The following is a 72,089-nucleotide window of genomic DNA, read 5'->3' as shown; positions in this document are numbered from 1 at the left end:
AGCCACATGCATTTTATATAGTTTTCCTCCTTACGTTTCGCAACTGATGGGCATTCGCGTGACTTTAAGAAAACTATCTCCAAACACGTGATATCATTCCCAATGTTCTCACATGCCTACTCCGTATGACGAACGTGACCCCTTTTGAAGTACTGCCCGTCGGCTACACTTCCTTTTCTTTTTCTTGAGCGATGTTGTTCGTGATTTCTTTTTCTTTCGCTCTTTTTTTTCTCATGCCGGGCGTGAATGATCGCGAACGGTGGCTTGAATAAGCAAGATAAAGCTGTTCAAGACAGAATGCACTCGAAGAAGCTACGGTCAAGCGCGGAATTTACATAAGCGCCCACGGGTTCTTTTGAAAAGCGTTTTGAAACGTTCCGGTAGACGCCTTTCTAAAACGGGCGACTCACGTTTTGAGGAACGTGCAAACGTGACTGGTGGAATGCACGCAGGAACCTGCGTGGTATAGCCCGCAAGTGACGCACTTCTCTTTCGCGGCCATCGCTGATCGCTGCAGAACTTAGGTCTTGCACTCTTAGAAAAAAGGGTACGGAAAGTCCTCCCTTAGGGGAGGAACGGTCTTGTAACCTATGTTCCTTTAGAAAGGGAGAAACTTTCGTCCTTGAAGCACGGGAGCAAAGTTCCTCCGTCGCGTGCATCTCAATATGGCGGCCCCGAATCGAGCAAATCGAGCCCAATAAGGCTTGACGAGGACGCTGCGTCTCTTGTACGGGACGAGAGGAGCAGCAAATAAAAGCGTAACACGAGCTTTCCACGAATTGTGTTTATTTCCGAAGCCAGATTCCCCCCACAGGTACAGAAACTTGGGTTTCGAAAGCAGTTACTCAGTCTTCTCGTCGACAACACCGCGATGTTAAACGGAGACAACCAATACCCAGTTACTTCGCGCACTTTGCGTCTTACCTTTGCTGCTCCTCGGGTCACAATTCCTTCGTCAAACGCACATCACGGAGAAGGGCAAACTCAATCCGCGAAACCAAAAGCCGCTTTCGAAAGAACAAACTCGAAGCCGCTGTTTATCGCGTAGCGTGAAAGAAGGTTAAATCGCTAGCCACCAGATGGCGGGGTCAAGCAGAGTAATTGCAAGTAGCTAGGCTAGGTGGCGCTAGGTACCGCCCAATTCATACTCTACAAAAAATAATTTGCTTCTTTCAGGCCACTACTGCGCCTACAGCGCTTGGGGATCCTCAACTTCTGAACTATACACACATTACACTTATTACAAGCATCAGGTGAACATACACTGAGCACACACACGGCACACAAAAATATCAATACAACGGGACACCACACTAACCCGAACACTACACCCGTGCTCTGCGTTCCCGTCTTTTATACTGGTCGTTTTGAACGTTCGGAACTTTTCGGTGGCTCCCTAAGCAATAAAAAATATTCCCAGCATGTTGATTTTTTTCCAGGAATGTCATACCTCTGAGAGTAGTTTGAATGACTCAGGGGATGAATCTCTTATTTAAAAGTAAACGCTCGATCATGCCGTAATTATTTGAAAGCCAATAAATCAAGCCGCTCCAATGCGGTTCGAAGCCATGAGTTTGTTTCCCCACACGGCACGTGGTAGCCTGTATTTCTATTGGTTTTTCTATTTGTGCTGTTCGCGCAAAGCTGCAATTGCCGTCTTGAATTAATCTCTGTAGAGCGGATATTCACTCAGCTGGAAGTGATGCTTCACGGGCTGAGAAATCGCTTTTCGATCAACTTGAATGCAGTCAAAGCCGCGACTTGCGGCAGGTGTTAAGTGTACGGAGCTACGCCGCTACGCCGTGGCAAACCCGAAAACTTCTAGCGCTCATCCCAGCGCGCCACGGAGGGCTGTTTAAATATACCGTAGTATATTTAAACAGCAAAATAAAGGGTAGCTTTTTTTTTCGATTTTACCTACTATTGTTTTTTAATGCCGAAATTCCATACTGTAAATATACGTACTTTCCGTAACGATTTCGTACTGTTCAGTCCTTGCCCCACAGCGCAATCGCTCTCGGGGACGAGACAATTCCGACAGTCACATTGGCCACTGTACGATAGGAGCTTCTACTGTTCAGACCAGCGTTCCAACATGACTATCCGCACGTTGATCGATTGCACGTAATCCCTCAAGTGGTATTAAACTTTTTAATGTAAAGCGGAATGTCAACCTGCGACACCCCGCCCCCTCCGATCCCGGCCCGACCAGCGGCATCAATGCCCAACAGTTTACGATCTCATCTACTTGTTACACCACTGATACGCGAACACACGGTCACATCGGCGATAATTCCAGTCTTCTGTTCACAACCCACAACACTGCCATCACGATGTTGCAGCTATGTTGCTGACACGCACAAATACAGAACCACGTTGAAAGCCGGTTGCACTCGGCATCGGAAAACAGAACCGAACTCAGCCCGGAAGGCACCCAGGCAGCCGGCAGCAAAACCTGCCTGTCTTGGACGCAGTTCCTGCGGTTTCCATAACGTCGAGAACATCGACACAGTTCCGCGTGGTTTCGCTACAGCAGTTCCGTGCCGCGTGAGTCCCGCAATCCGGAGACGGCGGACGGGCAGACGGCCACGACCAGGGGGGGGAAGGTGCCGCCGCTTCCAATGCACCCTCCTCAGAATTTACGGCGCTCCGTGGGGGCCGCCATGTTAAAACTTGAGACCAGTGTTGCTGCATCTCTAGGTCATCTTTAAGTTAGAGCTGACGGAGAAAATCTGGCAACGGCGCAACGCCGATGTACGCTGGAAGCTAGAGCCGGTTTGCTTTCGTTGTTTTTGTTTGGTCGGAGAAAATCTAGCAACAACGCACGTTCAAGTTTCAACATGGCGCCGGTATTGCTTCGGCGCTTCGGTTTGACCACGTTTGACGCGGTTTGCCAGCACATGTAGCGAAGACGTGACCGGAGAAGTGCCCCTGTGATGGTCCCGAAAGACGGAAAGTATCATTCGTAAGCGTCGTGCGTGCTTTGAAAGCGAAGGGAGTGACAGGGTCCACGAGTGCGCAACCACAAGCCAAGGTTCACGACAGCGCTCCGTTGACTTCGGTGATCTTGTTCTGTTTGGTGCATAGAGATAGGTTTGGTGCAACACGGCGATGCGACAAAGAGTTGAAACGTTCGTGGTGTGTCGTGCGGTGCTTGGAGGTAGAATCCCATACTAACACGAAGCGCAAATTGGTTATTGTGGCGTTGAAATTCAACGGGTTCAGTTCCGTCGTCGTCAGCTGATCCGGTCCAACTGGTCCGGGAGGACGCAGCGAGCGCTTTTAAAAGTAAATCTTCCTTCGTTTCGTTTCAAAATGTGGGAGATTCTCGACGCATACCGTGAGTAAAAAGCTGCGGGCGTTTTCAACAAAATTACGTCGTTTTAATTGAACAATGGACTACGGATTCTTGACCTAGACCTGCCGTTTTTATGCTTCGTGTTGTTGGCGTTTGCACAGCGACGCACACCGCCCGAGTAGATGATTCGGTCCTGCAAACGACCGGTCATACAGAATTTCAGAGAAACATAAGTCACCACTGATACTTTCTTGTAAATCTCGTGTGAATTTGTTGCGCTCGTCATGCGGTGTGAATAAATTAGGGCAACGTTTCCTACCTGCCTACGGATGCATGAACTGAGACCATTTTTTACGTAGTGAACATAGCGTTTTTTCTTTATTTTGGAAAGAGGTGTTGGTGAATTTATTATGGTACAATCACTTGAGAGTTCAGAAATTGGAGAGAGCGAGCATGCTTTCCCAACTTTGTCTCTTTTCTCTCTGGCATTGCACCAAGTTTCAAGGGTCCATATCACAAGAGCGAATGACATTTTAGCGAACGGCGACATTTGAGCGAATGGTCGTTTTAGCGAATAACGGGGGCGCGCGTTAACCCATCCGTCGCGCTGCGCTTTACGCCGCTTCGCGGCGACAGTCTACGGCAACTCATTACAAAAATATGAACTCACTTGGCCCACCCGAAAACGCAGGGCGGTGCGGACTCCGTGTTTCGCGCTTTTCGCAAGGTGACTGGGTAAGTGCTTTTGCGAGGTATGCGGAGTCGCAAACGATTTTGTTATGCCCGTTGGTTGCGTCTCTCCAGCAAAATGAATAAGATGATCTACAAAGGCGCAATCACAAGCCAATATTTACGATAACCACGATAACAGTGCATTTGATTCGGTGGTACGTGTAGTTTTATTTTACCCTGCTTTCTGCAACAGCGTGTCATGACGAAGAGCTGGAACGTTCACGGTTTGTGCTGGGCTACCGGTTGACCCAGGGGCGGATCCAGAACTCCGTTTTTTTCTTTTTTTTTTTTTTGCGGGGGCGAGGGGGGGGGGAGGGAAAATCTAAACTCTAAAGCAAGATAAACAGGACTCCGGTTGCGCCTTTTGTTTTAACCGCCGCAGAACCACACTGCGCCGACGGCCCCTAGATGTGCGCCGCTGCGCCGACTTTTGGTTCTTACTTCTAAGCCGTGCTTTGAAACCGCCGCCGCGGACTTCAGTCTAAGCGACGGAGTGGTTCTCCAAGTGTGTCGCCTGCTAGGGTGCGGCCTACCCTATTTCGAACCCTCGTCCTTGAGTACCGAGCTTCCTACCACCTGGCAGGACGGGAGTTGGTTTTATTTCGGGGGATCTACCCATGTCAAATCGCCTTTTAAGAAGGGGGCAGGGGGGGGGGGGGGGGGTCGACTGCTTGGAGGGTAGGCGGCCGCCCCCGTCGCCTCCCCCTTGGGTCTGCCCCTGGATTGACAGAAGCCCGCGTCGCCCGCATCGTGAGTGCACTTGGGCTGTTGTAGTGGCTCTAGGCTGTTGATGCTCAAGCCTTTCATCCGCGGCTTGCCGTCAGCTGATCCGGCTGCTCGACGGTGGGGAAGCGGCGAAAGTGACCTCTGAAGCAAATCTAAATCCTTGTTCATCCAGTTATCCGGTGTCAAAGTGTGGAAGGTGTCCAAAGTGTACTGAGGGAGGGAACTACGAGCGTTTTGCCTTGCTTTCGTAACCGAAACCAGAACAGCGAGATAACTGCCTTGCGTACTCCAAAATGATGGAAGTAATAAGTTGCCAAAACCTGTTTTTAGGGTTTCAAGCCGAGTAAACAAGACAAATATAATTAAACTTCTTTGTCTGTATGCAGGAGGACTTATATAACACAACAATACATTCTCTTTCCAAAACGAAAAGAAAGTAAAAATTAGTTCGCCGTATTTGGCAGCAACTTCTCCACTGCAAAACCTATGCTGGCAACGTAAGCGGTTTTAATATGGCAGCCTCCGCTTTGCGCCGCGTTCTCTTTCCCTCCTTCCCCCCCCCCCCTGGCCACGACGGCCATCCTACCCAGTGTACGTAGCGCTGCTGGCACTGCTTCGGAACTTCGCTGTTTCTAGCGGCTTCGTTTGCTCGTTTGATAAAATTAGTGATAAAAACGTCAATCCAACCGAAATGTTCTGCACGTTTAGACTAGAAGACGGAATTACAGGCGGCCTTCGCTGCCGCTGAAGCTCAATCAACTCCACAGCTATATATTAAACAACCTGCGCTACCTGCTCGAAAAACGAAACCGAAAGAAGGTGAGTCGGGAGGGCGAAAGCTTTCTCCCGTCTGCGTGGAGAAGGAGAAAAACGTTTCGTTCCTCCCTTCTTCTCGTGTCCGCTTGGGGGCGCGTCGGTAGAAGGGAGGAAGACGCGCCGTTGCTACTTTTTTCCTCCATTTTTTTTTAGAGTGTGGGGTGTTGTCAGTGAATTGAAAAGAAGATAAGGGCTCTGTGACGCAACACTTTTCTTGGGTGTCATGGGTAAATGTGGAAAGCGGTCCTCTGAACGTATTTCAGGAGCATTAAGGGACTCTTAAGTGCCTCAAAACTGGCCTGCTCGGAAATTAGATGTTACGTTAGAGATTTTAGTTAAATTAGCAAACATTCCCTTGTACGTAGCTGAGTAGGCTTCGCACGCGGTTGGCACGCGAAGGTATAGAATTCAATTCCTGCTGTTTTATTCTCGATGCCTAAAAATAAAAAAAAAACTTGTTTACCTAAATTTTTTTTTAATCTACACGCGTAAACTTTTCCGTGATAAATGCGCCCCCTAAACACAACATTGTGAGAAGCTGTCTCTAGGGCACCGAAACAAAAGGGGCATCGAAACTGATTTTCCGACTTCTGATCTTTGATATAAATAGTGGATGTGCTCAGGACTACAACTAGGGAAAGTGTCTGAGTTCATTCAAAGCATTATTTTTTTATATAACAATTATAAACTGCAGTCTCGTAAATTTCCAGCGAAGTAAATCTGTTTGCCGTGTAGCACGTCTCACTGGTTGGCTTTTACCTAAATTACGCGAGCATAATACTTGCTAAGTGAAATCCTGCGTCATTATAGCAGCAACTGAGTGGAGTGAATTCACCTGAATGTCAAAATTAAAAACACACACACGTGAAATAACATGAGACTTATGGAACTGTTTAACTGCATGTCTGGAGGCGTCCTGTGAGCCGGCATACTTTAACATTGGCTCAGCGTTTTTCATCATTTTATTGTGTCTACTTTCCTTAACATTATACTCGTTCTCTCAGGGGGGAAGTATATTCGCAGTGATTCGTGTATTTATTTTGTTCCACCTTAAACTAACGCACGAACGAACAAGAGCAGGCTCCAGCGCTAGGATCAGAAAAGGGGCACCTAGCGCGGAGAGTCAGTTGATTGCACATCAAGCTCTCGCTGACAAGCACCTGTTTCTGTGTATATAAGTGTGGGTTTTAAAACACATGGTCTCTAAGAACACTCTCACGCACGACAGTTGCGGCGAACTTGAAATTTAAATGACGTACCGGCTGAATCCGGCAATAAAACACGTGTTGTACGCAGGGCGCGAGGGAGACCCGAGTATAAATTATGGCAGATAACAAAAATAACGACACAAAGTAATACAGGTAAGGACTGACGAACTCGCGGACTACGTTCACCATTCGTCACTGCCAGATAGGCGGACACTCGCTTCAGGACAGCGGGACGGCTGTCACATTACCCTCAAAAAGACGAGTCGTCCGTTGCTCTGACAGCGGAGCTCAGCGAAGAGTCGTGCCCTGAAACGTAATGTCTCTGATGCCGCTCTAAAAATAGATCTCGCTGTCCTTTCTTCTAAACCTTCGCTAGCTTGTCTCGGAGAGCAGAGGACGCCTGAAAAGATCGTCAATCAGAGCGCGCAAGGCCCGACTGCGGTGCTGTGTCGGGAACACAGGGAGAAATTAAATCGTTAGAGGGAAAATACTGGAGGGTCATGGAACTTAGGCAGGAAGCAAGAAGAACCTTAAACTGTCCTTAGGAATCGTTTTGTTTTTCTTTTTCGAACGAGATTTGAGTAGTGAAATGATGGGCAACAAAAGCTTTAACTGTCTCCGATATTACGGAATCATCTCACAGGGCCCTGTCGAAAGAGCGAGACAGAAAAAAGGCAGTCAGTGTTGGCTGTAGAAAATGTAAAGGGTGAAAAACATTCGCTTAGGCATTTTTTTTTTTTTTGTGGTAATAAGGTTTTTTCGTGGCAACGAAATAACAACAAACACGATGCCAAATAATGTCAGAGTTAGAGTGATTCAAGGTCGCATATTTGCTGCGCGGAAGGATATATGCTTGCCGACCATTTATTTTATAGTTTCAAATTTTTTTATTATTATATCCTTTGCATTTCGTTACTTTTTCTTTCATTTAGATAGGTCATTGATTTTGATATTTTATAATAACCTCAATTATTGCAAAAATTTTTGACATAGGATGTGAGTTAAGTAGATTACATCTGCAATGTTATTAGGAGCATCAACACACAAAGAATTAAAATATAAAAATTACGAAGGTAAAAAAAATATATATATATAACAAAACGTTATATAGTAAGATCATTTGGTTTTATTTCTCGAAAATTGTCCTCACGAAATTGCGTAAATTCCATGTGGAAGCATCCTTAATCCAATAACCGAAACTACATTTTGGTAAAAGTTGTTAATCTCGAGTGCCCAGGAATTGTTTACGCACGACATAAACCATTCCTGGTTGATACGCATGTACCACAATTGAAAAGGGTTGGCTTCTAAAAGAAGAAAGTACGCCCCTCTCCAGTACTTCATTGTATTACGGTGTCCAGGGCAAATACGCATGAAAGACCGAAACATACAAACACGTAATACCACGTCGCGCACATGGATACATCCACGCAATTACCAGAAAACACAAGCTAAAATCGAAGGAAAAAATAAAAAATAGCATCAAAAAAGGTATTATTTTTTCTGATTAAACTCTTTCTCACGTTTCTGGAACTCTGACTTTATTCCGGCGGGATTGAGTTTGGTACAGAAGGCGCAGCACGGAACAAAGTGCCACGTGCCTGGCGTCTACGTTATTTTTTATTTTTTTTTTTAAGTTTATTGAGTCTGCGACTTCTCGCAAATCTTTGAAGCACGTGTTTAGTACCAGAACCTCTCAGGGAAGAGAAGCACCGCCCGCGCAGTCTAACCCAACTTGGTGCTCCACTGTTTTAGAGTGTATGAAAAGAAGAAGAAATTAAGCAGCGTACAATTTGAAACACAGCGACAGCTGAGGTGGGACGTCAGAGTTGTTTTAAGATGTTATTTCGGAGCAGATGGACTGAAGTAATGGTGAAGGTGCGAGCGCGCACCATGGAGTCCGTATGGGCGTTTCGTAGAAAACCGAGTGACACACCGAAAGAAAATTCTATAGCGTTTGGGAATTAATTAGGGTATGTTAAGTAGAGAGGATTTAAGCTGCCTGCTTAACAGGGGTGCGTGTTTTCATAGGTCGCTTCGGTACACATAGTTACACGTGCTAAACGAAAAGCGCCCAATAAACAGGGACAAGGAAGTAGGCAAGATGTAGTGCACTCTCAGATGAAGGTTTATTGAAACACACACTATTAGTACCCTCTTTCTGGCTATTCGTATACAAAACTAAACTCTATATATCAGACGCATTGACGGAGTACTAACGCACTTGCTCTCCACTTACTTTCTGAAACAGACTGCATCGTAAATCCTTTTAAGGCAATTTTATCTGCACATCTTCATAAAATTCAACAAGGCGGTAAGCTGGGCTAGTTGGTTTAACATCGTCAAACGTGCCCTTTGTTCAATTTTTTGCGCTGTTTTCACGTCTCAGAGAATTGTTTTTTGAGCTAATTCTGAGTCACGTGGGCCCCTATCTCAGTGTACTGCCAGATTTCCCGGTGGGGAGTGTTTTACTGATCATGCATGTTTTATTGCTACCATACATGACCATGCAAGCTATCTGGCTAGCTCGTTATCCTGTTGTCAGTGATCCGTGGAATGTTTTGGCAAAGAGCCAAAAATGGCCCGGGTCGATATGAAGTGCGGTCGATGCCGCGTAGTGTCCCGTTAACAGTGCGTTATTCGTCCTTACTAACTCAAAGAACCCGGCTGCTTCTTATTAGAACGCCATGTTCATTTACCATCCCTCTTCTCCCTTCTCTTCCCTCAAAGCCCAGCAGCACATCTCCCCCTTTTGAAACTAAAGTCTATTTACAGGTTTCACTTGTCTTCCAGTACGTTGTAGTGTACGCAGTTCATCCGGTGTCGGGTACCAAAGTTTCTTTCATGATTTCAGTCTCTGGTATCGGTGTGAGATGGAAGCTGTTTCTTCGAAGTGTAGTCGTGTCGGTGTTCACTAAGTACGATCTCGGACTCTCAATTCGACACTGTACAATTCTTCTTTTTGTTGATTGCTAACCCAGACAACGTCACCTCTTCTCAATGGTTGGCACTGTCGTACACCACCTCGTCTGTCATAGTTGGCCTTATTTTTATCTATCCTTCTCTTCTCCCATGTTTGGACTCGTTGGGGATCCACTAGGCTGGGTTCGAAACTAGAGGAAAACGTTGGCAGTGGCGTTCTCAACTTGCGGCCCATAAGCAACTCGGCGGGACTATACCCATTGCCTAAAGGTGTTGCACGATGAGACTGCAACGCGATGTAGCTCTCTGATGTCTTCTAAAGGCTTTTCTTAATAGCTTCGACCGCAACTTTCACAAATCCGTTACTCTGCGGATATCTTGGACTAGACGTTTTATGTTCGAAATCCCATTCTTGGGCAAACTGGTAAAACTCACTTCCAACAACTCTGGGTTTGTCGTCCGTTGTCGCTGAACAAAACTTCAGCATTCCATGTCTTGCAAAAATTGTCTTTAGGTGTGCGTTGTGTTCGGCAATCACGGGGGTGGGAACGGATAAATACGAGATATCGACCAGCCAGGTTGAGCACACGAGCGAGAACGTTTATTTTCCTCTTCCTTCATCGCGCCAGTCTGCAGCACGTGCGCCGCTGTTATACGCTTATAGCACATCTCCCCCTTAATTTAAAAACCTAGCCTATCGACAGGTTTTATAGTACGACCACTGCGTGTTATTGGAAGTCCCATAGATGTTGTGGAAATGAACGCCGTGATCTCGGAAGCGGGTGGTGGTCCTTGTGGTACGGCGTCCTCAGGTGAAGAGGGAGCTGGTACGGGAATCAAGTGTAGTCGGTTTCGCCTTATAACTCCCCGGTCGGTCTCAACCAGGTATGAACGTGGCGCCTCCGAAGGAGATGTATATGACCCGCTTGTCTCTTGTCTGAGATCCATACGCACTGACCAGTTTGCAGTGGTTTCAACGGTCGGGTGCCGTGTCTTCCGTCAAAGTTCATTTTTTCTTTTGCTTTGTTGTTTTCCTCCCACTTCTTTAGAAGTTCGTGATTAGAAATCGCTGGCTTTAAACTGAATCCAATCGTAGGGAGTGACGTCCTTATAGGTCTCCCCATCAGAAGTTCCGCTGGACTGTAGCCGTTTTCAAGAGGGGTGGCCCGGTAGGCTTGGAGTGCGCGGTGGGCATAATCTGTCTTTTTCCAGCTATGTTTGATTATTTTGACGTCTGACACCACAAAGCCGTTACTTTGTGGGTATCTCGGGCTGAAAGTCTTGTGGTGGAAGCCCCAGTCTTGAGAAAATTTGTGGAATTGGGATGAGTCGAGTTTTTGGAATTGAGTTTCATTGTCACTAAATACTGTTTCTGGTGTGCCGTGTCTGGCGAAGATCGATTTTAGGTCGTCAATCGCAGATGTCGTCGACAGACTTGTGAGTGGCGCAATTTCTGGGAATCTTGAGTAATAGTCGGTGGCGAGCAAGTACCACTTTCCTGAGAGGTAAAATAGGTCCATGCCGACTTGTTGCCATGGTCTTTCTGGAAAGGGCGTTGGAATTAGTGGTTCTCGTCTGTTACTTGTTTCCTGTATGCACTGAGGGCATCTTCGGACGAGGTTTTCAATATGCGTTGATATCCCAGGCCACCAGACAGATTCGCATGCGCGTCCTCTGCACCTAATGATGCCCTGGTGTCCGTGGTGTATTTTGTCCAGGATGTCTTGTCTCATGGACTGATGCACAAGGATCCTCGACCCTTTCATTAGAAGTCCATGGTTCGTGAAAGCGTCAGTTCTGTATTGCCAAAAAATTTTACATGTTAGGTCTACTTTGTTTTTGTCAGGCCATTCTTCAGCACAGTATCGTGATAAGAGCTACAAACGTGGTCTTTTGTTTGTTCTTCCTATATTTGCTGTAATCTCTTGTCTGTAGCAGGTAAATTAGAGGTGATGCCGCGAACGTATGCGTCAATCTCCTCTTCCAGTTCTCTTTCTGGAACTTCAGCTGGAGGGTGTCTTGACAAGACATCAGCGGCGACGAGGTTTTTGCCTGGGATATGCCTGATCCCATAGCTGCATCTCATCATGCGTAGTTTCGTTCGCTGCAATGTCACCGGGATGTCTTCCAGATACTTTGTCGAGAAGATCGGGACCAACGGCGTGTGGTCTGTCTCTATCATGACTCTCAATCCAGTGATGTAGCACGGAACTTTTCGCAGCTCCACACAACAGCTAAACCTTCTTTTTCTATCTGCGCGTAGCGCCTTTCCGTCTCATTGAGGGTTCTTGACGCATAAGCTACTGGACGGTATGTGTCGCATGTCTGCTTCTGTCGTAGTACTGTTCCGATGCCGTAGGATGAGGCATCCGCCGAGATAACCGTCAGTTTCTTAGGGTCAAGCAAAGCGAGTACTGGGGTTGAAGTCAGCGCTACTTTGATGGTGTCAAAAGCTTTCCGTTGTTGATGTTCCCAAGCCCATTCGTTCTTAGAGGTCAGAAGCGCCGTGAGGAGATGCGCTTTTTCCGCTAAATGTGGCACAAATTTCCCGAGGTAGTTTGTCAGGCCCAGAAAGCTCTTGAGTTGGCTGACGTTCGTTGGTGCTTTCATCGTATTGATCGCTTCAAGCTTTTCCTCGTCGGAGTGGACCCCAGTTGTATCGATGACCTGGCCAAGAAACTTAACTCGGGTTCTCTCAAAGACGCACTTGGTGTCGTTTAGCGTTATTCCCACTTGCTGTAGCCTTGAAAGGACTTCTTTTAGTCCCTGGTTGTGTTCCTCCCTGGATGAGCCGTACACAAGGATGTCATCCATGTTGCATACATGGCCCTGGATGCCGCTCAAGAGTTAGCTCATTTTCTTCTGGTAGAAGTCCGGTGCGGACGTAATACCAAACGGAAGTCGTTTGAACTTAAACCTCCCTAAAGGAGTAATGAAGGTCGTCAGGATTTTCGATTCTGGCGCTAGTTGAAACTGCTAGAAGCCGGAATTCGCGTCAAGCTTCGAGAAGAACATTGCGTTTCCCAGTTGTGCAAGAATGTGATCGGTGACTGGAAGGGGATCTCTCTCAACGTACTTGTTCAACGATGTGAAATCGACGCTGATTCTGTAGTTTCCGTTGGGTTTTCTGACTACTATCATGGGGGAGCACCAATCAGTCGGCTCTCCAACGGGTTCTATGGCGTCACGTTGAAGCATGTTTTGGAGCTCCGACTTCACCTTGTCCGTGAGCGGTATCGGAATCCTTCTTGGTGATGTCAACGAAAAAGGTACAGCATCTTGGCGCAACCTTATCTTGTAAGGCATTTTCACGCAACCAAGGCCCGTGAACAGCGAAGGGAACTCAGTTTTAGCATTGACTGTTCTGTAGTTGGAAGTGGACACTTCATTGAGTCTCTTGACCACACCCAACTTCTCGCTGTCGCGTCTTGGCAAGAGAGGGAGTTCAGGATTCTTCAGAACATAGGTGTCCGTGGTCATCTTGTTCGTCCGAAACGCTATATCAACAAGCAGGACTCCAACAACCTGCAGCTTGTCTTGACCAGGTCCCCTTAAGCACTTCGTCGGTCCAGTTAAAGGGGTATGTCCAAAGTGTTGATTGTACACGGCTTCGGGAATTACCGTGACGTCGGCTCCAGTGTCAATCTTGAAAGACAGAAAGACATCGTGGACCTTCACGATAACCGTCCATGGTTCTGTGTCTTTGGCGACCACAATCCCGAGAAAATAGATGTCTTCGTCTTCGACGATAACCTAGCTTGAACAACTTTTGAGCCTAAACAAATTTTCGCGAAATGTCGTGGCTTGCCACAGTTGCGACATATTGCGTTCCTGGCTGGACATTCATTTCTTGCGTTCCGATTTCGCCCACATCCAAGGCAGTGGTGGTACTCCTCCTCAAGAGCTGCGCTCCAATTCGGCGTTACAGGGATTTGTAAACGGCTTTAATTTTTTTTAAAATTAACTTTGACTTGGGGTTTTAGAATCACGTAAGCAGCTTTAGCGAACTTTACCACTAACTTTAGCACTTGGATTAGCGCACGCTACGCAAGAAAATTTTAGAACAGCGTTTCTCCACCGCGACGTTTAACCCAAGCATCTCGTACTTAGAACGCCACCAAGATAGAGTAACGTGATTTTATTTCACACACAATAGGCTGCAACATGAAGAAAGAGAAAAACAAGTTTTCTAGGTTAAAACATTCATTTATTTGTCTAAATATGAGAATACGACGTGTCCGCTTCCGTCGCATTGGCAAGCGAAAGTATACCGACCTTCGCACAACGTGCCTTCCCCGAGAAACGTTCGCGCGTCACAAGCAGCAGGTTGCCGGCAATCGTGGCCCACCTTGCTGCGCCAATCAAACCATTCGTGACGTACACCTCCCGTAGAAGTGCAGTGTCGTTGTGTATTGAAAATCATAGTCGCGAGAGTGCCGCAACCATCGCGCTCACCAAAACAGACCCCGCAGCAGCAGTCCTGGGAGGGGTCATTTTCTTACCGTGCTCATCGGAGCTTTAGCCAACTTTTTGCGCATCACGAATCCTTGTAAGCGAAGCGAAAAAATCCTTTTGCGTACGCACGCAATTTCAGAACAAGTAGCGTTTGCAAAAATTGCTCACTCAACGCGCAGACCGCGGTTAGAGTTTGGCACACGCGGAACGGCAAAGTTAGTATTTTTGGCGTACGCAAACCTTTTGCATCGGCTATTCTAAAACTGCCTAATAGCAGAATACAAGAAAACAATTCTAAAATACAACTCGTACTGTTCCCGTCGAAGTCAATGGCGCCGCTTTGATACTTCGGGTAACAGCTTTACGGGCGCTAGGGTTGCTAGAAACCAGGTCGCCAAAAGCAGAACCAAGTTCAGAGCCGTGGGCACCCAGGGTACGTCACTGCGCATGTGGCCTAGTGACGGTTTCAAAGATGAAACGTTTCATGCTGACTTTATTTAAATAAAAACTGCGCCTAAACCCCACCTACACTTGTTTTAAATCACAAGAACCCACTTACGAAAGGTACAAAACTAGTTTCCTGACTCATTTACAGCATAAACACACCAGCAGTCTTATCATACATTGACGAAGCCTTCCAAAAAAAAAAGAACTCGAGTTAGATGGTACACATTGCGACACTGTTAGCGCGAACACGGCATCGGCGCATTTTCGCATTTTACTTCTAAATAGTATTAGCGAGCACGAATTTTTAACGCTTAGACTATAGAACTAAATGAGCTCTTCCCATAGCAATAATAACTTGGATGAGATCCCTTGGTTTCAAAGAGAAAAACTGGAAAAACCGGCGATAGCTTGTTCGCGCTAACAGTGTCGCGCTCTGTACATAAAGCGTTTATTCAATCTGGCAGTCATAGAAAAATAGTTGTGTTATTTCCTCCAAATTAAGCATTCCACGTGTTCTAACAATTATAAACAAACGATACCGTAAACATGATTTAGGCCATTTTTATTTTCGTTTAAACGTGACATTACGTTTAATCCAGTTAACAATCAATAGTAAACACGTACAGGCCCTTGTTCGGCCAGATGCCACAAACGCACAAGCACAGGCATGTATCATTTCAACAAGATGAGGTCGACCGTGATGCTTCCTTTGTGTAGGCACACAAATATCTTCAGCACTAATAAAGTATTTTTGGGGAAGTAGAAAGATAAAAAAATATTACCTTCTAATGTTCATGTCAAAATTACCAAAAAACAACTCAAGCCTCCACTTCTAGCTCCGAGAAACTCCCATACATCGTGAAGACTATTCATTTAAATGAAGTGGACGGGACCGATACTTTCTTTAATAAATGGGAAAAGACGACTTTACATTTTTATTTGTGTTGCAGAAAAATTAGTCGAATTTTCGTGAGCATAAAGTAATGATTTTATTTTTTTACTCCCGACCGAAGAGTTAAATATAGCGCAAAAAAGCTACAATAAAAATAACTGACAATTTTCCAACTGGGTATATTTCCCATTGCTTCCTTTTAGCCGTGCCTCGCTTCTAACCCATTGAAATAACGCTGAACGTTACGCGGAGCGCATGTTCGACTGCTTTTCTGGCGGGGGTTGTAGTGATGTCACAACGCCTAGCCTTGGTTGGTTCTGATTGAAGAATAGAGGGAAGACCTCAAAGGCAAGCTGCATTGAGGTCTACCCGCGATTTCTCAATCAGAGCCCATAAGAGCTCGGCGTTCTGGACTCACCATAACCACTGCAATGGAAGCAGACGCACTTGCGCCCTACATAGCTTTCCTGTCCTCAGCATGTGGACGAGGGTTTACGACGCACAAGTGGATGCATCCTAGTTCCCTGACAGGCAGACTGTACCCCAATGTCTTACGTTTGTGCCGCAGAGTAAGTTGACGCTACCGCGATTGGGAGCTAAAGTGCGGCAGAGACTCAACGGGTACCACTGACTGCTCACCTGGCCTCCCTGTCTCGCGCAACAGCTTCGCGCATGCAGCCAGGTGACGAAAGCCGTACGTCCAAAAACAGCAATGAAATTCACAAAGTCCCCAACGGTAAGTTTGTACCACCTTCGAAAGCGAGTCAAGCCTGTCTTTCGAGAGATCGTTGGCGAGTCCACACAGGGACTCGCCAACGAGTCGTCCTAGATGCTTGTCATCAAAGCGTCCCTCTAGAGCTGGAACGAGAAAGTCATAATCTCGCTGTATATTTTCAAATAGATTTTGCAGTGCTTTTAGTGCTACTTTTAAAGTGTTCACGCCAAGGAATATTTTCGTTGATTTGTTCCTCTATCCATTTAAGTACGCAACTAGGTCGATGTGCTTCCATCAGGTTTCGCCTTCAAGGTTAATGACGTTCATTCTCCGACCCCACAAACCCTCGTCTTCTTCTTTCTTACTCTCTGTGAGCCTTTTATTTTGCACAACACTCCTTGTGCGAGCCTTCGTGTTCCACAACAATACGTTTTGTGGCAATAACAGGCCGTGAAGTTCGTGCGCTCCCAGGTGTTTTGATTGGAAATAATAAGAAAAAGGAATATTGCTTAGACAAACGTTCAATAACAAATATTCATATTTGCTCATAAACATCAATAATATTCCTGTCATCCATCCCTTTATTTGGGTCAATGTTTGCGGTTCTCACCAAGCTTTTCGGTTTCTTTTTTTTGCGTCAAATAAGCACCTTATTATTCCTGCGGATTACCCTTTTTCGAAATTTTTGTACTCGGCGATACCTTAGAATTTTGCTGCTTGCGGTCAATCTTCGAGGTGTCGTAGTACTTAGGATTTTATTCAGACACACTAAAAGAAAAAAAGAAGAGTGAACACTAGTGCCATTTCGAATGATCACAAGCACTTCCGGAAAATAATCAATTCTCAAAGTTCCAGTAACTCTTCGCATTTATTTCTTCAGATTTCTGTCTTTTACGCATATTCGTCTGATATACACCCGCTTCCTTCCCGTCGCCTGTATTTGTGCCAATCAGTTTAGCAAAGCTTTTCCTCTGGCTTTGTTTCCACGTCTACCTTCTGCCACTGCGGAGTCCTGAGGGATCGTCAAATTGCCACATAGCAGTTTTTTTTCTTTATTTTTTTTTGCTGTTTATTTTTTTAAGAATTACAATTAACTGACTTATTATCATCCAAGCCGTCTCAATAATGCCAATTCTTTTGGTTGCCTGGCTCCCTTTGAATGGCGAAAGATGTTCTTGCCTTTTTATTTATAACCACTTCTAACTTTTTATGAATCATTATAGTCATTGACAGCACAAAAACTGCAGAGCTTGGCGAGTTCTGAGATTCTCATTATTTCTTTCTTTCCAATATTATTGCTGCAGTAACTCATAACAACTCCAACGAACAAACCACGAAGAAAGAAGCGGGGAGATAACGGCGTTTTCTTTTTTGAGCGTGGACAATCATGAACATAATGGCATTATTTTTTTTTTAAGTTATCAGTGACTCTATAGGTTTTTATCTACTCTGAAAGTTTGAAGTTAATGATGTGCGAGTGAGACTTTTTTTTTTTTTTTGCTTTCGGCCGCTTTCTCGTGAAATCAATATATAAATACAACTTCCAGACTACCTCGTCGTTCTCATTGTCAATAGCCAATTATTAGATCGTCAGGAAGGGTTCATTATTACGAGAAAACAACACTCGAATGGGAAGAAGCCCGTCGTTCTTGAGCTGCCACTGACCACGGCGATGAATCAGTCGATCTCAGCCCCGCCAGGAACACTGCCCGGCCAACGCTGTCTCTTTAATCATCCCCACTCGATCACTTTTTGTAGGTTCGTGCGCTCCTACGGTCATTTTCCTTTGTCCAGTGAGAAATTGCGGCCTTGGGAGCACAGGGTCGTGCCCGAGTGGAGGCTTCGTCTCGGCTTGGAAAGAAGGCTTCGGGAGGTTGAGAAACTGTAAGCGGAAGTCGGCGAGGACTTTGCACAAGCCCATTGGGGAACATTCCCAAGCACTCAGTGTGACCTCCCTGAACTCCCCCAACTGCTTCGCTTTTGGTTCTTCCCCCGTGTGTAGTGCTAGCAATGCCAGCGTTTATTGTGTGCCTATCTGTGTGTTTTGTTCTGGGCGCTGAAACACCGCAAAGTGGCGGAAATTAATAGACAACGGGAACGTCGGCAGGGTGTAGTTATCACTTTTTGTTTTCCTACGCAACATCCGGCATCGCCTGCAAGGCCAAAATGGTGTGCGTTAGCGGAACGACCTCTCACTCGCTCATACAGGCACGTTTATTGCTTTTGTTCGGCTCGGTGCTGATATGTAGCACGTAGCCCGTACGAGTAAGTATGGTTCGTAGTTGCCTTACATTACAAAACAAATATGCATTGTTTTTTTTGTTTGTTTTTTATTTACTCTTTTCTAATTTGGATGAACTGGAAAATTAGTGAACTGCATCCAAACGCGCTTCAACATTGGATGGATTTGGATACTCACTAAATGCTTCAAAACTCCAAGAACGTTTCGAAGTTCGACTTCATTACTTTATATACATATATATACATATATATATATATATATATATATATATATATATATATATATATATATATATATATATATATATATATATATATATATATATATATATATATTAGGGAATATATAAAAGGTTTAAAGAGGTTGTTACTTTTCTGATCGATAAATCATTGCTTTAAAAAAGATTTAATTATTGCGATTCGTTGATATAAATACTTCTATTGCACGATTCGCGGCGATATACATCGTTGGTGCTTTATGTTTTATGCGATTTCGCATTAGTCTAATGTTTTATCATGTGATAAAAACATGTTACATGGGAAATGCGATAAAGTAAATTTTTTACAGAATGCGACGTAAAAATACACGTTCCAGAAAGATGGGACAATTAAAACAATCAAATATATATAATTGGCGTGCGCCACTGGGTAAAAACACAGAAATTTCTTCCAATCCGTGCACACATATCGACAGCACACAAACAACAGTTACCCCGCGCACATCAAATTTAATAGCCCTGAAACGACAAGAAAATATAAAAGACGTATAAAAACTGTACGACAATACTAATACATACATTTAACTCATAGTCTTATGCTGTAACACCAGCGTCGCGAAATATCAATGGAAAACTACAGGCAGGAATTACATGACATCACCATAACTCAAGTAAATGCAAAGGTGCAAGCGAGCTGGACAAGAATGACGGAAATAATCCCTGGAGAAGGGGAACAAGAGGGACAAAGGACAAACACAAATCTCCAAACACAGCTAGGTGACTGGTCCGTGACCGAAAAAATCCCCCTGGTCCGGGTATCGAACCCGGGACCTCTCCATTACAGGTGGCGGCTGATAAAACCCGTTTGCTCTACTGATGTCTAACCCCTGGTTAGCTCAATTGGTAGAGCACTCCACCTGTAATGGAGAGGTCCCGGGTTCGATACCTGGACCAGGCGGATTTTTTCGGTCACGGACCAGTCACCTAGCTGTGTTTGGAGATTTGTGTTTGTCCTTTGTCCCTCTTGTTCCCCTTCTCCAGGGATTATTTCCGTCATTCTTGTCCAGCTCGCTTGCACCTTTGCATTTAATTGCATTATAATCATAACCTTAAATTGCAAGCTTCACCCTTGTTGGTGTTAGACTGGTGGCGGCTGATAAAACCCGTTTGCTCTACTGATGTCTAACCCCTGGTTAGCTCAATTGGTAGAGCACTCCACCTGTAATGGAGAGGTCCCGGGTTCGATACCCGGACCAGGCGGATTTTTTCGGTCACGGACCAGTCACCTAACTGTGTTTGGAGATTTGTGTTTGTCCTTTGTCCCTCTTGTTCCCCTTCTCCAGGGATTATTTCCGTCATTATTGTCCAGCTCGCTTGCACCTTTGCATTTAATTGCATTATAATCATAACCTTAAATTGCAAGCTTCACCCTTGTTGGTGTTAGACTGGTGGCGGCTGATAAAACCCGTTTGCTCTACTGATGTCTAACCCCTGGTTAGCTCAATTGGTAGAGCACTCCACCTGTAATGGAGAGGTCCCGGGTTCGATACCCGGACCAGGCGGATTTTTTCGGTCACGGACCAGTCACCTAGCTGCGTTTGGAGATTTGTGTTTGTCCTTTGTCCCTCTTGTTCCCCTTCTCCAGGGATTATTTCCGTCATTCTTGTCCAGCTCGCTTGCACCTTTGCATTTAATTGCATTATAATCATAACCTTAAATTGCAAGCTTCACCCTTGTTGGTGTTAGACTGGTGGCGGCTGATAAAACCCGTTTGCTCTACTGATGTCTAACCCCTGGTTAGCTCAATTGGTAGAGCACTCCACCTGTAATGGAGAGGTCCCGGGTTCGATACCCGGACCAGGCGGATTTTTTCGGTCACGGACCAGTCACCTAGCTGTGTTTGGAGATTTGTGTTTGTCCTTTGTCCCTCTTGTTCCCCTTCTCCAGGGATTATTTCCGTCATTCTTGTCCAGCTCGCTTGCACCTTTGCATTTAATTGCATTATAATCATAACCTTAAATTGCAAGCTTCACCCTTGTTGGTGTTAGACTGGTGGCGCCTGATAAAACCCGTTTGCTCTACTGATGTCTAACCCCTGGTTAGCTCAATTGGTAGAGCACTCCACCTGTAATGGAGAGGTCCCGGGTTCGATACGCGGACCAGGCGGATTCTTTCGGTCACGGACCAGTCACCTAGCTGTGTTTGGAGATTTGTGTTTGTCCTTTGTCCCTCTTGTTCCCCTTCTCCAGGGATTATTTCCGTCATTCTTGTCCAGCTCGCTTGCACCTTTGCATTTAATTGCATTATAATCATAACCTTAAATTGCAAGCTTCACCCTTGTTGGTGTTAGACTGGTGGCGGCTGATAAAACCCGTTTGCTTTACTGATGTCTAACCCCTGGTTAGCTCAATTGGTAGAGCACTCCACCTGTAATGGAGAGGTCCCGGGTTCGATACCCGGACCAGGCGGATTTTTTCGGTCACGGACCAGTCACCTAGCTGTGTTTGGAGATTTGTGTTTGTCCTTTGTCCCTCTTGTTCCCCTTCTCCAGGGATTATTTCCACCATAACTCAAGTCGGTCATTATGTAGCGAATTATAAGAACTTGTTATATAAAAATTACGTTGTAATCATGAAAAATGCACACGTTTACAACGGGAAGGACATTCACCAGCCAATTTTAAATCTGTAATTGGCTTCATACTTCAACTCTAAAAAAAAAAAAACTTTTCAACGCCTTGGAACCTGATTGCAAGGCCTGTGTGTTTTGCGAATTGTATACTATCACTTTGAGTTAGCTTGTTCACAACAAAGTAGAATATATTTAGCCTAGATACTCGCCAATCAGAACCTTCTGAATTTCTTTACACACTTGATATTGCTAAATAATCTGAGTTAGCTGACTCGTACGCTATTACCTCCAGTTCTAGAACTACTTTTTGTCGTTTTAAACATATCTGCAACAAAAGCACATATAGAAGCAAATTAAAGAGCATGCAAGTATCAGCTACGTAAGTTGCACGTATTTTGTTTACCCCTACACGCACTTTAAATTTGAATAAATTGATGTTAGCGATTGGCCTAAAATTAAGTCATCGAATATTTGGGTAGATTGTAAAAAAGTTACATATTTTTAGTTGAATCATGACTTTCAAACATTAAGCGCCGAAATGAGGATGAAAGTCAAAGGGCACCGTAAAATCAAATTTAAAAAAAGAAAAAAAAAACGTTTTTTCTTATTTGAGAAATCCTGCCCAGAATCGTGGGCAGACCACAATACAAAAACTTTTCACAGATCAAGAAACCCACGCGCGTTTCTAGAAAAAACAAAAACGCTCTCAATCCACCTTCCGTGCTTATTTTCGCAACCCCGTCAAGATTTTTTTTTTTTTTTTCAGTCACGGTTTTGGCCAGATTCGGACCACAACGAAGCCCAAGGTTCCCCAAAATCCGGATAGATGGCGCCGCCACTTTCTCCCGAATTTCGCCTGGCCGTGCCACGTTGCCCAGGAAACGAGTCCCGCCGCCGCCCGCCCCGCGGCCCGTGGACCCCGGCGGCTGCGTATAAAACGCCGGCACCGGCCCGAGCACGTTGCCAGTGCGTTGTCAGTCGATCACGCTGTTGCGCGAAACACATGGAGGCTCGCGGGCACCTCAGGCCGGTGCCGAACACCTCGCGTGGGACGGCGTCGGCGCCGGTGCACGCAACGACGTCGCTCGAAATGCACCGAGATGAACCCAACTGAAGAACCTGTGTCAAGTGGGTCTTGCGCCATCCGGCTTTTTCTCGGCTTGCGGCTATGCCGTCCTGTGCGTGATTCTTCTGCGGTTTCAGCGACGTGCAAGGAGACACTCCACACGGCCGTACTTTGGCATCCTGTCTTTGTGTCCGAAGCCCGACTTTCTCGTTCTTGCGCTGTTTTTGCGATGTGACTACGCCCCGGCCGTCGCGTGAAAGAGGCAGCACGATGAACTGACCGATTCCTCGTCTCAAGTGCTTGACTGTGCTGCGTATTTTCTGCACGGGTTCAACGGAGTGCTTTCGCAACTTTCTTAGGTGAGTTGAGCTCATTTTATTCACTTTTTTTCTAATAATTATTAAGTAGAAACGTGTATAATTTTATGTTCATAACTTGCTCAATACTGATTTGAACTGTCAAAATTTTTAAGTAAGTGATGAGCACCATTACCATTTTCTTAGCTTTACCCATTTAGTCTTTTGCACCCTTTAATCTATGCTACAAATTCCACTTCAAATATTTTATGCATAGTTTAGAGACTGCATTGCACTTATTGCTGTATAAGTAAAATGAGAGCTAGAATGCTTTTATGACAGTTTTTAAAGAGGAACAATTTTCTCTAGATTCTTTGAAACGTTGCAAGAAGAGTTTGTAACCAGCATCAAGTCGGTATGCATTCTTGGTATGTAAACACCAACCACTCCACTCCTCCATAAGCCTATAATTTATATTTCCGCTAATCATGACGGCACCGACTTTGTGACGCGTCTAGCTTCTGACACGAGTACTCTGGTATTGAGATGTTTAGTGTTAGACCTGACGAATTGCGCCCATATCAAAGCAAACGAAAGATCACAATTCTTCTAAGAGATTTAAATGCATGGGATCAATTTCTCCTCAACTTCATAAACATGAATGCAACAAAGAACCAGCTGTGAGGCTCCCCTAATTATAGGGTGCCAAAATTAAACGTTACAACTACGTACGTTATTAAAAATAAGATGACAGCTATTACACGCTTGACATACTAAAATTGTTTTCGTAAACGGCCTATCATCTTTCATACATGAATAATGTAAACGACATCCGCAGATGTTCACCTAGCCAAAAACCTTCCAAGCCTTCCATAAATTTTGTCATGTCAACGCACAAACTCCGCAAAAGGCTGCCTGAAAAAAACTAACATTTCATCTAAAATGATGGGTACACGAAACCACCCTATACTCACAGTTATATGCATTGCAATTTCTGGTACTTCAAACTCAGTTGCAAGCTAAGGTTCATTTAGCAGAGATGATCAAGACATTGGCGGTTTCTCAATGTATATTTCGGAAAAAAGCTCGAGCATACTCTTTTCTTTAGGGAAGCGGTGCGTACTTTCAAAACACTTAATTCTGAAACTCAGTTTATTAAGTGACGCGAAAATGTTACCCGATTGTTATGTGTGATCTAAAGCTTAAAACAAGGAACAGCGGAAAGGCTGTTCCTTTACGCTGTTCCTTTTCGCTGTTCCTCGTACATTAGCATACTAATGTACGAGCTAAAAATTCAATAGCGTTCTGAGGTGGAGATTTTGCAGGTAATCTACATAACATGAATAATTCGAGGCAAGTCAATAAATAGGATGTTACGCAAGAATACATTTCGATAATTGAACGCATCACCTGCAGGATATGACACATCGTCTTGACGTAGAGTACACGTGAATATTGAATATAAAGTGTATATTAATACTTTTGTGTCAGGTGTAAGAGAACTCGTTTAGCCGTCGGTCTTGAAAACCAGCTAAAGTATCAAAAATCAGTGATTGGTCCCTCCACGTCTAAACATTATGTGCAATAGAATCTGTAATATGATTCAGCAGTCAGCACATAAATGGATAATATTGCGTACTTAATTAGGCATACATATTATGATGATATAATTGTCAAGTGGAATTTGTTGCGTTTTTGTCTCTTTCGCAAAATTGAATTGCATTTTTATGGTACAAATAAGAGGAAGAGAGAAAGAAAGAGCTTTCTAAAGTACTATGTGCTTTATATTGAGAGATATGTGTCTTTTTTGAAGCTCCCACACATGCGTTTTATTCTTAATCAAATCAACGTACATTGTTTGTTTTTATGCTACTAACGATTGTAAATACAAAGTGGGCACTTGTACCGCGGTGGAAGAAGAGAGATATCTGTGAACAATGCCAGAACGGAGGCGAAAATTTAACCTGAGCTTCGCGCATCCCCGAACAAGAGCCCAGTCGGTTTAAGGCTCCCGCACAGGCGCAGTAGCGCACCGCGCGGCTTTCAAAATGTGTTCGAAATTACAAACTGTATTTAGTGTCCCTTTTATGTTGGGCATTTCACGGCGTTTGCCAGAAATACGATCGAACCCTCGGCACATCTCTTTCATGGCGAAGCGCCACCGTTGAGGAACTTCTCTATTCTTCTAGCTTGATCTGTACTGTCTGAAAAACCTAAACAATTCATGCACTGTTTTTTTTCTACGAGTGTCTAAGCTTAGATTACACAAAATATTATATGATCTGTAGAAAAAAAAATACATACGGTTTCCTTCTCTGATAAGAGCACAATCCGAATCATCTAATGATAAGAGGTTTTAATAATTTAGAGGAGTGCATTTGGCATAAGACACTTCATGCGGGCAAATATTTAGAATGCTGTGGTTATTTTTTTTTAAGGTTTTGGGGAAAGGGGTGTGACGAGGCATTAAAATAATCACGTAAAAGTTTACATAAGTATGAATTCCATCTTGCAAATGTCTTCACCTAAAGGTATAGCTCGGTTATTCTGTTTGGCTCTGAATTGAACGCGGACCAACCTGTCGGCTAAACACTGGAAAATAAATGTTCGCATACGGAGTCCCAAAGCTTCTAAATGTATTGCATTCTAAAGGTGTGTTTATAGATAGTTTAACCTCGGGCGTATTGCGCTCTTTCATGCCTGATCTTGAATATATGAATTAATGTGATGAGATTTTTTTTTCTCGGTTTAAACGTATGATTTCTATTGATCTACGAATGTTGACTAATATGGTGCTCAGTGACTTTTGCCATTCTTGTTTTTTTTGTATACATTATGATTATGCACGATTTTCTTTGAATATTGATATTTCCGAAGCTTGTGCAGAATGTACTGGGGCCGAGAACTCGTCAAGCTGCGTAGCGGAGCTTTTTTTCTTGGCTCCACCAGTAGGTGTAATGGAAATAAACTGTTATCATTATTAATAATAATATTATTATTATTATTATTATCATACGTTTGTGGACTATGCATGTGTGTGTTCATGATGCGTGCTTAACCCGTTATCTCAGAACGTAGGTCTTCTCGCTCTAAGAGTATGTATGGAATACACATGCAATCACCTTTCCGCGCGCAAAATTCACACCCGTTCCTGTAAAGCGTGCTATGCCTGCCGTGCACCAGAGCGTTAGGTGAAGCCAGCTCACGGTAGACCTAGGTTGCTATGGTAAAAGAGATGAGGGGGAGGTTTGGCTATATACACTAACTCGAATGTCTGAAGTCACGCTGCTACAGTGGATCTGCTCTCCCGACTGCACATGCGCAGACGCTTTCTCTCATGCGCATCGAGTTTCTGGGCGCGGGCACACAAGCGCGGGCTTGTTTCTAAACTGCGTGTAGGTCGGTCGTTGGCATGACTTTTGAGATATTCATTGTTACGTAACTACAGTACTTTATTAGAAGCCAATGCTACTTTATTTTCAGCTGATGGTCTCCATTTAACTTTAGATCAACCTCCAAATTCAATCAGTTTTTTTAACGAAAATTGTGCGATTGTATTCTTCTAAAATCTTCCGATGTAGTTACGCGTCGCAAACTGATTCAAAACGTCAGAAATCAAATAAAGAGGCCCGATACACCGGTGCCAATGCCCGCTAACAATAGAATTTACTTAGAAGCATTTGTAGCGAAACATTTTACACAATAGGAGAACGAAGACAAGAAATATGAACGTCAAATATATGGAATTCGAAAGGCACAGGCACAATTCTGTAAAAAAACTGTTTGGCCAGCAGATGTAAAAATATTTCAAACCCGTGGTCCCTGGTGTCGATGAACCTTAAAAAACAATCATTCAACAAATTCTGCAAAATAATACAATTTCCACAATGTTTTTTTTAATTATTTATAATTAACGAAAAGCCACTGATATGCTTTAATACTATATTTTTTTTTATTCTTCGGACTATGCTTAAACACGTTAATTATACGATGTAACTAAAAACACCTTAAGTCAGATTTTATAGCCAGTTAAGCAACAAACTACGCTTGCAGCGTTTCATTTTTCGTCGCCTTTTTCGTCCCTACGCAGACTAGACTAACTACATAAGATCTCCCAAGGCAGTTCTATATAAATATTCATAATGTTGGCGTGGCACGCATAACACTTTTTTTAAACATAAAGAAGAACCTATTTGTTAATTTTAAATTTACTCCTTTACATTTATTAAGCTATAACATTGGATTCCAGTTCTTACAGATTGTGTAGTAATCGCGACGCGTTTTTCACTAACGTTGTGGTTTCAGCTCGCTCTGGTGTTGGCTTCACCTACACCTCAGCTGGATCAAGGCCAAGCACGGCTAATTTTCGTTACATTTTGTTTAATATTAAATTTATGGCTAAGATTATTAGGAAGAAAGGCAGTCGCATTATTTTCCCACCTAATTTTATTGAGCCACGACATGGGTCTCGATTTTTACAGTCCAAAATCACATTACGCTTCTTTCTTTTTTTATGTCACGACGAGCATTAGCGTACCTCACCCCTATACGGAAATCATCCTAGAAACAAAACAATAAGCATAACTAATTTCTTGCATCATATATCCTACCTTACAATCATACATACCGAATCCAACTTCATTAATGCGCGCTACCGCGTGTTTCTCTTCTTTTTTTTTTTTCCTTCGAGGGGCGCTTGCTTAGCGGCAATCTCTACTACTGATTGGTCACGTGAAGGGGGGCCCATCGCAGTGCGCTAAGGAAATACGGTAGCTCTAGAGATATGATTCTGTTTTCAAGCGTATTTCCACCCAGAAAAAAAAAAAAACGCGCCTTTCGGGCGCATTCACACCGACGCTGCCGTTGAATAAAACCAGGCAACCACACGGGGCCTCCTGTAGTCGGCGTCGTCTCAAGTGATGCCCGGGCGACGCCGACGGGGGCAGGCACTGCGTGGTAGCCTCGTTTTTTTTTAACGGCGGCATCGATATCGACCAAAACGAGTGTTTTCTTTTTTTTTTTCAGCATAAATTCCATTTAGCTCGTTTTTGTGCTACTCTCTGCATTACACCACTCGTTTATAAAACAAAATAAAAAAAATAAAACGTTCCATAGAAAAAAAACCAGAAAAACGTAACACGCACCCAAAAAAAAAAAAACTTTTTTCGTTTTTTTTTTTATTGCGCGCCCGTTTTTTTTTTTTTGTTTTTTGTTTTTTGTTATGATATCCAACTTTGACGGTCACCGCGCTCCTCCCGCGCGCCAAGGTGGGCCCGTCGCCACGTGACCAAGTGGTTGCGTCAACTCCCACCTGGCTAGCGCCCCGCCGAAAAACAAATACACGGTCAGGCGCTCCAGTTACCAGTGATTCTGACTGCACACACACCTTAGCTCCTCCCGCAAAATTACTTCATCCGAAATGTGGATTCCAACACCTTGGGTAACCCTACATCAGCTCCCGTGCAACAGTTCCGGTCCTGTCGTTTGAATAATACACGCAAAGTGCTCATCATGTAATTGCCGGGTCCATCCGCCTGAATGAGTCTACCTATTGAGCGGAAAATGGCGTGCGGGAGGGGGACATGATTAAGCGAGGTCGTTTAAGAACGACTCCAAGGAATCGAACCGCGGTTGCAACGTCAGTCTCGCGTATCCCACCTCCCCCTCCCCTCCTTTTGCGTCCTCCCCCCGCCCCCCCCCCCCCCCCCCCCCCCCCCCACTGAAAGCATTTATTACTTTTTTTTCTTGTAGAGCGCTCAAGTGTATATTTAGTTAAACGGCAACTCCACTTTATTTTTCACGTTCAGAAAACTATGCAGCCCTCTTAAGTATCATATAGGAAGACCACATGTCAAATATTAGGATATAATTCCGTCTATATATTTAATAAACAGCCAGCAAACCTTCAAATGAGCTCCCAGGTCGCCAAAATCTGCTAACTCTAGCGTGCGACGTGAGGCGCAATCAACACCGCAGTCAAGACCACTGGGTTGGAGCAGCCAACATTGAGCCACTACATCAGAGTCATGTCTGCGTCATTCTCACGTTTTGTTTGTTTTTAAATCTCAGAGCGAAATTGAACGATGACGTTGTGAGTTCCTCCTCCCGGTGTTGGCGCAACGGCGTCTACGTGATCACCGTAACACGGATGCGCCAGGTTGCGCTGCCCTGCGCGCTTCTCAGAGCTAAAAGCTGGGAGCAGTCTGTTTCGTCTCTCCGCTGCTCTAGTTTGAGAACGACGTTTTGCTTACGGTACGAGCGCGGGCCGCATCTCCAATGCCTAGCTGCGATGGCTGTCGAAAGATTCGTAGGCTCACGATGTTGTGTTGCTGCCTATTCGAATTACCAGTTGACCAGCCGGGGAGTTGTCTTCCACACGTTTCCACATTATGTTGTAGCAAACGACATTAGGAAAATTGCGGAGCAGACGACACTGGAGCTTTGCTCTACGTTCGCCCGCCGTCGCATTGAGGATCACGTGACCTTTGAGTATCTGACGACCCCCTTAGTAAAGGCACAGACGCGCTGTGGTGGGCCCATGCTGAGGTGAGAAGAGACGAAGCGAAAATCATGTTTACTGTTTAATAATAATAGGAGTCGGTGCTTGTGCCGCGCGCAGCTCACCAAGCTTCGTGGCATTCTGAAGGGGTGTTGTGCCGGGCTGTCCGTCACTGTGCTGGTGCCGGAGTAAGTTGGCTCCGGGGCTCAGAGTTCGGGGGCTTGGAGCGCTGACGCTAGCGGGTTGCGGCCTTGCGATTGAGGCGATCCGAGCATTTCAGAGCCGGGAGGCCTGGGGCGCTGACGCCAGCGGGCGGCCTTTCCGTTGTGTTTCTCTGGTTCGTTGTTTCCCGCGCTCTCTCCAGGGCTCTCCCTGGCACTTTCTTCGGCGAGTTTTACCCCGCGGACTCGCTTCCCCCGACCTGTTCCAACTTGTTCCTCATGTCCGGTTTCTCCGCTTTCCCTCTCCTCCTTTGTCTTCTCCCCCTCCCCCTCTCCCCCGGGCCGTCACCGTTTACGCCATCCGAAGCGGCCGGACCCCATCACGTGTCCTGTACCTCGCCACAACGAACCTCACACGACCACGTGGTTCGACGTGACGTGGACAGGACTCTGACGACATGAGACCAACGTTGACCAAGGTTTCGGTTTCGGTATCTACTGATGTTTAAACTAAGATTACACAAATAATATTCCCCATTTTGAGAATCCGAAGGCCTAGCGCTGTTTAGTAGTGATTTGGGAAATGTAATCACATGTAAGCCTAAATTTTCTGGAACTGAGCGGATTTGTTCTTTAAAGGAATAACTAAACGTTCTGGTGTTTCAGGCAACATAAGATCCCCTGTAAAATTCGAGCGTCCGCCGAGTAAAAAAGGCACGTTCGTTTTGTTTGTTTCGGTTTTTTGGACATTGCATTGTTAAGCTGTCAATTGTTCTGAAACTCGCGAACCAGTTTTTTTTTTTTTTTTTTTTTTTTAGGTTTTGTTGAGGCTGGATGCAAAGAGAAAAAAATAATTTATAGTGAAGATGTGGATTCCTCAGTGGAATGAACCGAATAGAAGCGTGTCATTTTTTGGAAATCTATACGAGCAATATATACGCACACATCCGAGCGAGTACACTCCATGTAAAGCGTTAAGCTGAAACTGTTTAAAGTTTGGATTTTTAGAGGTCAGCACTTCGGCGCCCGTTTACGGCTTGAGTGGCGTCGCCGTCGCCGTCGGAGTAACCACGCGTTGAATTATGGGACATTCCCATAATGACGTCACACGTGACCTCACGAAGGCCACGAATGACGTCACGTGTGTCCTCACGCTCGTGACGTCACACGGCGCCTAAATTTAGCCGGAAAAATTCCCTGCTAAATTTAGCGAAAACATTTCCCACTAAATTTGGCGAAGAAAGCTCCCCGCTAAATTTCGCGGAAAAATTCCCCGCTTAATTTAGCGCGAAATTTTCCCGCTAAAATTAGCAAGAAATTTTCACCGCTCAGTAGAGCGGAAAAATTTCCTCATTAAGTTTAGCGGAAAAATTTCCTCGTTAAATTTAGCGAAAAAGTGTCCCCGCTATATTAAGTGCCAAAACTTCCCAGCCAAATCTAGCGGAAAAAATTTCCCGCTAAAGTTAGCGGAAAACTTTCCCCGCTAAGTTTAGCGGGAAACGTAGCGAAAAGTTTCCGCTAAAAGGGAGGTGGCAGAGGAGGAGGAGGGAAGGGAGAGGAGGGGCATGCCCTCCCCTCCCCTTCTTCAAGAGCTGCGCTCTAATCCGGCTTTACAGATAATTGTAAACGTCTTTCATTTTTTTTTGCCATATTATAATAATAGAAATAATAATATTACTAATATTTATCATTATTATTATTACAAGTGTCGCTGTTGTCTTTTCAGGCACATATCTCTTCACTGATTGTATTGCCGATGTGCAACTTTACGTTATTGTAAAAACGTTTATTTGTGTCCTAATTTTTTATTGGATTATGCATTTACCACCTCATGTGTGTTAGGTATAGAAAGTGTTTGGGTGAGCTTGTACTGAGACCGAAACATCGTTCCTAGGCCCCAAGTAAGGCCGATTCTTGATTCTTGATTATTGATTACACTAATAATTATAATTCATTTGATTTTATTTCACCAATGTGCAATTTCTGGGGAAAAAAATAAAAAAAGCTTCAAAAAGCAATATGGCAAGTCCTCCGATTCATAGACACTTAGTGACCAAACAGCTTGTACAATGGATGTACGCAAAACAGACGCGCACAAAAATATAAAGTTAAACAGCAATTGAAGTAACGGTAAAAAATCAAAATTGGAACCATAACAATAAAAGAAAACATTCAGTTATCTACGTCATAAAGGTTTAGTTTAGCAAACCCATGCAACGTTCTTGTTTTTTTGTGTTTCTTTAATTGGTGTTAAGAGTTATGTTGTTGTTTCTAATATGATCTAAAAGCCGAGAAACTGAACTACCTATTCACTGTCGTAACATTACTGGTAGTTTAATATATGGGAGAAAGAAAAATGTTTATTGAGAAAAACACGATGGTGTAAATATCTCTCTCTTTCTCGTCCTCTCTCTCTCTCTCTCCATCACTCTCTTCCTCTCTGTCTCTATCCAACTTTCTTTCTATTGCCAGGCCAACCTGGACATTATGGAGATGTAGGCATAGGTTTATGGCGAAGTGTGTAGAATACAAACAATATATTTTCACCTTACAAGAAACGAAAAGAAAGTATTCGGGGATAGTGTTGGTATTAAACTTAGCGCATAATCGTCATAATACGCCTGGTTTGAAATTCTCGAGGTATCGATAATGAACACTCAACCGGGCAGGGGGTCGATGTCAGTTCTCATAATTAAACCATTGACACTAATCTTCAGACTGAAAGCTTCCCTTTCAATAGAGCAGTATCACATTCATCATCATCATCATCATCATCATTTATTAAACCTTCGAGGCCCTTACGGGCATTGCACAAGGACGGTAGAACAGGCTACACAAAATGCAGTTCGAAACGCTGCGTATCTCTTAAAATACCTGTTAAAAGAATAGACGTTTACAGTTCTCTGTAATGCCGAATGAGACCGCCGCTTTCGAATATGAGGAGGGGAGGGTACGGAGGGGAGGGTACGGAGGGGAGGGAGTGCCACTCCTCCTCCTCCATACCCTCTCCTTCTTCTCTCCTGCTCCCGTCACATGTAGCGAAAATCTTCCCGCTCAATTTAGCGGAAAAACTGAATTGGTGTTGAGGTCACGTGACGTTAATTTTCCCACTAAATTTAGCCGGGAAAAGTTACCCGCTAAATTTAGCGGTGAAATTTCTCCGCTAAAAATATCGGAAAAATTTCCTAGCTAGATTTAGTAGAAAACTACCCATAATGCAACGCGCGCGGTTACGGCGGCGCCGCTCAAGCCCGGAACGGGCGCTTAAGAGCTGCGCTCTAAAACACGGCTCTTTCGAAGTGAACCAACTCCCATTCTCGCACCGCAGACGACGCAATCCAGAGCAGAAATATGGTCCGTCAAATGGTTCGCGGAATCTTTCCGGCGGTCGTTGAGTTGGAAGCGTGTGGTAAAAGCCCGCCGGAGCAGTATCGCTCCTGTCAGAGACGCAAAGCCCAGCAAAGCCGGCTGAGCACACCCATTAGAGGCCGTGAGATTTTGGCGTGACCGGCCTACGCAAACCACACCGGGCGGTGTGTGGCGTGCGCCTCGTAACTTGGGCGGAGCCCCGCCATATATATATATATATACAGGAATTTCATTCGCCGCCTTGCGTAACCACCATTAGGCACCGTATTCTTATATATACATACATTTTTTTGTATTTATCTTAGTCCTCTCGGTCGCCGTGTTACCCTTTGCCCTAGTATCCCCGATAACGGTTCCGTGATAAGGTTTCCCAAAAAGTGGGGACGCTAAGAGCACGTATATTATTTTTCGCAACTTTATGCGCCGGCGAGGGATCGGTGTGACTCGCGTGACATGGACGTGCATGCAGAGAGCGTCGGACGGGAGCTGGAAGCTTTGGCAAGGGACTCTATAATTAGTGTCCTTAAACAGATTTTCTATCGCGTTTACACAGGGTCGTAATTATAGGACCTTGCGAAAACTTCCAATGTCTCTCTGAGGGCTTAATTCAGCAAGCTTAATTGAAGAGTAGCCCTCATTTTATTAGCTTTGATGCAAGCAGTATAAGGTTAGAAAATATCTAACCCTATATTTTTATTTTAGCGTATGATCGGGCATTTCTTGTACTCAGTGAAGACGGCCCTTTTTTCGCGGCACCACGAAGAATAGTAGCAGTTTGTGTTCATTTTCAGTTCATATGGAAATAAACAATTAATGGAGAAGTCTGTAAGAGCGATTACTCGACGTCATTTTGTTTGTCCTCTTGAATATTTTCCAATAATAAATCATTTTCACTTTCTTTTTTTTTTACGTTTCGCTATCTATTTTTAACACAATTGCGTGTTGGAAACTTCAGTATTAAGAATAAGTTATCCATTCGAATTCCCATTTGCACGACGTACACCACCACCCACGCAGAGGAAAATTAGCGAACCAAGATTATCTCCTAGGTTACCTTAACGATTAAATCGAAAATTAAGATAACTTCACAATCAAATTATTCCTAACAATCAAGCAGTGTTCACATCAATAGTTTATTCTGCATATTATATCGATTAATTTCTCAAAAACATTAGGTCTCGTCACCTACCGATTTGAACTGCCACACTCCCTCAGCGGTGATGATTTTCTTAAAAAGTAAAACTTCTTGACCCACAGGCAAGAGGAAAAACAACATTACCTCTCTCTGTGAAGATTACTACCCCAATCTGCTGTGTTTCTTTTACTTGGAGGAGACAACGGAAATGAAAAGATCGTAGAAAATATTAGAGCTTTCACCACACTCTGAAAAAAAGTCTGTGCGTCTACTTTCACGCACAACACTCGCAGAGCCAATCAGCGCAACTTGCGGAGGCAGCTCAGCGAATGACAATGCCGAAACATCTGTTCAGACCAAAAAACGCAGACTGAGTTGTGACATTAAGCAATGCGAGCGTGACGTTTTGCATTGCTTAATGTCCCAACTCAGACTGCGATTTTTGGTCTAAACATATGTTTCGGCATCGTCATTCGCTGTGCTGCCCCGTATGTTGCGCTGATTGGCTCTGCGAGTGTTGTGCGGGAAAGTAGACGCACAGACTTTTTTTAGAGTGCAAGTCTGGAACCGATTTTATATTCTGAGGTTTGGGGGCTAAACTTCTACTGTCCGGTTAATTTTCCGGTTTCTTCGGCTAGCGTGTTGAGAGTTTCATGCGAGTTTTGCCGAGCGCCTCGGACCATTCAATCTTCGGCAGCTATTTTTCGCGTGACTCCCACTTTAACCTTTTGAGCAAACACGTTTATGCAGAAATATGCCTCATCCGCCGCGGCTGCCTGCAAAGTAAATATTTTTCTGGTTCGAAACCTCACAAAGCAGATAGCCTCTATCTATTTTTTAGGCTTGCACACAGCTTGAGATCCTGGGGCAACTATTTTGCGTGCCTGGCACGTTCCTGGACATGTCGAGCTTAGGATGAGCGGAGCACTTTGATTTCCGGCCGATGACGAAATGTCCACACGTCTCTTACTTTCCTTTAAGATATTCAGCCTTCTGACATTTCGAACTTTTGAATATATTCAACTTTAACTAGTTCCACGAGCTAAGGTTGAAATATAAAATAGTGAGTCCCATGTCGTTGTTGCTACTTCAGTCGGTAAAAAAAAAACAGAAAAAAAACAAAGTGCTAATTTTCTTGTTAGTAGTTTTACAACTAAACATATAATTAGGTAGTGTTTTTTATACTTGCTTTTTTATATGTGGCTTGATATTCATGCTGTCACGATCACAGTTGGTTAGTTGTATATGCTTCTCTAAAGCACATACTACTCAAGTACACAGGGCCATTTCTGGGTATGTTATTGTTTTGTCTTTATGCACACCTGTGTTTAGCTCAAATCATGAGACAAAACTTGGCGAAAGTCCCTCTAAAAGAATATTGATTTTCGTACGTCACCAGATAAAATGACGTACTCTTGAAATATTCCCAACCATTTGTGCATGAAAATTCGCACATTGATTGAATCAGAAGTTCTTGCTAATTTTTTTTTAATTCTCGGTGTTAAGGAGGATGTGTTCTTCAATGGCCTTCCTTTCAGTCTGTGATAGGGCTCAACGCGAACGTTTATTTCTAAGTCCAACTTAAACCAGTTTGGTCGCTTGGTTTTTCTCCAATAAGATATATAAATCACGCTCTAAGCCATCATAAACACATCAGTAAGGCACGATCGTTGATAATTCTGTCCGTGGCGGCGGCGTGAGCGCTTTGCGAACCAAGCGTGGTTGCGGTCGCCGTTTGATGACGCTGTCAGTGCGGAGTGGTCGACGATAGCGCGTTTATATTATAATAAATCACGACTGTCTATTCTACGTTTCGCTGATAACGCTGGAGCTCCACGTCTTGGCTCCCAAACGTCACAGCACTCTCTGTGCAAGAATTGGAAAACTCTTTTTTGTATGTCCCGACATCAAATCAAAAAGTGGCGCTCAGACATTCCTGCAACCTCGGCATGAGGGGCTAACAAACTGGCTCGCTATAACAGCCGACACAAAAGAAAAAACAAGAATCATAACAACTTGATGATGCGCTTAACAATTACCATCTTTTTTTGTCGCACAGCAAGGCAGTTTGTTAACGAGTCAATGTACCTGTTGAAATCACTTTTCTTTTTTTTTCTCTTCTCCAGCCTAACCTCAAAACGTTGGAGGATTGATTTCTTCGCGCGTTGAGACTAAAGCAAACTCTCAGAAGATTTAGAGCGCTTGGACAGTGTTAACAATTGTTTTCCTCCACGCTCGAATTAAAATTAACCCCTAGATTCAACTTCTTCTCCGAACTTTAAAACAATTTTTGTTTCCTTACAAGTCTCGTCTAAAACAGCTTTCAGAAATCTGTTAGAACAAAGCGACCTAGTTTGCACTGCTCACAAGGTCTGGGCGAATTTTTTTTTTTGGCCTGCTATAACGATACTCAGGCACGCAAGGCGCAACAACGAGTTCGCTAAAGAAGCGAAGCAAACGAATCGATTCGAGGTTTCATCGATCAATATCACGAGAAGTTTGGGCGTTACTCTAAAGAAGCGCTCACGTCTCGCTTCATCGGTCGATGTCTTGGTGGCGTGTTCTGCCGGCCACTCTTTGCACGCCGCAAAGCTCTTTGTTTTTCGCTCTCTTTTCCTCGTACATTATAAGTTAAATTAAAGAACCTCTTGTTTTGCCATAAAAAAAGCTGGGTGCCGCCACTCAAGAGAAAATTCGCTTTTCGACGTAGCTCGCGTGCGTGCGTCTGTCTGCGTGGGCATGTGCGTATATGTGGGAGAGTATCTTAAAAAGTTCTATTCTGAAAAGAACAAAAACTGAACAACGGCGCCAAAAGAAAAACAAGATATATACACATATACTCGTGTGTTCAAAGAGGGCTCAATAAAGCGTTGACGTAAAGTCAATATTAGTTTGCGAATAAGTGGATAAGAATTGATCGCCAAAAACAGCGGTTCTTGTGGACACTAGCAAAAGAGCTCTAGGAAGGGCAAGCCGAGCAAAGGAGAATTTCTCAAACTTTTAACTCGCGTGCAACGCTGAACTTGCTGACATAATTTTGCTGTCTCAAAAAGCAAAAAGTAAACAATATATTTTATAATGCAAGTAAAGTCTACTTGGGTCAATAAATAAAATAAATTAATGTCTGGTCTTGGTCACATTAAAGCCCACATTACTATGTCACAGGATGTACTAAGACCTCCCTTCTATAACTTCGTTTTGTGGCTTTTTTTCCCTGAACTTTGGGACACCTGCCATTGTGTTTGGTAATTGGCGTCGTAGGACACGTAGCCCCAAACTCGTATCGCGTAAATTATTTTAATAAAGAAATTGAAATCAGGCACGCTTCAACTTCCTAAAATCTTTGCCGCGTTCTTTGCGCGAGAAATGCCAATGAAGCCGAGCAGCGACAACTCGGATCATGCCTATGACGCGCTTATTTATTTTGTATCGACTCATAAGTAACTCCTTCTTAATACACGGAGTTGCGATATTCTTTTCAATGGGAACCCGAAGATAAATGCCACCGCAGGCCCCTTCAAAGCAAGCACACACAAAACAGAACCCGTAGACTAACAATGTTCCATATACGCGGATCGATACCTGGCTAAACAAAACAGGCGTGCGTGGATGGGCGATCCCCAGGAGAGGAAATATAATATAAAAAGGAAGAAAGCTGGAGTAATGAGAGGCCATCATGCGACTGACGTCATTCGCTGATTGGATTTCCCTGCGAGCGCATAATCCAGCGGTGACCCAGAATTGATCCGCCTGGAGGTTCCTACCGTCCCGTAGAAGATCCATATACAAGGTGGAGGCGCTGCTATGTTCGTTTGCGCCTTAGACACCATCTCGTTTCTTCTTTGTGATTGTGCATCGTTCACGCTACTACATGTCCGTGCAGGATGTCCTCATTGGCATCGTTATTTTCGGTAGCAGCCTTCATCGTCGGGGATGAGTCTGGGGATCTTTCCGTTCATCGGCACTCCTGGGAAATTCATCGAGTACCGAACAAGCTATATTAAATATTCCTAGCGACCAGGATGCCGGCTGCGGGGTATACTAATCACTAAAATAACAGCAACAAAGCTAAGAGAAATAACAATCCTCTTTCCCCAGACCAAGAACGTTACGAAGTGATTGAGTGAAACAGAAACATTGGTGAATATGAATAACCTCAGGGCAAACTAGTTCACTTGAATCGATTGCTCTATCTCCGAATTTTCTTCCTTTTATGTTTTGGCTTAAATATCTACGAACACACGATTTCAAACCAGACTGAAATTTCTTCTTTCCAACAAAAGCTAACAAAACAATTTGAATGCGAAAAAATTAACTGTCCCGTGGAGCGAATTCGGCGTTTTCTGTAGCAATGAAACGGCACCTAAATTCTCATTGGCTGGGACGTCTCATGTGGCTCCATAGCAACGGCGTCATCTTGCTAAGGAGCCAGCCGAAAAGCTGGCGGCACAGCGGGAGAGGGGGGGGGGGGGGGGGGGGGACGCGGGTATGCGCTGGCCAAGCATTAGGCCTAACGTTAGGCCTAACGTTAGGCCTATCATTACCCTTTGATGTCTAACGTCGTAAACCGGTACGCGCGGCTGTTTGACGTGAGCAGGGGACGCGGGTATGAGCTGGGCTGACGTTAGGCCTAACGTTAGACCTAACGTTACGCTTTGAGATTTAACTTCGTCAACCGGTACCCGAGGCCAGGGCAATGATATTGATGAAAGGACACGTGATTTCAGCACGCACCACGCCGAGCTTGGCACACCCGCCGCTGCCTCATCCAGCGGCGCAGGAGTCACCAGCGAGACAGGGCGGTCTGCTCTGCGCACCGCCGCACACCCTTCCGGCGCTGAGGCCGCTTCTGCTCCTCTGGACGCCGACAATGCATTCGCATTCACAACTCATTAGAGGTGCTTAGGTGTCCTCAGTTTTTTTTGTTTTTTTTATTTTTTAGGTTAGACGAAAAATTCTTACCATGTCGAATTCCGACTATAACGCGTCGGTATAAACTCAGGTAATTTAATGGAATCCCACTTGTTTCACGCCGCACAAACGTTTTTGGTTTGTTTCGCACGAAGCAATTTCTCTCTGGATTTTTACTTGCGTGCCGAAAAAAACATTTCTGGATTTACGCTAGCCACTGTTTCACAACTACTATGCAATCTCGTGCTCACCTTTGGCTAAAGTACAGCATGTCAACCCCCCCCCCCCCCCCCTTTCCCCCCCAAAAAGTATCATACCAAAAATGACATTGCTTTTTTTTTCTTTTTTTTTTTTTTACCGTTAAGATACTTACGCGTTGCAAAAACTCTTGATGTCCGCCCAACTGTATCGCTAGCGGCCCGAACCAGGTGACATTTTAAGAAATAACCGTTATCTCAATCAAAAGTTACGCGAATTTCTGAAAATTTGAATGGCGAAGTGGGGACCGTTTTTGCCCGTTTTCGATAACGGGCGCCTAGGGCTCCTTATGTTCGAGAGCTTTGTCGGCCGCCATTTTCCCATTGAAATTCTCATAACATTACTTTAATTGTTTTTTTATAAAATACCGGTTAGTGCTGAAACTTTGGCATCTGTAACAGACCGCTAGCGCTAAATTTGGGCGGAAAATGACCGTTCGGTGATGCGTACTTTCTTTTTAGGGTAAAAAAAAAAAAAAAAACACCGTGATTTGAGGGGGGGGGGGGTACATCTTATTTACAAATGTAATAACATACGTTATTACATTTCTTTGATCTCTTGCAAAGGAAACAACAGTTTACCAATTTCCTAATAAATGTGCTTTCCTCCGCAAATCAAATTAGTAGAGAAAGGGATAATAAATTATTCGCGGTGCCTTTTTTTTTTCTCTCTCTCGCTCTCTTTCTTTCGCTCTCTCGGCTTTTTAGTGCCGGTGTAAGTGGCCTATGTCTTCCAAACACGGCCAGGGAAAAAAGTGCCTGCAACATTGATTACGCCCAGTCCCGACGCCTAACGAAAAAACGACGATGATTTCCGGAACTTTCTCAGCACAAAATGTTCTACCCAGGGAGTGGCGATTCCCAACCACCCAAGTACAGTTTCTCGCTTCTGCGTGATGTCTACCTTAACACGCGTAAGCCATCAGAACTAAATTGGTCATAGCCATTAGTTTCTCCGCTTCGTGTCTCTGAAACCATAAATACTTCTTTCTCGTTATATGTCTCTGTTTCTCTCTGCTCCCGCTCGTAATTCTTTTCCAACAGGTGTAAACTGAGCTTGTGACGATAAAAGAGGTGCTTGTAAGTCTTTTTTACGTTTGATTTCGTATCTCTGTGTTTCCAGAGGGTGTCGGTGTAGTTTATTCGAGTACTAAATGACCGGTGGCGCCTTGTATTAGAGGCCGGCTGTTCCTCCGTGTTTATCTTCACTTCGCTTACGTTCTCCTTTACACCAACAACCTTTCTGGCGTTCATTTATTTTCTTGCATTACTGTAGACGCGCATTCTGGTGCGAGTACTCCTGCGCGTACTATACTAACAACTTCGGTGTCTCTCGCACATAGCAGATACGACTCCTAGTTTCGTGAAGCATCGCACGGAAAAACAAACAACCGGAGGGGGCCCGCTGATGCAACGCGAGCAAGGGAGACGTGGGGACGCATTGCTGAAGCTAGGATTGCAGACGACCTTTTTTACGACACCACGTTCCTCGACCGCCCCCCCCCCCCCCCCCCCCCCCTCCGGCGTTCTGGTAGTCGTCTTCCGCGTGTTTATTTGGTCTTGAGAGGCGGAGCTCTCCCCGCTCATTTCCAACCCTTGTTTTCTTAACATTGTTCCCTCCTTCTCTCCTTGCCCCTGCTTCAATTTTGGAACGTGTTCTTTACTCGGGTTTTGCTGCAGGACTTACGTAGGGCAGCGCGAGAGCGGTGGGTTTGGGTATTTATTGTTTCTTTTCTGGCAAGCAGTGGGCTCGTTCGAACGCGTCTTCGTTTGCCGTGTGGTACTCCTTCCTTGCGTCGGTATCGATTTGTTGATCTTTTTCCCCCTGCGCTAGATACGAGAAACAAATTGTATGAACTTAGACGTTTATAAGAAAGGTAGTTACGTAAGCACCTTTTTTTTTTTCTTGCAGCAACGTAATTTTATACATGATGCCCAGCTCTGCTAGTCATCATTTTCGTTATACGGTAGCATTGCGTGCGCGCCTGCCGCATTGGTGAGGCCAAAGAGGTAATTAGGGTGGTTGCTCCGGTAACATCGGAACGGTGAGATCTCCAGCACGAAAGATTGTACCTCGCGTGTTTACCTTTCGACTCAAAAAAACAAATGACGGTTTATTTTATTTCTTTTCCACTTGCAGTAAAATATGTTTAAACCTGTTTTATCCTAACGACGAAACGAGCTATAGCAACAGCGACTACATACTTTGTTTCGCTTTAAATGTATTTTTAGGTTGACACGCCTTTCCCGCTTTTTCCTGTTTTTGTATATTAAATTTGTTAATTAAATGATACTAATAATGTTGCCTTAGCACTCAATTTATTTTAAAGCATCGCTTGTATCACTGTCAAAACATACTTGAGGTTTCTAATAAAATGATCGAAGCTCATAATTTTCCCGCTTTCGTTGCTTGTTATTCTTTCGTTAATGAGGGCTTGCTCTAATTTCTCCGCACCCTGTTTATTTATTCGGAGCGTAAAACGATTCGCGACTTTCGCGAATCGTCTACACTTCGCGAAAAATAGGTTCCGCGAACAATCCCGGTAAAATGTAATTACATTGTAATCTATATTAAGATCCCATCACGTCGCGATAATTAGAATCCGATAACTATTCCGAAACTTCAGCTTTGACCTAAATCGCGAAATATGGAGCCTGCGAAAAATAAGTCTTCTACAGTATAATGTGCCATTTTTTTACTGCTTGCTACCTTTCTTAGAGTATATTTTATCGTAATATCGTAAGTAGGGTTCTCTGCGTTTGCTTCTTTTATTTTTTGTATTGTTGATAATATGTCTAACTTTTGTTTTTTCTTCTCACTGCTCCATGCACTCTGCTTACTTGGTTTTGCCACCGGGGAAACTGAGTTACGTTAATAAAATGTAACAGGCTGTTTAATTGATGCATAATTTTTTGGTTATTGCAGTCACAAAATGTTTATTCTATTTTAAATGTTGGGCCTTGAAACCCGGTTCCACAACGTCTTCCAAGAGAAGGTAATAAGATATGTAAAGAAATAAAAAAAATTTACAAATTGTGTTTTTAAGGCTAAAAGCACGAAGACTTTGAAGGGCAAAAGTAGGCAGCTCACGCAGTGGGAACAAGCAGTAATTTACGAATAAATATTGATGCAAAAATATTTTAGTTATAATAACAAATCAAGATGATTGCCTTTCAAGAGACTCCGTTAGAAGCGGATATTAAAATTTGAGACGTAATTAGACAGGGCTACTTTGTAAGTAGTTCACCTTGCTTATCTTAAAGCTCTCTTTATCAACGTTTTAAGTTTAATTTTAGCATTCAAAAACTTTTGAAAACAAATTGCAATTTCAAAAGCTTTTCTGCGAATTGTCCATGAGCGCAGACACAGACCAATGCAAAGTAAAGCTTAATACGACAGAACATAACTTACTCAATTTCTCAATGTCTGCCTCTTACAGAATGTCTAATGTCTGCAAAAGCTAGAATAAAAGTTTCATTATTTGAGTAACTGAAATATTACATGAGTCACACATTAAAAACTTTGGGGTATAAGATTACATTTTTTTTATTTCTTGATGGCTGGAATCGTTCTTTTAACCAATGTCAAATAATTTTAAGAATACTCTTAAAACTATAAATCGAGAAACGCTACAATTTTTGCTAGCAAACCTATTTTTTGAGTTCCACAAAGGTGGCGACGCTTCTGGGGTGCATACATTTTGAAAATTTACTAGACACCATATCTAGAAAACTAAATAGAAAAACAACCAACCCACAAGCTGCAACACCACAAACATTGACATGAATTGTTGAGTCATCTCCGGTTAACACTGTAAGCAAGTGCTGCTAATAATCAATCACAGTCAATGACCGCCGACAAGAAAGCACTCTTTTGTGGTAAACAATTGAGAATTGCTCGCGTCACCGCCTCATGGGAGACGTTGCTGTTCAGGATAGAAGCTCGGCGAGTCAATAACTTTGCGGCCCCCTTTCGTCACTCCAAAGTGTTTGGGTTAAGCTGAGTGGTCAGTTCAACGCTTGGGCTGAAATCGATTTTTTTACTTAGTCACCTGTTTCGAAACCTTCGAGTCACCGAATAGGGTTCAATCATCTTGCAGAGCAACACCACTCAATCGAAAAGGTGAGTTACTGGATGCCTTAGGAAACAAACGATAGGTTCAAGTATACATTCAACATGCTATTTTAAAACACATACTTTTACGCTGCCCGCTTGCGACATATAGAGTAAACTGTTCTGTTTTTGTTATCTACCGAGAAACGGAGGTATTTCTAAAGCTACAAGCTGTCTTTTCGGTAATAATTTTCCCCTAAGTAATGACTGTTGAATAAGCTACTCTAGTTGCTCGAGGAACTGCACCGCATATAAAAGCGCCCTCTACTTCCCTTATGTCAAGGGCCACCGCACGTTTTTGCGCTTGCAGTTTTCACCCTAATCTCTACTCGTTCAACCAAGAGCCTACTTATCTGGACAAAATATACCTGTCATAAGCCAAAGAAAGCAGAGCATTTTCAGGGATTTCACATACCCCCAGTGCTCTTGCTGTTGCAGCCATGCCTGCGGTTTCTTGGGAGGACAGTTTTTTTTTAAGAGATCAAGGATTTCAATTATAATAGCCACGACAATGTTCCGCCTTCATTTAAGCATGTTTCGCGTTAAATATTAGTGAGAAAATTTCGCAAAGAAACCTTTTAGCATTTCTGAAAGCAAGCGTTTGGCGATTTCAGTATCTTATCTCTAAGTTTTCGATTATCTTCTCAGTGACTCTACACCTTGCCTGGGCATCGTTTAACATATATATTTTCCTATTTGGTACTCATCCACAGTATCGATGGTAATTCCTTAATCTATGCGACACCAAAAAACAAAGTTGCAAGCTTCTTTATTCCCAGAGTCCTGAGCCGACTTCAGCATCTGCAAACCAAGAAGCAATACCTTATGAGCTATTATTTTAAATTTTTTTTGTCAGCTGGTTCTTCTTAATAATAGTGCCTCGGGTTCTTTTGCTTTCTTGTTTGTTTGCTTTTTCTCTTTTTTTTTATTATCTTCTTTATAGGAAAGAGGGCAAGCTGCTACACGTGTGGGCCCCCTCTACGGAGCATGGCGCGATGGCATAGAACCTCTACATTAAGCGAGAATGTGTTTCGTAATCGCTCATGCTTCCCCTCATGGAGCAGACCTTGTTCCGTATGAAACGGGGAGAGTGTTGCGAAGGTCAGCAGTTTACTTGGCCGCCTTTGTGACCCAATTTCCGGTACGGCGGTTTGCTGTAACCCCGCGCGAAACTTTCGGCCTTTGCAAGCCAAGCGTGGCGTCCCTGGCAGACAGTCCGCCCTCAGAAAAGCGAAACAAAAATTGATCAGCCACAGCGTGTTTGTCGTTGCTTTGCCCGTTTAACCGAGACCTATCAAAGCGGGAAACTCGAAAAAAAAAATAGTAATCAAGCAAAGTATACGCATGGCGTTGAAACAGTGATGGTTTTTCACACGAGAAAGCAAGCTGTCCGTGACTGCAAGCGGGTTTTCGTGTCAAGAAGACCACCGAATAAATGATGCACTGTTTGCTACCACTACCCATCTTGTGTGCTTTCAGCTTTCGTACAGGGCAGGTTGAGACAAAAAAAAAATATTTAGACACTTTCGATTGACATGGTTTTCCTCACAGACTCGCTAGGCTGAACCATGTTTATTAATTGTGCTTTGCTGCACGCGTTGAGTGAAGAGCACAAGGGGGTGTGAAGGAAGGAGCATATGAGTGGGTGAAGTATATTATAGACAACCTGCACAAATTCTGCGAATGCAAGTTGGAGGCATATTAGTTTCGCACCGCTTATATATAGTAGAAAATAATCATCAAAATGAAATTGAGTTCTAGAATAGATGGCCCAAACACTTCGGCTCCACCGAGCAACTCGGGACGTTATGGTGCGCACGTGCAGAACTTCTGAACTTGCGAAATGCGATACACTAAGCTGCCGGGAGGTCAAAAGTGTCGAGGAAATTTGAAAAGCTCTACATATATTTTTTTCATCTACGTCTAGCCAAGTGGGGGGTGGGTCAGGTGCATGCCATTACAGGAATAACCCTATAACGCGCCGTCACCGCGGGTTAAAATGCACCAACATATATTTTAATTATCTTCATAAAGGAGGAAACCAGTAACGCCCCTCATAGAACCCGACATTTTTGACTACGGGACTTAATGTGAAAACGACTATAAAGTGAGTGTACATAGGGGCGTGTACTTTGGTTCCCAAGCAGCTACTTTATTTGAATGTCTGTTTTTTTGTTGTTTTTTCTTTGTGGTGGGAAACGCCAGGGACGACGTACCTGAAAAAGCCGGCCGCCTTCTTTTCTTATTTAGAAAAAAAAAAGAGGAACCGATCGCTAAGTTGTTTATATCTTATTTGCCGGTCCCCTCGCGTATATAGGCTCCCGTCTCTTTTATTCGCGAAACACCCAGGCACAAAAGAAGTTCACGCTTTGTCCGCGCTAAATTAACCTTGACGCGAGGCACCACAGCTAGCAGAGAGCAGCCTCCGGCTCGAGCGAAAGAGCACCACAGCAACGAGGGGCACGCAGCAGACAAGATACAGAGCCAAGACAGGGAAGTCCCCGAAAGCGTATGTGAAGGCGGCAATCAAGTGGTCTCGCGAATTGATCGGACGCGGCTACCGCCTCTCAATACACCGTGTCTTCCGTGAAAGTGGAAGCTCAGCGGCAACACTGGCGAGGACGCACTCACTCTCCGCCCTGCTATCTGTCGCTGCAGGCTCAGTGGGGACGGCGGATCGTTGCCGGCAAAGTGGGCGCAATATAACTGTCAGAACTGAGACGACGCGCTCTTCGGGAGCACTTCCGCGCGGCGGGGAAAACCGCCCGCATTTCGCTGGATGAAGTGGACTTAGGGGCCGATAGTTGCGCCAGCTTGCGTTACGGTGCAAGCAGCTATTCCTGCTTTCCTGAGACAGGGAAAGAAAGAGACGAAATAGACTGTGGGTGTGTGTTCTGTGTTTACTCTAGTGAGTGCGACAATGGGGCCCTGGTTTGTTTTTGTTGTTTTCTGAGCGGAATGTGAGACGACTCGAAGATAAGGTGGCACCGAAAAGCTGAGTGAAGTTACAGTTGCTTGGATGTGCGTGAATGACGGCAGACTTGTACATAACGCTTTACAAGTCACGCGCCAGTTTAATGTAGTATTATTTTCTAGACGAAGTAGCGCCTCACTTGCGTTCCGAGAAAAAAAAAAGACTAACATATTTATTTATTGATTGAGCAGGAAGCAGAGGTACCGCGCTTTTCTTTTAGAACGCAGCTCTTAGGAGCCCGTTTCCGGCTTGAGCGGCGTCGGCGTCGGCGTCGCCGTCGGCGTCGGCGTAACCGCGCGATGCATTGTGGGTAAATTTCCCCGCTAGATTTAGCGGAAATATTTCTCCGATAAATCTAGCGGAAAAAATTCCCCGCTAAATCTAGCGGAAAATATTCCCCGCTAAATCTAGCGGAAAAATTTCCCCGCTAGATTTAGCGGAAAAAATTCCCCGCTAAATCTACCGGACAATTTTTCCCGCTGTCTAGCGGGAAAATTTCCCGCTAAATCTAGCGGAAAAATTTTTCTGGGGGTCACGTGACCCCCCCTTCCCAAGGTCACGCGACACCCCCCCCCCCCTCCCCCGCCCCGAGAACACGTGACCCTCAGTACTCTTCCCTCCTCCTCCTCAAGAGCTGCGCTCCAATTCGGTGTTACAGGGAGTTGTAAACGGCTTTCATTTTTTTTAAAACGTGTTAAACCCCGACCATGTCTTGGCCTCACCTGGTACTGCGACTTCAAAGCCTCAGATGGACAGCTGAAGAAGGAATGAACAAAGTAGAACCCAGTGTTGGACAAAATTCTCGATACAATTATTTAAGTTAAGTTACTAATACCTGCTTCATGAAGTATTTAAGATACTACTCAGGTTACTTTCACTGTAAAGTATATTGAGTAGGATACAAATACTTAGAATTGTAATTCAATTACTTGTGAAGATACTTCCGAATCGAGTAAATTGAATCGATGTTAGTGACAACAACAATTATACGGTTGCGAAAGTCTGGTTTACCAGAATGGTTTATTTGCGCGTAACAACACAAAACGGCAAAAAACAAAACAAAAGATTGTAGGGCTATTTTATGCAGTCCAACTATAATGAGCAGAATATTGTCACGAATCACGAATGATGAGGCGGCGAATAACTGAAGAAACTAAACGTTTCATGGGGCGAACTTGTGCCCAAAACAAAATAGAGAAAGGCTAGCGTCGCATGCGTCGATTTCGGCGAAACAGCACGGATCGAGCGCGGAGACAAAACTGACTCGGGATCAAAAAAAAAAAAAAATTCGCTTTCTTTTCTATGTTTATACAGCCTTGATGTTGGTACACCTCGACCGGTGACCGGTCGCTTAGCTGTAGATGAGAAATTTAGCCAGTGCAGTACAACCGCTAACCTCGGGTTTTTAACGTGCATCACAAAGTAGTGATTACACGAACGCGTGCCGGTACAAAACTCATGCAGATCGAAACGGGCGGGGGTGGTGGGGATCGATCAAAGGAAGTTCCCAGCGCAATCTTTCGCCACGCCACGCGGAGCACCTTTTGTACCCACGTGGGGTTCTGGAACATTCCGCGTAGAAGGTTCCGCGCGTAGAACATTCGTAACTCGATCACACGACAAGGTTCCCGAACTTACAAGAATGTCGAGTTGAAAGAATGAATAAAAGAGGAGTCTGCTCCCTGGAATCGATCCCGGAGGCTCCGCGCGAGGCCAAGCGCGGTAACCATTCGGCCTCGCGCTCGCTCAGCAACGCGCGTGGCAATATCACCGATACATGTTATAAAACATTTCAGGGACAAAAATAAAGAGGTCGCTTTAGCTATAGTGACATCACTGAATATCACATCCTATGGCGCACCTTAGACGTATCGTTTAACTACAATTCATATTCCCTATATGGGGAGTTCACTATAAATGAACTTAGGACACGGATATGAGTGAATGGATAACAACACAAAGTTAGGGCGACAACAAGCTGGTGAAGGTTCAACATATTGGACAAAACCCCGAGACTGAAGGGAAAAAAGGACAACACAACACAAAGTCTCAATAACAAAGAGAACCAACATAATAGCCACGGCACTTGTCCTGTTCTCTGCTTATCAGTGTTCGCTTACAGACAGTGTTGGCGAGAGAAATACGTGAAAGACTGACGACAAAAAAAAAATAAACAAAAGAAAGCCTAGACGTTTCGCCATAAGGGGGTCAACACAAGCAACACAAAATGTCTCTTTTTTTTCTGTCCACTTCTTATTTTCTTTTATTTGTTATCATCTTGACACTCATGCCTGCATCGTTGTTGTAGGCCGTTTGCCCCTCTGCGTTGCGCCTCAGTGTAGCAATCCTAACTTCCTTAAAACCACCCCTTTTGTTTGAGGATTTTTAGGGGGAAGCTCTAGGAAAGGAAGGACACCTTTGGGAAGGCGAGGGGGAAACCTTCATTGTACGAACTTTGGTGGGAAATATGAGTCACAATCGGCAAAAAAGCGACGTTTTTTTCAAGAGCTCAGCCAAAGTCACCGTAGCTCATCGGAGCTAGCAACAGGATCTGTTTGCTCGTGAGAATGCTCACGTTTGCTCGTGCCACGCCCACGCAACTTCACACCGAAAAACTCGGAAAATGGCGGAATGTCAAAAATTTATTTCAGATAATGAGTACAAGAAACTCAGAAATGTAATTGAAATAGAGTATCGAATACTCTCGATCAAATGTATTTGCAAGGTACCTAGATACTTTAAAAAGTATTTGAAATACAGTATCTTGAGTGGAGTATTTTTGATAGGCACAAGTCTGGTACAGCCACGTGTATCGCTGAAATCGTCGAACCTGGTCTGTTCTGCGTGGTTTCCTCTCACAAGAGTTTTGCAGACAAAAACCCTATGAGTCTCATTTGTCGACCTTCCGTTCTTTTTGGGTGTTTTTGTTTATATCTGTGTTTTGTTGTGTGTGTCTATTTTTTTTTTTTTTGCCTGGTTTCTTAACAATATCCTGAGGGCTCTCGACACCTGAGTGCAAGGCTTGTTAAGGCACTCTGAGTGACGTCAATTTGATTTCTCACTATACCGAGCGAAGGGCACTGAGAAAATAAATGACGCACGCATTTTTATCTCACGCTAGCTAAATGTTTCGCTTGCGTCAGCGCGAGCTGCGCAAGATAATTTTACAATATAGTCTCTTCGCCGCTACGCAAAACCCAAGCCTATCGCGCCCGTGACGTCACCAATATACAGTAACAATGTTTATTTCACAAACAAAATTCTGTAACTTCATAAAAGAGAAACACTTTCTGGTTTAGAGTAGCATTTTAAATTTGTTTAAATATTAAAAAACGACGGGAGCGGTTGACCGGTCGTGTCCGCTTGCATCGCCTCGGCAAGAGAGGTCTCGTGTACTGACCTTTGCACACCGTACCCTCCTCACCTTCTCCGAGAAATGTTCGCGCGTCGCAAGCAGCAAGTGGCCGGCGATCGTTGCCCACTTTGCTGGTTCTGCGAAACCGTTTGTGACGTGCGCCTCTCGTAGGAGTGCAATGCTATCCTGTATTAAAAATCGCAGTCGGAAGAATACAGCCGGCTTCGCGCTCACAGCGGCCGCCAAAGCTGTGGCAGCCGCGACAAGCGCGGTCCTGGGAGCAGCCATTTTCTAACTGCGCTCGTCTTGGCTTTAGCCAATTTCTCGCGCATTACAAAACCTCCTTGGAGGAACGCAAGGACGCTTTGCAAACGCGCGCAATTTCCGAAAAATATCATACTCTAAAATAACGCACGCAAAACGCAACACACGGTTAGCGGTGAGGGCATGTGCAGTAACGACGAGGCCATTATTGGCCTACACAAAGCCTTTCCGTATACGGTGTTCTAAAACTCTGTATTATTACAATTGTTTAGAAAGCGGCAAACAAAAACGGCTCTCATGAAAATCGGTCAAATCAAGAACAAAAACATTCGAAAATCGTCCTCCCTTCGTCATTCGAAGCAACGGCTCGGGTTTATAGTTTATTATTTCTTGCGGCAATGGTTTCCACCTTGCACCCCTTGCGCCAACCTCTGGACCACGAACCAAGAAACAATACTGGAAGAACCCGGGTTCAACGCGTTTTGTAAAGAAAGGGCAATTTCCACTTGAAGAACTAAAAAAAAAAAAAAGGCGCGGTAGGAATCGCTGCCATACAATAGTGATTCCCGCCCTGACGTCTCTATTGCTATGCTGTAGCGCGGTCAGATCATTCCACAAACCAACAGCTGCTGACTACAGATTCTAAAGATACGTATATCAATGGGAGTCGGTACACATTTTTGCAACGTGGATATTCCAGCGCGTAAGTATAGAAGGTTCTTACAATCTCGGCAACCATCATTTCCAAGGGATTCTTCACATTTACATGTCGCTGCTGAGCTAACACAACGCGTTGGTGAACACGTTTAAATACCAAGTAAAACGTTAACGACAAATTATTGAAAGTGCACTGCTGTTTCATTGTGACGATGCCTTAGATCATTCTGAAAGTAACTCGCTACTTAAGAGTTGAAGTAACGCGTTATCTTCAAGTCTCTTGACAAGCAGTGAACCGAGTTATTTTTTGAGCAAGTAACCAGTCACGATATTTTGTTACTTTCTATAGCAACGTGTAGGTGTCTGGATGGCGGTGTAATTTCTTGTTGGGTATGTTCACTTTTTTTAAATTTGGCTTTTACATGGTTAGGTTAAGGGAAAAATAGGACAAATTGCTTTGATTCGTAGTTTCTTCAGAGGGATCGGGCCGGAGTATCGAGCTTCACATTCGAAATCCCTATGATACATGAAAATATAATCGGACACAATGTTGAAAATAGAAGAAATATTTAAAAAAACGGTGATTCAAACTTTCTTCTTACAAACATTTCTTTTTTCATGTCACTTCAATATAGACCTACATACATTTGTTGCTCTTAGTATTCCACCAACACAAGAGCTTATGCAGTAAAAATTGCTTTGAAGTCTTTAATTCTGATGATAGCAGTTCAAAGACAGGTGCTTTCTACGCAAAGAAATCCGTGAAATATTTAATAATATACCGATACTATTGAACCCATCAAACGCCTCTTAAGATCGGGCTTGCAGAGCGGAAATATAAAATACGCATTGCAATAAGCGCTCTGACATTGGTTTCCTTAAAACTGTATGGCCTCTCGATCGAAAATAACCAAAGCAAAACACAAAAACGTAGGACTTGTTTATTTCCATTTTTTTTCAGCTTCATTTTTTCTTTTGCATTTTGCCTCAAAATGCCATCTGGATTGAAAGGAAAGTAGTGTTTTTTCGTTGTAGAAAGGGCAATATTTTTTATTTTCTTATTTGCCACTTTACCTTCATACGATACTAGAACCGATGCTGTTCTGCGACATTTTACTGTACCGTTCGGAAACGAAAACAACTTGTAATAAGGGTCGTCGTATGTTTGTGGTGTATTAGGCACTCTCAGAAAAATATTTAAATGTTGTATTCTTCTTGCAAGCACGAGTAAAAAAAGTTTAAGTAAGCTTTTTTCGTTGTTTTCTTTACTTTGAGAGGTTTCTTTAGTTACGACGCAAGGCAGAAAAACTATATTGTGAAATAGATAACGCACATCAATATCGCAGATGAATATCTTTTTTAACTCAACTTCAATAAAGTTAACCATCAGTTGATGCTGCACAAAGTATTGCTGTATGGTTGTCGTCCTGATCTGTGTAGCTTGTTTAAGAGGTATCTTTCATCCAGTTCCAACTGCGTGCGCATTGATAACAGTTATTTAAAAACATTCTTTTTGATATCTGGTGCACCCCAGGGATCTATTCTCAGTCCTCTCTTATTTCTAGTATTTGTAAAAGACGTAGCCTCAAAAGTAGAAAATGCTGAGATATTGCTGTCTTCAGACGACATAAAACTCTTCACTGGTGTACGGTTTCTTAACGACTGCAATTCTATCCAGCGAATTGTAAACCGGATAGTCCAGTGGTTTTTACCCCAAACCTTATCATTAAATCCTTCAAAAACTAATGTCTTATCACTGTGCCGACGACACGAAGCAGTGTGTTACAATTATCTCGTGGAAGGAAAGCTCCTTCTTCGTGTTTCTGCTGTAAGAGATCAGGGTGTGTGCAGAGATGGAGGTTTAAAGTCTTCAGCTCACGTGTCTTTTACTGTTGGAAATGCGAAAAAGATGCTGTGTGTGATATATTGCATTAGTAAGCAGTTCTGAAATCCGGCATCCATCGTTAATTTATTTTGTGCTTTCGTGGGGTCAAGGTTAGAATTATGTTCTGCAGCTTGGAATGTATTATCCAAAACTCAGGCCTCACAAACTGAAGGTGTGCAAAAGAAGTTTATACGTATTTTATCTGATCGCCACTTCCAACATCGACTTACTATAATTTTCTTCGTGGCAAAGTTTCTCGGAAGTCTACAAAACCGCCGTTTGGTAACCATATGGTGTGCTTCTTTACGCTGATTTAATCAGAAAAGTGTGATTTTTAAAGCCTAATTTTTTTTTAATGAGCTGTAGTTTTTATTGCGACGTCTAAAGGACAAATTTATGTTTGATATATTTTGCTTTATGCTTCTTGGTAGTTTTTGGAACTCAAATCACTTCGTTGTTACCACAAACCAGAAATTCGACTTCTTCCCACGCACTCACACCGTGCTGCTCTTTTTGATGCCAAGCTTCTTTTACTCAACCGAGACAATGTGTCAACTGGAGCTGACAGGTTGCAAGAAATAAATTACCAATCGTAGTAAAAAAAAAAAAAATCGCACCGTTAAAAAACAAATAGTCAAATACCCAGGCAAAGGTGGGTGACGCCTCAGCAGCTAGCTCATAGCACGACGCTTTCAAGACGAGAGCTCGTGGCTGGAGGTTCGTAATTGTCAGGAATCGACAAGAACCCGTCGACGACTACAATATTAAAACAAAAGTTTCCCCCAGAAATGTCAGCAATGATACGCGGTTCGGGTTTCTCGACATGAAACGAAGCAGATGATGGACAGCCAGAAAAAGCGTAGGTTTGAAACCCTGCTACGATTTTCGTGCATTAACGCGCTTTAACCGGGTCTTTCGAAAGGACTGGTGAGGTGCATGACGTCTGAGCCGTGCTACGAGTCAGAGCCTTTAAAAAAATCTATACATGGCCGTTTCCCATTAGAGAGTTTTAGGGAACCGTTTTGCCACATCGGATAGGAGCCCTTTGGTACGAACTGCCCCGCGCTATATTGAAAAACTCGCACATGCTCAGTTGGTACCGGACGACCCACCGTACCGTATCGGATGTGCCGAAATGGTTTCCTAGAACTCATTAGTAGAGAGTTCTAGGGAACCATTTTTGCACATCCGATAGGGTACGGTGGGCCGTCTGCTACGAACTGCCCATACCCCACCGCGCAAGGCTCGCACATGCGCAGTTCATACCGGAGGGAACATCGTACCGTATCCGACGTGCAAAAGCGGCTCCCTAAGTCCAACAGCAGCCGACACTACGGTCCGACGGCGCTAATCAAACCGCGGCAAAGTGCATCGCAATGGCGCTTTCCCGAAAACTGCGAGGTTTATATTTGAGGCATCCAGGAAACACGCGATGATCTCAACAACCATCTCATTTTTACGCGTGTTGTTTGAATACATTTGATTAAATAATTGCCCCAAACTGCGCCTGTTTCCAAGAACGTTCCGCAAACGCTACAGCAATCGCTAGCTATGATTTCTTTTACTTTAAATTATTTGTTGCATGTCACTGAGCACAAACGTGAGATGCTTCGCGTGCCCCATGTTGTCTACAGGACGGGGGGGGAAAAGTGACCGGTGTCCGCCTGCTTTATATTCAGGCTTTGTTTATATTTGCCTATCGGCGTGTTCGACTATGTTCAGACGCGCGGGTAATGGCATTTCAGGAGAGAAAGGCCGCGACAATAGTTCCCTAGGGTTGTATAAAACCGTCCTTCGAATTTCAAGTCGACGGGGCACGAGGATGACGCATTGTGGCAGCGTTTTCTGCTTTCTTCGTCCAGCGAGTCTCTATCGCTCCTCCTGGCACATTACCATTTGTGAAATCTCGGCTGAAAGCGAGGCCTCCGTTTCAAAACGGTCATGCTCGCGGATGAAACTGCCGCCCTTCCTTCCTTTATCGCGCGGCAGATCTAAGTGCGCAGCTAGAGTTCGATCCAAGCCCTTACTTGATCGCGATTTATTCATTCGTTCAAAACGGCGCTATATTTCTTTTTAGCTGAAACACTTAAGCACAGTTTAATCTACGGAAAAATGGAAAACTAAACCTACTTCACACATTTGTATAATTATCGATTTTTCGACACTGTTATCAGTACTTTGTACAGCTTTGCCAATAACGTGACCTGTCCGAAATCGCCTCGAAAATCACACATGCGCATTTAGGCCTGATATATATGTAACTTGTTCAATACACGAGGGTGAAAAATGTGCAGTGCCGGACACATTTCTTTTTCCTCTGCCACGACAGGTATTTTTATTGATATTTTTCGGCTGTAAGGAAATTATGGATGTTTTGTAATACTTGGATTTATTATATCAATGTTTTCACATTTACTTTCAAACGTAGAGTCTGGACACTTTAAAGATGACGCTTGCATATTTACCTGTTTGTTTTTGTTCCCTGGTGATCTATATTTATCATTTCTTCGATCGAAGAATTGCTATACTGTGCATACCCCACAACTGATCTTTGGATCATGGATGTGTAAATCCAAAGCACAAAGCACGATGCGCATGTTTTTGAAAAGATCACAAATTGCACAAAGGCATTTCGACCTTGTCACACCCTGGCAATCACGACGGATTTTGACTTTAGCAACCCATTTTGACAGTTCCTAATCTCCAACGGTGACACGAAGTAAAGAAAATTTGTTTGAGTTTGGTGTCTGGGCATCACAAAGCCCTGAGCATGTTATTATTGAAAAGAAAATGCGATATGAATGTCCTTTAACAGTACTTTGATAGATGAACTGCACACTAGAATTGGCGTGACCAACCTACGCTTTATAATTTCCCAAAAAAATCGGCAATCGAAAATAATTTAGAAAACGAAAAAAAAAATACTGTTCAAAAGCCACTAACACATACAGGCGAAGGATTTACTATAACAAATTCACTGTCGATTCCTTTCAAGAAATACTGAAGAGTGAAACATATGACATGCTAAAGCGAGCACATTCTTTGGGAAACTTGTACTTCAAACCCCAAGCAAGAAAATAGAGGTTTAAAGAGGAACACAAGCAGAAGAAGAGAAACAATCGCAGAATCGGAAGTGTTGATAATTGCACCACAGTTGCCTTCGCCGTGGAGGAAACTGTGACATTTCCACAAGATTTCCTTCTGAAGTTACTTCGTCCAGTTTTGACTAACGCTGAATTCTGTAATAAACATTTCCCGAAAGCGCAACTTTTTTTTTTGGTAATTACTAGAAGACGAAGGAAAGACCTTTCTAATGAAACGTTTTGTTTCCTCTCAATATATGAAGCAACTCAGTATGTGCAATGAGAGGAGCGTTCGATCAGGACGATCAGAAGTTACTTGACTTGATGCTACGCTTGCCCTTTGTTTCCAACACGGTGTGCTAAAGTTTATCATGCTTTACCTTTAATGACTGTTTTTGGAAGTTCAGGTTATGAAAGTGCCCTCCTTGTATCGACGCCTTGGCCACTATTAACAGCAATCATCGAAGGCAACATGTGCTCGACAAGAGCGCTTTCTGATTTAATATCACAAAAATCATCATAACATGTCCCCTTAGAAGCAACGGAGTCTCCAAGGCGGCTCAAGAAAAATTTATGGGGAGGAAATTTCTACGTACCAAATTTATGATCGGGCAATATATTGGCAACGACTCCTGGGAAATGTTTCCTAGCAACCCGCATAGAGAGAATGAGATTCCCGAAACAAGCGTTTCCATTAGCCGATAAGGACTGTCGACCCCGCGGTATTTTATGGGCCCGCAGTCGCATACTGGGACCCCGCTAGTCACATAGTGTAGGCGACCCGCTCCGGGGAATGCCTCCGTAACAATGTCACGTGACCCTAGGGCCAACGATAAACCCTAAATATTTCTTCTGTCCGGCCCCAGATCTTGTAGCTTGGGATTCGAGTCCCAAGCCGGACAAAGAAGTAAAAAACGAAATCCTAAGTCATGATGCAAAACAGATTCATGATCAACTAATATTCTTTAATAGAAAGTTCCACACGCAGGCATATACTATACTTTGCAAAATTAAACTTAGAGTATCAATTCCACAAAACAATATCTTTTTTTTCTCTTTTGATTTTATATTGCTTTTTGTGTCAATAGCTGGAAACCGCGTCTCATATGCGATGTATGTTTTGTGCCGGTTTATCTATGTACAGTAGAAAAAATTACAGGAAGATCCATTGGTGGCTTCTTGGGGAATACGTTAGCATGACCCTTGGAAACGCCACAGAGGTCCTCCTTTGGGAAAAGTTAACGCTGACCCATCACTTTTCTTGTTTGGCTTTCTCTTTTGCTTCCTCTACTTTTTTCTGCTCTTTTTCGGCCTCGTTACGCGGTCAGTGTTAGCGTTTCGCAAAGGGGTACCTGTGTGGCGTTTTCCAAGATTCTTGCTAGCGGATTCCTGAACAATCCACCAATGAATATTGCTGTAATTTTTTCACCTTTTTCTGTACTCTGCCTCTCAGAGTATGTCGACGCCCTTAGATACGGTCATCCATATGACTCGTGGAAAGAACCACATCCATATTGCCCGTGGAGAGAACCTCGTGTATTGTTTTAACTACACACACACATTACGGCCACCGCAACGCTACTGCGAAAACCCAGAGCGAAGAACAACCGGCGACAGCAGAGCGGCAACTGAGCACGCCTGCATTCAGCCGCGGCGCAACACCTCCTAGATAACAAAGCCGTAGTGATGAATGAAGCCTGATTCACACGGTGCGGTTTTGCGTGCGATTTTTCAGTTGTGACGTCGCTTGTCCAGCAGGAAATCGTGGTTGAGGCTGCGGGGCTCAACGCCACGGTTACGAAATTTGAAGCGAAATCGCACCATGTGAATCAGGCTTCAGATGGCGTCATCAGAGAAGGCCGGTGCTGGGCACAGGTTGGACACGACGATTGCGTTAACGCTCGGCTCACATCTGAATCGAAGCCGAGCGCTAACGCAACACTCGATTCCAATCTGCCTCCAACGTTGGCCCCCTCTGACTACGCCATTTCATTCAGTGCTAGGACATTGCTATCTAGGAGGTGTTGCGCGGCTCTTTCTCTCTGGCTCCACGCCAGCTGTGCGCGTGACCTCGCCAGAAACGAATGGGCTCGTTTTGACGAAAACCCGGCGGTGTCTCTCAGTTTGTCAGCGCTGGGGAGAGAGGGAGAGGTTAACGCGTGCTGACGTCAAGGCTTTGGACCAGTGGGAGCGTCACACGCGTCACCCTCTCCCCCTCCTTTTCCTTCTCTTCCCGGCGCTCACAAGCGAAAGTGCCCGGCGGGTTTTTCGTCAAAGCAAGCGTTCTAATGCGGTCGCATGCAAATATTTGCCTCGCCTCGCTGTATCAAAACCAGTTTTGACACCGCTGAGTTGCTTCGCATCGCTTAGAGCTCCCCTTTACCAATCGGCTTTAGGCATATGAGCCTACGATTGAACCTTCGTGCACATGATATGCTGTATTTAGCTAATCGGCATTTAGTTGTTGATTTTCGAACTCATCGCTTTTTCCATTAGAATGCATTATTAACTAAGTACTACTTAGTATTTGTTGCTGTTATTTATAGGCACAAAACGGCGCGATTCTTTTGGCCTCCCAAACTGCGAAGACATTTACTATTCAAATAAAAAAATAAAATCCCTGCTTGAGACTTATTTAATATGATTATTATCTAGAGCCATCCTAATTGCCGCAAATAAAACAGTTTGGGTGTAAGCCCCTAAGACCAACGTTACAATTGTTGCAAACCGTATGCACACATTTTTAAGCATTTTGATAGAGCTCACAGCCTTATGCAGAAGAAAACGAATGCTTCAGTTAAAGGTGCATTTCTCAAAAGTCTGAATTAAGGGCCGTCCGGCCACGAAGGTTCCTCATTCGTTACCACAGTAGTCGTTCGCAGGTTCATAAAAGCAGAAGCTCCTCCCAAAATCTCTCCCCTCATTTTTTTTAGTAGAGCGAATTAGGAAGATGACGCATGTGGAGAGAGGAAAATCGACAATCATGGCTGCCATAGTGGTTTGCAGGAGAGCATTGTTCCGCTTTTCTAAACTTGCAACGCACGGTTTACTCCGTTTCACGTGAAGTCCTGCCTGAGCCCACGCTACGATCCGACCGATTCAACCAAACAACGCTAAAGTAGGTCGTCACGAAGCTCGTCACCTTTGTGCGTTTACTACCGCCGGCTGAACCAATCACGTGCGGGAAAAAAAAGCGCAGGATCTAAAGATTGACTCTGCGTGATTGGTTTAGCCAAATCACGCACAAAGTCGGCGAGCTCGGTGACGAAACATTTTTGGCGCTATGTGACAGGCAGACTTGGTTGCGCTCGGACTTGGGGCAAAACGGAGTAATAATAATGGTAATAATAACCATCATTTCCCTAACAAAAGTAATACCATACAGGTGAAGACATTCGAAAGGAAAAAGTTGTTAAACACAACATGACTGGTCGCGAGTTCCAAAGATACCCCCCCCCCCCCCAGCAGCAAAAAGACATCATAAACACACCGTAGATATTAAGGTATGATTAAATATAGTAATTTAAGTAATAAACGTACCTTTTCTATACCAAACGCATTTACAAAGTTTAAAAATGCAGCTCTCAAATAGAAGGCACTGTGCGAGGAAGATTATACAAGAACGCACCAACGGAATGTATCAATTAACAATTAATCATGAGGCATATGAAAAAGAAAGCAAACAGGCAACAGTAACTGTTCAAATTTACCCGATTCGGTCATTGAGAATCAATTCTCGTTACCTCCTCACTTATACCATGTGAAGTTTCATTCGTTGTTTACTGAGTTAATTATGGATAATCGGGAGAGTGTACGCCATGGCTTGCTGGCCGCCATTTATCTTAAAAAAATGCTACTTCTCGGAGTTCTGTAGCGCGTGTGTTTAATACGAATGTACTTTTACAGCTCTGTAAAAGGCCGGACCGCCAAATCCACTCGCGAGTGAACTGGATTCGATATCGTAAAATCAAAAACGAATGTGGTTTAGCGATTCCTTACAGATCGTAAACCGGGGCGAGAAAAACTGAAAAAGATAGACAGATAGGACGGCGTGGGCCCAACGAATATGAGCTGTGACGTGTCTTTGAACTTACGGCGCCCAAGCTTTTCTTGCTCGCGCCCCAATTTAAGGCTCGTCAAAATGGTAAGTAGGGAGTCCACTGCTTCATAAATCGGTCTGTCAGTACGCAATCGATGAGAACTTGCACAAGAAAACATAAAACGGCTAAACAAAAACAAAAAGATGAGAGGATCTCGTCGTCGACGCGGGAATCTGCAAGTGAATGAGGGCATGCAGCTGTCGCCCCGCACTTTCCCGAATAAGGGGTCCCCTGTCTTTCCATTTTGCTTAAAAAACATTCGAAACTTATTCCTTCTTTTCTAAACATTTTTCTTCAACTGTTCTTTTTTTCTTTTTTTGCTTGCAAGTTTGGTTGAAGTACATTTTTACGCGTGAGAGTTCCGGGTAGAGAGACCACAAAAATTGCTCTCAAACTGATATATATATATACTTATCCTTTCCTATCTATAACAAACAAAAATAGATATCATTCTCTGCGTGCTGTTATCTACGGTGGCGGCCACTATAATTACGTCAATTTTTTTTTTTTACAAATTTCATTATGAGAGGAAATGAGCCTTGTATACTCCTCTAATCCATATATCTGCCGCGTTTATTTTCTTTTAGTTCTCGAGTTGTGCCGATTCCTACCTGAGCGAGGTTCTCTTATTCTTTTAGCAAGCTTTATTTTACCTTTTAGTTGAGTTTTTTTTTATGTCGTAAATTTATGCGCATGTATAATTCTATCAGAGATAGAAGTGTTCCCGAGACACAAGCGCACATGATTCAGAATATGAGTCTCGCTCTCATCAAAATTACCTTCGGCTGTTCGCTTTCCGCGTCACATCTCATACAAACGTAATCGTATCGTGCAGCTTTGCATCTGTGCTTTGGGCACGTAATACATTCACCCACTTTAGATGCGCATATGGAAGTTTAAAATGTATTCCATGTTGTTGTTTTAATTTCCCTGGTGTATCGGCCCACGGACCGAGCAGTCTCTAAAATAAATATATCAAAATTCTCCGTGTCACCCTTCGTCCGGGCAGCGCTGCCTCGCGCTAGAATAAAAACATATTTCGCAAGCGTGGTTTTAGCCCTCGAAGAATGTTTTCATAGTCCGCGCCACTTGATTGCCCAAATGGCGAGACTTTTCAAGTACACTCCAGTCTTTTTTAAACCTCGCGCGAAATAACATTCTCCACGCCTGTCCTTCGTCTCCACGCACATAGATTAAAAAAGAAAGAAAAAGGCCTCTTTCGTTTTACACCAGCCTAAGTCGGGAGAATCTCGTAATCCCCTCCCGTAGAACAAAGCTCATCTTTAAAAAAATACGCTGAAGAAGCTTTCGCGGTAACCCGCGCATCCTTCCGTTCATCACGCGCCGACGATATCCTCCGAGTCTCGGCCTTCGGCATCGCACTTCCACCGGATCCTTGACCTTCGCTCTGCGCTCAAGCGCGCGACAAAGAAGAAATATTTCCGCCTCTTCCCAAAGAACGCTGCATACGCCTACACCTCCTACGCTTTGTCTGGCCGAGAAAACCATTCCTGTTGAATCTTCGCGCATTCCGACACCCGCCGCCAGCCCATCTAATAAAACCTCTATTAAAGACAAACAGGCCCAGCTGTTCAGCGCGGGCTCAGAGAGAGCTTTGCTGGTTGGCCGACGCGGGTGCATCAGCCGCGGCGGCGGCGGGTTTTGCATTAGCTGCATGAATATGAAAGCCGCACCGAAGGCCAAGCCTGGTCCTCCCGTCGCTCCGCTGTCCTTGGCGTTAATAAAGCGCTGCATGCTCGATTCGTCACGTCGAAGGCCGTCGGGATTAGGCCCTTCTATGGAGATGGTCTTCCCTTTTGGCTGTTGCTCTTGTTCCAGACTCCCCGGTGTTTCGGCGGTCTCCGATGCCGGAAGATAGATGCGACGGGGCATCATGTTTCAAATCTGGGCGCGCGGCCGCCGAGCTGCCTAGGCCGAGGCCATATGTCCGTGGAAAATGTCGCCGGCGGTCTGCGGTGGGGATTTTGCTTCGAAGCCGGAAGATTGCAGCAGGCCTGGAATCAATTTTTCTTTTTTTACGTAGTTTGATTAATTGGTGTCATACAGTTGTATTAGGCTTTAGTTTAGAGTTTATTCGAGTAATTCTCAATGACGCTATCTCCGCGAGCGTTTCGATTGTGACGGCGTCCGTTTAATGAAACGGTGCTGCTAAATCTTCGTAGAAATAGCTTTTCGTTCACTTTGTGGAGCAAGGTCAGTAGGGTTTGTTCACAGTGGTATATAAAACGGCGATAACTTTTATTCATTCAATATCTGCTTGATTGTATCCCAAGTCTCCTACTGACCTATTCTTGCATTCTGTAGCCAAATAAGTGTCTTATTATGTATCTAGAAACCATAAAACTTATCTTCATGCCGTATTGTGTACACGACGTGCCAATTACAGCAAGGGCAGTCTTTAGATTTGTACATAACCGAATATTTATGACAAATCAATTTGCAAACGGTCTAAAATAGAACTTCGTACCACGTGTGGTTCAAAAACGAAAGTAAAATCATTTACCTTTTATAGCGTTAATTATTTGGGGAAAAAAAGTGTACGGCGATGGACAAGTGCAATCGGGTCGATGAACATTTTTTTTTATTTATTTAAGTGTGCTAAATGCAATTCTAATCGTGCAGCCTTTATTAAACATCCATGGGTCTTTTTAAGTGCATATTTCTGATTAATGGGATTTTTTTGGTTGAATGATTATTACAAAGTTCTAGAACTCTCTACAAGATACTTGTGAAGCTTTTGCACTGTAAATATCTAGATCATTCACCATCGCATCACTTTTGAAGGGATCGTTACGCACATTCACCTGGTGAACTATCATATCTACCAGTGAACACCCGTAGCATGCCACTAAATGCCTGATGTGAAAACAAATAGGACTCTACTTCAGGTTTTTATCTAATTAGCGATTTTGAAACGCCAGTGACGTCTTTCACTTAGTTGTGCAGGAGTGTATAAGTTGGTACTGATTCATCATAAAGCAAAACTGACAAAAAACAGGGACGTATGACATATGACAAGGGAGCTCTCACTTACACACAAGTTTTCTTTTTCTTTTTCCGGGAGACTATTTGTTTTATCTTGCACGCGGAAAACGTGCCTTGCAAAGTGCATATGTGGTTTAATCGCACAGAATATTGTTCTCAAAAATGAATTTGATATATGAGCGTTTTGTTACAATATTTTCTCAATTCGTCCTCCGTTCATTGTCTGCGCAGGTCCGCCAACTGGTCATAGTGACACGGAGCCATCCCTTTCGTTTCTGACGGACCATGCAGCTCCACGTGGATCGCACCGCGTCCAGTGCCATCCAGCACGCCGCCTTGTTCAACAATCTCACCACTCGATACCACCCAGCACTCTCCAACTCCATCCAACCAGACGATGGCTCGAGCAGCCTGCGCTTTTCACCGTCCGAGGCCAACCAGTCTCCACCGGAAGACGTGGATCAACCTTCTTCATTCAACTATATCAACCTGGAAGTGCACTACATCCTCCTGCTTGCCATCATGGTCTCAAGCGTTGCCGTAAATGGCCTAGTGTTTGTGCTTTTCTACCAAAGACCCTCGGTTCGCATGACGTCCAACAAATTCGTCCTGAACATGGCGATTGTGCATCTACTACAGACGTTCCTCATCCTTCCCTTCGTATTCGTGTCCGCCATGTTTCAAGAGTGGATTTTTGGGGACATCTGGTGTAAAATTCACGGCGCTGTCTCCGTGTGCCTCACCATGGCCAATGTCTTCTCCATTCTCCTTATCGCCGTTGATCGTAACTGCGCTGTCAACAGTCCACTCCACTACTCCATGACGATCACCAAAAAAAGGACCAGCGGTCTCATCTTATCTATGTGGTTTTTCGCTGTCCTCTTATCCATTCCACCCCTGATCGGGGTGTCGGACATCAAGTACCAAGAAACCTGGTCTATGTGTACTGTGACCTGGTACGAGACGGACCTTCTCACCATTGCGTACTCCTGCGTGCTGTGCGTCGTCGGGTTCTTGCTGCCTTTTGTGAGGATTGCGTGGATCTACACGTCTATGTTCAGAGCAGCGCGACGGAACAGTGCCCGCGCCAGACTTCACAACATCAACACCAGCAGCGCGGAAATGAGTCCTCCTCCTTCAGCCGGACCTGACGGTCATCCTTCATTGTACCTTCATCGAAGGATGGCCTGGTCTAAACGCACGTCTTCGCTTAGTCAGGCGTCCTCCTTTTTCGGAGATGAGTGGAAAGCGGTGCGGACTGGACTTCTCGTTGTAATCTCCTTCACGGCTTGTTTCTTGCCTTTCTTCTCGATGATTCTCATCGAACCTCACAAAAAAACACGCAAAACTGCGCTGAAAAAACTTCCCGCTATCGCCATGTTATTTCTTTTCTGTTCTTCTCTCATCAGCCCTTACCTTTACGTGATTAGAAACAAGGCGACCCGCAAACATGTCCGCAAGATGTTTACCTGCCTACGTCGAAAACCAAGTTTTTTCTCCCAGAGAGGTTACCACCACAGTAACCAGAGCCCGCATCAAGAGCGCAAGTGCTCGGCCGAGAACATGATAGTTCCTGGGAGCACCGCTTCAATTCGTTCAGCAGCAAGCGTAGACTTTGAGAGGCCTCTCGTGACTCACTCGCTCTATCAAAATAAGTCGGGAGATTGGAAGATTGTCAGCGTCACAAGCGACCCAAGACGCTCATTGCCCTCTCATAGCTCCAATGTCGGAAGCATCCTCCTGCAGCAGCCGCTACGCGTGGACGATGCTATGCAGCAACCGTACTATCAACATAAATGTGGGCCGGGTCTCCGTGGAGCAGCACTCCGGAACGGATTCTATCGGCGAGCGTCGTTAGATAGTTCAAAAATGTTTACTACTCGTTTTCCTAGTGCCATAGAACGCGATCCCGACATGCATTCTGTTCGGGCCACCAGTGCAGGTGACAGAAGCATGTCATTCCGCGTCCGAGGCCGCTTCGCCAACAGAGAGGAGTCAACAGAGACGTGCAACACGTCCTGCAGCAGCAGCTACGGCCAGGATGAATGGGGTCGCCACTTTCTAGACCAGTCTCAGCGTCGCAACAGCGCTGCCAGACGCGAGTCCCACGGCAGTGCGTCCGCCATGGTCGTCAACGAAACGCATCCGCTGCCAGGGATCGCCCAAGTCCACCACTACAGTGGAATCAACGCCCCAGTGGCTACTACTAACTACTGCTGCCGGCCTGTACTCAAACGCGGCAGGTCGTTCGCCTTTGACGAGCAAGAACTAAGCATTGCCTACCCTCCCCAAAGGATATCGCAGTCCGGTGGGCTACGCAAGTCCTACTTCGCAGGGACAAAAAACTCGCCAAAGCATGGTTCCAGCGAGACGACCACCACAACGCTGGAGTCCTCCACATCCACAGAATCTCAAGACGTGCCGACAATGATGTCCCCGCATGCAACATCGCCACCCTCATCATACCACTACCCTCAGCACTTCCTTCATCACCACCAGACCCACGCGTCCGTACATCCCAGCACCATTACTCCTCTGCACCCTCACACATTTGTGCCACATGAGTGCCAGGAACGAAGGGACTCTGGCTTCGAAGACACTATGCTGGGGAAATGTGATATTTGTTATACAATCGTCGACGAATCGGGTTCCATCAAAGCTGTCAAATTTATAGAACAATGATGAAAGCTCATAAGTAGAAAAGTACTATGAATTATAAAAAATATGCAGGGGGCTAAACGACAACCCTTTTTTTTTACGCAGCACAATATGGGATAAAGTTTTGAGATAGCTTGCAGTTTGACCTGGGTGCACTGCTGCGCAAAACGGTTCAATACTCTGAAATAGTCTGAAGCACAAGACGCATATTTTTATTTTCTACTCCTCGCCATTTTATGAAGTGTCTAGGGAAAACATGGTGATATCATCTTGCCAAATGTAACTCTTTCTACGGTATATAAGAGCAGCTATATTTTTAATGAATAACTAAACGAGGCTCTTGATTCTATAGACGCTGAACAAGAGAAAGCTATTTATAGTGAAGGGTTGCTACGTGATTTTACATGTCTATATTGCGGGCACATGAAACTAATCATTGACGGCTGCAGCGATTCACAAGATATTTCCATCAGGGTGCAAAAGGCCATTAAACGAAGATGATGATGGACAATGAACACCAATCCGTGATGCGTGACAGTCATTCGCGTTGTGCGCAGCATGAACGGTGCCTCAAATTGAATTAACATTGTATGGTGTTTGTGTGTGTTTTTTTTATGACGTGTGTTTCCATTACTTTCTTGTTGAATGTGTTTATGAGGATTTTACTTCTTATATTGCAATTATTTAACACAATAAAGATAAACCACGTTAAAGGTTAGCCTAATTTGGTCACTTCGAACTGTTGCAAATGATCTGATTTTATCACCTCTCAACTTTTAAGACCTGAATTCAAAGCTTTTGTTTATCGTGGAGCAAAGAACAGTCAACTAAAAACTATGTAGCTAAGCGTATAAAGCGTTGTAGCATTTCGCTTGTCTGTAATTTATATAGTGCCTTTTTAATTAAATAATTTAAGCGGAAATATTATTAATAAGCTAGTGCTAAAGTGTATTCCACAAGGTGCTGTTATTATCCGAGTTGACTGATTTATCGCAAAGGTTATGTTCGTGCACATCCAGTTTTCTACAAGCACATCGTCGTTCAAATATTTGTCGTGTGTTGCATTCCAAGGTGTGTACGTGCCCTCCTATGAATTGTTTTTGTAGATGCAGATATTTTTCTGTCTACTAGTTAAGTTTAAATGTTGTTAGGTGTTGTTCGCTGCGTCGTTTCGGAAGTGCTACTTGCTTATATGTTTGAGTCTAACAAAGCCATTGTGGCAGTGAGAGAAGGAGGGGGAAACCTATGTACAGCTTTGTGCACGCCCAAGCACAATGGGATCGTTGGTGTTTCTTGGATATTTTTGCTGATTGAGATGGGTATATATATATCCATAATTAGGCTCCTGGCTACAGTTTACTATCCTAATCTGCATGGTTTGGACACGTTATTCGTTATTTTGATATGGTCGTGCATATTCTATAAAAGGGGCCTATATGTAGGCTTCTTAACAAGATCTTGATATGTAGACACTCTAGGCTAGGCATTTTGTCGCTCCGAAGCAACAACTCATTGTTTAAACGTGAAATGTACGAGATGATATATATATATATATATAGGCCGTGCTGGCAACAAATATGCGAGATATGAAATCAACGCTCTTTTTTGTGCTCCATCGTGTCTCGATCTAAACTAATCGCATTTATAATACTCGCATTTTTGTAAACCATATATCTAGTCCTGCCATATGAATGATACAATTGCCCGAAAATTCACACCGAAGGGGCCAAATTTGCCAGTCACTGCCGAACTGTTATTGAGCTTTAATGTTTTACTTTTGTTACTCTCAAATGAAAGCACTTCTGTGAAGACGATCAAAGAGGTTTCCTTGTTCTCATCAAATTTAAGGAGCAAGTATGAACTCAATATACTTTGCATAGAAAAAGTATATAATTATATTGCATACACCAACCATAAGAAGAGCTACAATATCTAGCCCATCCATTTTTGATAACACCAGCTGACGACACCTCCGAAACGCCTAAATCAAAAGGCAGCACATTATGCAATTGTATTATCTAAAACAAGCTTCATTATTTTTTTTTACTTTTTTAACATAGTACAATTTGAGAAAAAATTTCTTGTTTGAAAAAAACAATGCTCGAAACGGCAAATTGTTAAAAAAAATTTAAGCATTTCAATATGATTGAAACCCACCTGTGAATCGTTTTTCTCAGAGAAATCATATAATTCAACTTGTTAAATGCCTTAATAAGAAGTTAGTTACGTTGGCCTATTTTTGCCTACGTTTGTTATTCTGCTTAACAAAACTGTCGGTGATTTATCAATTTTGTATCTACCTCTCCTAGCTCTCTTCAAACAAGGTCAATGATTCCTGTCCAAGTGTTGATTAATATAGTTTTACCATTTTTATTTAATGCGTTGATAAAAGAGCTTCCTACCAAAAGCGTAAGTTTGTAACAAAGTTGTCTTGATGGCATAGTCATACATTATTGAGAAGTTTGAGACAAAGCTTTCCCAATTATGAACCGAAGTTGCCATGGGATGGAACCATATATGAAACGATGTGACTCAATCATGTTCTTGCGAAGTGAAAGATATATGCTCTATTCAATTCTGAAGAGACAATAAATTATTTGTTTTCAAACTTTTTCCTCTTGTCTTTCTCCATCCCCTTTCTTTCTATCTCTCTCTCTCTTTCTATTTCTCTCTCTCTCTTACTTTCTGTCTGTCTCTCCCGGTCATTTACTTAGTCTCTTTACTTGCTACACCACATTATATTTAATCCGCAATAACTATACTTGTTCAAATCTTAGCAACTGATAACACCCATAAACGTGGAATCCAAAAGCCTAGCTTCAGGATTAAGAATAGTTATCAAAACTTGCATTCTGCTTCACAGATAGCGCCTATATATAGCAAAATTTAACTCCTGGATTGTTCTGGATCAATAATGCCGAATATGATTCATGAAAATAAAAGAACGTCTAAGAGTGTGTCGGCCGGCTGGTTCGTTTTATTTGCTTATCGCGAAAGAAGCCCTCACTTACCATTTTATTGGTGAGCATCACTTATATGGTGCAATACTGCAGTAAACGTAGTGAAGCACACAAAAACGTATTGAAGAGATTTAGTGGCAATCTATGGAGCAATTTTGTGTCCTGAAAAGAAATCGTTTATTATCAATAGAGAATTTTTGGTACTCATTCAGACTACAACCAGAATTATCACATTTTGGAACTTAATCAAGAAACTCGTGGTGCTGTGGTTCCATGTGAGTTCGCCGCTCTTCTGAGAACGAACACACACTTGGGGAGTTAGGCAAACAAGCAGTTGAACTAGGACATATTTGAACAAAAAAAAAGAATAATTTTTTTTACTATTTTTATTTTTTAACTTACGTAACACTCCAGAGAAACTTCCTTGGTACAAGCTTGGAAGTCCTACGGGCCTAACTTGAGTCTAATACGGTTTTGCTCCAAGGCGTAAGTTAGTACCTGAGTACTTTTTTCCTCTAGCTTTTTTTCTGGCTGAACGCATGATTGCCAAAGTGCCAGACGTGAGCCACAGATGCCACGTGTTAATCAAAGAAGCAGGAGTGAAGGCTATTTCTGGCACTTGTTTGGTGATTGAGGCCCAAACATTTCAGATGATAGCCAGACTATCAGCAATGAAACCTAACTTTGGCACATGTTTGGCGAATCGGGGCCAAGATATTTAGACTGTGGCCAGCGAAGGTTAAGTTTCGCTCGACCTCGACATCTTCGTGCTTTTTAAAGGCCCAAATTTTCAGACAAGATTTCCTCGAGCACCTAAGCAGTTCTTATGAGTTGTGAATGCGAAAGAATGAATGTCGGTCTTCCGCTCGTTTAAGTAGTCTGCGGTGTACTGGCGTGAATGGACACGTTTCGCTAATGCCGAGGTGGCGGCCGACGGCCAAAAGCGTGCTTTTGTGAACGGGCCGCGCAGCGCATAGCTCGGCCGTGCATAGACTCCGGAGTCTGCCCGTGCGGGCTCTGCTGGCTCGGCGGCCAATCCCCTGCGGGCGATGCCCATGCGGGCTCTGAGGCCTTCCTCTTACCGGTGGCCGGGCCGCTGCGCCACCATGGAGAGGGCTTCTCTGGTGGCGTTCCCTTGGAAATACGCCACGCGAGAGCCAAAGGGAGCCTCGTTCCTGGAAACTATGACGCGCGCCAGCCAATGGAAGCCTATCTATCAGATCGCTGCTACAGACGACAGGCCTCGCTTCATTGGGACAGGCGAGTTTAGGTGCCATTTGGCGTGACTTCAAAAGCTGATAACGCCGGCTCGCTCCATGGGACATTTAATGTTCTCGCATTAAAACCAAATTTTGACCCAAGCAACTACGCTACCTGGGACCTTATGGGAAGCTGGACAGAAATCTAAGAGGGTGTGCAAATGCCCGCCTCGTCAAACTTCACAATCGGTCTTTACCTCCTTCATGCGTACAATTGCGAGAGTTATAATATCCTCTTTCATTTTTCGCATCGCGGATTGTGCTTGCTACAACCATTCGTGCATTGTGAGGTTTATCAACACCAATACAAAACCCCAGATTCCCATATATGCAGACTCGGGAAGTAATCCGTTACTTTCTCAAGTAACTTTGTAATTGCCACGTTTCTTCTTTCGGAAGTAATTTGTAATGTAATTTCGTTACAAAATATTGGTAACGGATTACTTTAATTACTCGTTACTTCATTTTAAATATGAGTACAATACAGTAACTGGAGCGATACGAGCAGAACATTCAGCAGCATCACGAGAGAAAGTCCAACAAAATAGAAAAAAAAAAACACCAGGTAGGGGAGAATAGCCCAAAAGGAAATATAATTTTTTGTATGACCGGTCACTAGAACCACTAGAAACAGGGGCAAGACATGTACAAATAGGGTAAGACAGCGCCGAGTAGGCTCTCCGTCGCCTTCCATCGTGATTTTCTTCTCCCGGGCTGAAAAACGCTCTTAGTGCTGTTGTTGTTGGGTTTTTTTTGTTTGTTTTTTTTGTTTTTTATACCGTTTCACTCTTTGCAACTTCTTTGACGTTAATGACCGAGCACGTGAACACGCGCTTACGCTGCGATCAACCTCGGGCGGTCACTTGCCTTTACACTGCAGCACTTGCTCGTGCGAGCCGATATTTGATCGCATCTCGATTTTGGGAAGAGGGGCCGATAAGACAGCACGCGAGCTGCTCGAAGCATTTGAGATAGGAAAGGAAGGTGCCCAATGCGTCAGCCAAACATCGATTTTTTTACTTAAGAGAGAGGTAGCTTTTCTGAGCACGTTTTGATGGGGTGATGATTTGGTGGTTTGTTTGTTTTCCTCGTTAGTTTCTTTTTCAATAAACGTTCAGTTGAAGTCCAGCGCTTGTCCTGTCAATTTCTCTTCCTTGTGTCTTCGTAGTTTGCGCGCTGATTCCATTTTGTAACGATGAACCAACTCGCCTGCATTGCCACTTTGATTCTTTGACGTGTCCCGCCACATACACGGACATCAAACACGAGTCCCTACCCCCTCGATTCGCGGGTTCACAACTCGCGTAACAGACGATGTAGCCTCGCGCGAGGGTGTCGAATTCTCTTTGTCTGTGATGTGTGCTACTTTATTCAAGAACGGTCTTGAGGCACGGCTGAAAAGCGCCTGGCGCGAGGCTAAGAGCATTGTCATCGAGGTTACGGACGATAATTCTGTTGGTTTATTTGTCTGGGCATGGTTTTCGAGTCCACTCTTTACTTTACAGTCCACTGTCAACATAAAAGGGGGGAAAGGGGAGGCCATCTAAGGAGTGCTGACAGAGAGAGAGAACGCGTAAGAGTGGTGTGATCCCCTATTGTTTTGTGAGACCGATGGCCACAGCTTCTCTGGCCCTCTATGCCCTCCCCTCCCCTGGCCTCCCCAAATATAGCTATGAAAGTGAGAACCGGTAACCCGTAACCGCCACATGTTCTCTGACTGGTCGAGTTTTCAGTCATGGAGTGTCCGTCGACTCCATGGCCATCTCTTAATGAGATGTTCAAAACTCAGGGCGTTAAGGAGAACGGAAACCCAGAGCTTCAGTGCATACTTTGCTTTCCAAAAAACCACACATTGTCATCAGCAACAAGAACAAACTCTAATCTACGGAAACACATCAAGGTAGGCTGGGATACCTGAATTCTGCACTGACTTTACTTTGTAACGTTGGAACCAAGCTTTGCTTTTCCTGTCAATAACAGGCGAAACACCCGACACAAAAGGAAGTTTTCGTAGGTCGGTTCTTTAGCTCGAAATCTCGTAGCGGAGGTAGACGCTGCAATTGAGCATGCGCACCGCTAGCTTTGTCTGCACAATTCCAGGGATCATTTCCGCAGGCCGTAAGCTAGCCGGATAGCGGGTGTGATTGCAGCTTTCGGTGCCTTGTCAGCTTACAGGTAAACGGAGTCCGCCTGTAAGCTGACAAGGAACCGAAAGCACTTTCTCTTAAATAAAATATTTCATTTTTACAAGGACTACCATAATACGGGCGTATGAGAAATGCAAAGTAGTGTTGCCGACCAAAAAATATATATTGAAAAATATATTTAAAAAAATGTTATATTGGTTTCTGAATAAGTGTACGGAAAAAGTAACGTGAAAGTAATTTCTAACGTAACGAGTAAAGAAATCCGTTACTTTTCAGAGAAAGCAATTTGTAATGGTAATCCATTACATTTGAGGCTCGGCAGTTTGTAATTGTAATTCATTACATTTTTCAAGTAACCAGCACAAGCCTGCATATATGTGCTAACCCAAAGCTATAGAAAGGTTCACTAACTTGATATATCTTCTTCGTCAGACGCTACGACAAGCTCTAACACTCTAAGACAAACGACACTGCAGAAATTTTTAATGTCGAGATTCAGAACGTTTTCCGAATCTACAACCAATTATTTTAAGCATATCTGTCCTGCACAAACTATTTTTTTGTATTTATTTCTTATATCCACGTTGCTTTGACTTGACTCGCCGTTTGCTCGTGCATAGTTGTGCGCTTCT

The 72,089-nt window shown here is 44.0% G+C and overlaps 1 protein-coding gene across 1 annotated transcript; it reads left to right on the top strand.

Annotated features, from left to right (window-relative positions):
* The first annotated feature begins 22,263 nt into the window (after nt 1–22,263).
* LOC8051564 lies at nt 22,264–67,703 on the top strand. Its single transcript, XM_040213093.3, has 2 exons — nt 22,264–22,726; nt 62,665–67,703. The coding sequence occupies exon 2, from the start codon at nt 62,719–62,721 to the stop codon at nt 65,113–65,115; it is 2,397 nt and encodes a 798-aa protein (XP_040069027.2). The 5' UTR covers nt 22,264–22,726; nt 62,665–62,718; the 3' UTR covers nt 65,116–67,703.
* Nucleotides 67,704–72,089: the final 4,386 nt, after the last annotated feature.

The sequence above is a fragment of the Ixodes scapularis genome, unplaced genomic scaffold, assembly GCF_016920785.2.
Source record: "Ixodes scapularis isolate PalLabHiFi unplaced genomic scaffold, ASM1692078v2 PGA_scaffold1__304_contigs__length_218370807, whole genome shotgun sequence".
NCBI lineage: Eukaryota > Metazoa > Arthropoda > Arachnida > Ixodida > Ixodidae > Ixodes > Ixodes scapularis.
The sequence above is the reverse complement of the archived record's forward strand: the minus strand, read 5'-3'. Positions and strand labels throughout refer to the sequence as shown.

Bases quoted from the DNA above. Each gene is read 5' to 3' on its own strand.
- LOC8051564 (XM_040213093.3), top strand. From the start codon at position 62,719: ATGCAGCTCCACGTGGATCGCACCGCGTCCAGTGCCATCCAGCACGCC.